The 72,089-nt window shown below is 40.3% G+C and overlaps 1 protein-coding gene across 2 annotated transcripts; it reads left to right on the forward strand.

The window, feature by feature from the left end:
• The first annotated feature begins 21,284 nt into the window (after window positions 1–21,284).
• FAM216B (family with sequence similarity 216 member B) lies at window positions 21,285–35,672 on the forward strand. Of its 2 annotated transcripts, none has more exons than XM_004759263.3 (5): window positions 21,285–21,417; window positions 23,030–23,148; window positions 25,547–25,667; window positions 33,789–34,011; window positions 35,449–35,672. In XM_004759263.3, the coding sequence occupies exons 2-4, from the start codon at window positions 23,044–23,046 to the stop codon at window positions 34,004–34,006; spliced, it is 444 nt and encodes a 147-aa protein (XP_004759320.1). In that variant the 5' UTR covers window positions 21,285–21,417; window positions 23,030–23,043; the 3' UTR covers window positions 34,007–34,011; window positions 35,449–35,672. The 2 variants fall into 2 exon arrangements, with proteins under 2 accessions (XP_004759320.1, XP_004759321.1); XM_004759264.3 differs by having other exon boundaries at window positions 21,297–21,417; window positions 23,036–23,148.
• The last annotated feature ends 36,417 nt before the right edge of the window (window positions 35,673–72,089 follow it).

A 72,089-nucleotide genomic window follows, 5' to 3' on the forward strand; every position in this document is an offset into this window, starting at 1 on the left:
CTCCTGCTCCTTCAACCCATGACTGTGGCCATGGGAGACAGAGGACACCAGAAACAGAGGACGCTGGAGCTGATACCCCCGCCACACAGGGAACAGGGCCAGGTTTGGAGCCATGTGGCAAACCAGCTGTGGAGAAAAGGTTCATCTCCCTCATCTGTCCTCCAATGGGGACTTAGATTCTAGACGTGGCTTTGGGTGCCTCAAATTTCCAGACAACCCCATGTAAAGTGCTCCCTACAAATTCAAGGTCAAGTCTACAGAGGCATAGTTTACATGAGTATGAAGAGTTATTCTCTGAAGTCTGGTCTCTCCCCCTTCAGCTGTATATCTTACGGTTTTTTACCATCCTTCATTTTGAGTATTTTTGTTCACTTGTCAGCATTCTCTTTCCTCAGTCAGTAAAACCATGTGACTCACACAGATACACATTTATTTTAAAATCCACATGATCAGAAATGCAAATTAAAACAGCACTGCAATTTTTTTTTTGCCAATCAAATTAGCAAAGTTTTTTTTATGTTAATATTCAATGTTATCAAGTTCCTAAGGATATGGGTACTGTCTTACACTGCTGGCAAGGATATAAATAGCTCAACCTTTACAGAAGGTAATAGAGCAATTTTATCCTATGTCGTGAAAATATGCATATCATTTGACCTGACAGGTACACATTTAGGGTCTATGCTAAGCCTCTCAATTTAATGCTTCTAGTCATTTTGTGAGGTGGCTATTAGTATTGTTGTCCTCCTTCAGCAATGGAAAAACTGAAACTCATAAAGGGTAACTTGTTTTTTGTTTTTTTAAAGATTTTATTTGACAGAGATCATAAGTAAGGAGAGGCAGGCAGAGAGAGAGAGAGGAGGAAGCAGGCTCCCTGCTGAGCAGAGAGCCCATGTGGGCTCGATCCAGGACCCTCAGATAATGACCTGAGCCAAAGGCAGCTGAGCCACCCAGGTGCCACAAAGTGTAACTCGTTAAGGTTATATGGTAAATATGTGGCCAGAAAGGGATGTAGATGTAGGTCTCAAATGCGATGCTTAAGTATCAAATGACATGAAAGGCTGTTCTTATATTTAACTCAAGAATTTTCAACAAAGCTTTACTTATAAAATAGGGGAAAAACTGAAAGCAACCTAAATATCCAACTTATAAAATAGGGAAAAAACTGAAAGCAAAGTAAATATCCAACAATAGGGAGCTGATCATAAAAATTACAATGTAACCACTCAGTACAAACTGTATATGTTTTTCAAAATGACACTGTAAAAGATTTAATGATGTAGAAATATGTTCATATGTAGAATTTAGTGTTCCACATAATGGACAATATAATCTCAACCTTATAGAAATAATTGCATTTATATGCAGAAAAGAAAATTGGAAGAATATATATCAAAATAATAATAATCTCATACTGCTAGAATTTTAGACTGTTGTCTTCAACTCATCTGCATTTTCTATAACGTACATGTATTTTTTAATAAGGAAAATATTACTAAAAAAGTCTCCAAAGTTCATATTTCCCTCCCTTTAGCCTGAAAGGACTCTACAATAATCAGTAAACCTCTACTTATTAAAGAATATGCTACCTGTCTGGCAGGTAAGCCATTAGGGGATAGTTCCCTTACCTCTTGCTGTTAATGTTAACCCTTTTGGGCCCATGCTAAATAAAACAGCTGGCATTCAGAGATATTATATAGCTTGGCAAAGATTACACAGCTAACCCCAGGATACTAACCTTTTGCCTCCATCCAGAGCCTGTAGGACAGTGGCTGAGAGCAAGTGTCTAACGCCAGTGGGCTTAGGTTCCAAGGTGACTGAGCTATTTGCTAGCTTCGTACTTCAACTGCCCCTTATGTAGACTTGGGACAATAATGGTGTCTACTACATAAATGAGGAGGATTCAATGAGTTAATTACGTGCGGTGCTTAGAACATGTGTAGCACCCGAAAGCGCTAGTATTATAGAACAAGGGCTAATTAGGACTCCTGAGGCTGGGAGTGACCACCGAGAGCTTGAGGGAACCTGGAACCAAGTACACGTGGAACTGCAATCAGTTTTGGCCACTTAACTGGGTGACCTTAAGCGAGCTACCTGATCTCTCTTGGCCTCTGCCTCATTATCCCTCCTGTGGAGTGCCCCATTCATGGTAACTGCTAATGATGACAGTTGTCCTGACGCATCTCCCATGCCCTGTGACGCAGCCGTCACAGGAGAGGAGGCTCCTTTCCTGCTCAGGCTTCAGCCCTGAAACCCCACCGAAGGCCTCCTGCTGAGTTCCATCCAGGAAGCTTGTTTACAATGACAGATGCCCCGTGTTCCGGTTCTTTTTCAGGACTGGGATTCTGTTCCGATTCTGAAGCAGGAAAAGAAGTTCACCCGTTTGACACCTTTCTGCTTTACATATATAGCAGCAACAACAACTACAAAAACAAAATCATGAGCTTTGCCAGAAACAAGAAGCCCTGAAATGTTGTTGCCTCTTTTAATAGTCCCCCCCCCCCCAAAAAAAGTCTTTCCATCTGTTTGTCATTTAGCGCGGGAGCCTGGCAGCGCTGCGATTCCCAGAGCTGCGGCAGAGGAAGAGAAGCTGTCTCGTGGCTGCTGCGACTGTGTGCAGTCTGGGAAAGGCAACATCACTTGCCATTAAGGCAGCTGTGCTTTCCCTGCTGAGGGCAAGGGAAGGGGGGAGAAAGGAGGCCGGTATTCCAGAGGGCAGCAGGACTCCGTGTCATTATTTTCTCTTTTATAAAATTAGAAGACTCGGGGGCGCCCGGGTGGCTCAAATGGTTGAGTGTCTGCCTTCGGCTCAGGTCATGATCTCAGGGTCCTGGGACTGAGTCTCACATTGCAGGGGGTTCCCTGCTCAGCGGGGAGTCTGCTTCTCCCTCTCCCTCTGCCTCTCCCCCTGCGTGTGCTCTCTCTCTCAAATGTATCTTAAAAAAAAAAAAGAAAAGAAAAGAAAGAAAGATAAAATAAATAAATAGATAGGTAGAGAAAATTAGAAGACTCTAATGCATGCACCTTCCCAACCCACTGCTCCCTGTACGTCCTCTCTCAACTATGCCAAGATACACACACACACACACACACACACACACACACAAGACACACACATTTCTCCTCCTCTAGCCCACAGGGGAGGTTAACGTGCGGTGGACAAGCACTAAACAACCCTGATGCCAGTCACCAGGGAGCAACTCAGTCCTGGGAGCACAGCTCCGGGGGGAAATAGCTATAGGGAGGTGGCCTGGTCCAAGATCATCCCCGCCTGGAATGACTCTGGAGGGGTCATCTCTATTCCATACTTCTGGTTTATTGGAGTCAATGAGGGGGCCCAGATCATCATGGACTATACTGATGGTCATCTGGGAGCAGAGTGCCCCGAATCCACTCCCATTCAGGCTGACCTGAGGCTAAATTCTCATGGTAAAGAAAGGCCCCGGCTGGGCCTTCTTAATCAGACCCAATGGCCCAAAGGGAACCATTTCCTCAAGACATGGCTTCAGGGAAGTTCAATGGCCTAGAGAGTGGGAGATAACCCAGTGGGCTCAGAAATAAAAGACTGCTGAGCTAAAGATGGATGCGTCAGCCAAAGGTGCCCTGAGTAAGAGCAAACCAGAGATGTTCTAGGGCCAGTGTAGCAAACTGAGGCTTGCAGGCCCGTGGCCTGTTTGTTGAGCTAGGATTAAATTTTCCCATTTTTAAATAGCTGAAAAGAATGAAAAGAGTAGCAATATTTTGTGACACATGAAAACTGTATAAAACTCAACTATGAGTACCCAAAAGTGGTATTGTATTAGAACACAGCCCTGCTTGTTTGTTTACACATTGTTTGTGCCTGTTTTCATATTATAATAGCAGAGTTGGGAATGGCTGCAACAGAGATCATATAGCTTCCAAAGTCTGAAATATTTACCACCTGGCTCTTTACAGAAAAGGTTTGCTGACCTATGTTCTAGCGCGGTGATTTTCAAACATTAGTGTACGTTAGAAATCATCTAGAGGACTTATTAAAACAGATCGCAAGTCCCATCCCCGGAGTTTCTGCTTCGGCAGGTCTGAGATGGACTCTGAAATTGCATTTCTAATAAATTCCCAGGCGCTGCTCATGCTGCTGAGCCCCCGTGCATGCTTTGAGAACGGCGTTCAAAGAGAAACAGGGGCTGTGATGGTCCACAGGACGGAGAAGGTAAAAAGGTAAAAATGAGAGGAAACACTCAGGACAGTAGGTTCCAGGGGAATAGTCAAGTTGGAAAGGTAGGTAAAGGAATTTCCTAGGGAAGAAACGCGTGTTTGAGTATACTTAGCAGGCACACACACATGAAAACAGCAGATGGAGAGAAAAACTCGAGATCTGCAGCCTTAATGGAATGGAAAGGGGATGCTGCTGTGATGAAAAGGTGTGGGCTGAAGGAAATGAATTCACTTTAAGCTCCTGGTTCGCCTGGCTTTTAACCCTCTCCGTCTCTCTACCAATGACAGGAAAGGGCTGGTTAGGGAAGGGCCCACTTGCGACATGATGAAGCACGTTCTTAACCCTTTGGGGTTATTTAAATTCCTTCAAAATGTCTTACACCTCTCCTGAAAAAAGGACCAGTTATTCCTTTTGGTCACCTATTGCTGCCTAGCCAATCATCCCAAAACTTCTGGCTTAAGGTATAATAACCAGTTTTTGCCCAGGATTCAGTAACTGGGTGGGGTTCAGTGAGTAGTTCCCCTGCTGGGCCTTTCAGTAGCCACTCAGCTACACTCAATCATGGGGTCTAGAAGGACACTGGGATCTCTGGACTCTCTCTTCGTGTGACTTCTCCCCATGGCCTCTCCATGTGGTCTCTCCAGCAGAGTTCCCAGGCTTCTTACGTGGTAGCTTAGGGCTCTGGAGAGCACAAAAGCAGAAGCTGCCAGATCTTCTTAGGGGTTAGGCACAGAACTGGCTCGGTATCCCTTTCATGGTGGCCACACTTTATTGGTTATTGTGAGTCACAGGCCAACCCAGATTCCTGGGGAGAGGACCTCCCCAAGGTGTGAACACTGGAAGCAAGGCTCACTGGAGGCCACCGATGTAACAGGCAGCAGCATCTGCTTGGGAAAGATTTTCACAAAAGGAAAATAGGTAGTTGAGAGAACCTCCGCCTCCCCTGGGAACTGATGGCTGTGTGGGGACAAGGCTAAGATTTATGGCATTTTTTTGGGTGGTATCCTAGGATGGAAAGCACTGGAAGTTCTTCAAGAACATTAACAGATGTTTTCCTTTTTTATTTTTTAATTGTACCCACACAAGTTTTAGAACAGCATACTTCCTGCTTTGACTAAATTCGCATAGTTACTAGCAATTATCTTAATTGCACGTTCATGGAAACCTTACCAAAGAGGTGAAATAAAATTACCTTTAAGTTATGTAACTAGTGAGGTTTTTTCAGCTGTTGTTTTCTTCTTAACACTAGCACACTGGTACATCCCTTTTTGAATGTTCTAAAGGCATCTGCGTAGTGGAGTTTGTATTAGGGGGAAGGGAAGACTAGAAATAATTACTTTCCTCCTAGTATAACTTCATTCTTTTTTGCATATTTATTCATTTAGTTGTTTGTCTATAATTATAAAATGGGCTTTTTTCAATACACATTGTACCTTGTATTTTCATTTAATGATTCTGTCCATGTGAGCATACATAATGCTATATCATTCTTGTGGATGGTTACATGGTAATTTATTATATTATTTAGCAAACCTCTAATTGTTGGACCCAAGAGAATTAAGGACATATGTTCACACAAAAATTTGTACATGAATATTCATAGCAGTGTTATTCATAATAAACAAAAAGTGGAAACAAAAGTAATGACCATTAACTGGTGAATGAATAAACAAAATATGGCTTTGGGAAATTATTCAGCCACAGAAAAGGGAATGAAGTACTGATGCTTACTACAACACAGATGAAACTTGATAGTATTAGGCTGAGAGAAAGAAGCCAGACACAAAAGACCACGAACTGTTCCATCTACACGAAAGGCAAATCCACAGTGACAGAGAGATCAGCGTTCCTTCATTCTTGGAATGTTCTTTTTTTGGCTTCCATGGTACCATTCTCTTCTGGGTCTCCTTGCTACCTCTCTAATTCTGGTTCCAGTGTTTCAAACCCCATTGCTCCTTAAATGCTGTGGACCTTGACAACCTTCAAATTTTCTCACCCACATGCTCATTCCTGAATACAGCTCAGAAATGCTGTGATGAATCTGCCAAGATTTATCTTTTCAGTCACTACCTCCTCCCGAGCCCTAGACGCTCTTGCCTTTACCTACCAAATATTGCTTTTTGGACATTATTCAGGCTCAACACAGAGTTCATCATGTCCCAAATCATGCCTTTATGCTTTCCTATGCGTTGTTTCTTCCACAAGTAATGCCCTTCTCACTTCTTTGTTTTCAGAACTTTTATTCATTTTTCAAGATTTAGCTCCAATTTTCCCTCCTGCATAAAGGCCTCACAGGCTACTTGGTTTAGATAATCAGCTGCCGTCTATGTTCCCGAGCACTTTCCATAGATTTTTTGCACATTCATCACACTATATGTAGTTATTCTATTTGATTGATTTCTTCCAATGCTGCCATTTTGTCTTACCTTTTCTTTTTTTTCCTATCCAGTAGTTAGTACAGTTGCAGACACGAGTGTTCATTATTGGATGTGGGAACACAAAAGTAGTAATAGCAAACACTTCTGTTGTGCCTACCAAGCACTGTTCTGAGTGTTTTATTTATATTTATTTATATTAACTCACTTAAGCCCCACGTAAACCCTTTGCAGCAGGCACACTATTGCAGTCATGTTTTGGATGGATAAATTGAGATTAAAAGAGTTTAAGTAACTTTCCCAAGGTCATACAAATACTGAATGGCAGAGCTGGGAGCACACCATGCAACCAAGTCTGTGTTCTTAATCATTACGGTATACTGATAACTGACAGTGGACGTGGCTATTCCATTTCCCTCTCCCAAGCCCTAAAAGTCCCAGCTAAGTATCACTCTCATGTGAATTCACTCACAAACGTTTACCGAGTACCTCTTCTTTCTCTGTGCCAGGCACAGTCTTAGGTAGACACTGAGGATAAACTGGTGATCAAAAATGAACCCTGCCTTCTTCATGCAGAACTTGGGAACAAAGACTTTTCTACTTTCCACATTTATCAGTAGATCACCCAAAGTGTGTCTGCCATTTAACTTCTGGTTAAACAAGAATGGAGAGAGATCTGTGAATGCTGCTTATATTAGACAGGGTTTTCCAGAGAAACAAAACCGTGTATGTGTGTGTGTGTGTGTGTGTGTGTGTGTGTGTGTGTGTGTGTAGAAAGAGAGGGATTTATTTTAAGGAATAGGTTTGTGCAATTATGGGTGCTGGCAGGTCTGAAATTGGTAGGGCAGGCTAATAGGCTGGAAATTCAGCTAAGAGTTAATGTTGCATTCTGGAGTCCCAAATCCATAGGGAAGACTAGCAGTCTGGAAACCCAGGCAAGGTTTCCATCCTGCAGTCTCCAGGCAAAAGTCCTTCTTCAGAAAGCCTCAGTCTTTGTACGCTTTCAACTGATTGGAAAAGGCCACCCACATCATGGAGGATAATCTGCTTTGCTTAAAGTCTACTGATTGTAAATGTTAGTCACTTCTAAAAAGTGCTTCCATAGCAACACTTACACTAGTATTTGACCAAACAACTGGGCACTCAAACCCAGTCAAGCTGACACTTAAAATTAACCATCACATTGCCCATAGTGACAGATGTCCGAGGTTGGAAGGGAAAGTCTCAGAAGCAGTATTTATATAAACTATCTCCAATGAAGGAAAAATTTTGTTAACTTAAAGGCTATGTTGTATGCCATGGTCTAAACTTACTAGGAACATGCTTTAAAGCTGCCTGATATTTTTTCCCCCATTTCTTTTTTTTTTTTTTAAGATTTTATTTATTTTTTTTATTTGACACAGAGAGAGAGAGAGAGAGAGAGAGAGCAAGTGCACAAGTAGGAGGAGAGGTAAAGGAAGAAAGAGAAGCAGACTCCCCACTGAGCAGGGAGTCTGACATGGGACTCGATTCCAGGACCTCAGGATCATGGCCTGAGCTGAAGGCAGATGCTTAACCGACTGAGCCAGCCAGGCATTCCTATTTTTTTTTTTCCATTTCTTAAACATTCCATAGCACCTTTCTCCATTGTCCCCAAATACTCTTTTCTGTGATCAATACTTCCTTCTGCCATTTCAGCTCCCAGTTTCTCATTACAAACAACATTTATTCCTCATGAAAAGCATTAATCAAGACACTTGTCCTACACTATGTTTTTTGGGACTCTTCCATTTATTTAGCTTTCAGAATGCCTGAATTCATAAAATTGATAAAATTATGGATTTTTTTTTTTTTAAAGAGAGAGGAGGAGGAAGCAGGCTCCCTGGGGAGCAGAGAGCCTGATGCGGGGCTTGATCCCAGGACCCTGGGATCATGACCTGAACTGAAGGCAGAGGCTTTAACCCACTGAGCCACCCAGATGCCCCAAAGTATAGAACTTTTGAACTTCAAGGGAAACTTAGTGGACAAGATAGTCAAATTTCCTCATCTTACTGATGAGGGGACTGGATGCAGTGACTTTGCTGACCCTGAGATGACACTAGGACTAGAATTCAGGTCTGCTCTGCCAGCTTCAGGCTTTTTAAGGTATGGAGAGATAGGAGAGAACCATTGCCTATGGAAGGAAAACTAGCTATAGGATATATGAGATGATGAATTTAGGAGCTAAGAGACTTAGATGAGTCCTTGCACCTCCCTGAGCCTCAGTTTCTGTATTTGTTAAGTGGCTTTAATCAGTGCTTCTCAAACTTGAATACTCATACAAATCTCCTGAGGATATTGTTATAACACAGATTCTGATTCAATAAGTCTGGTGTAGGGCCTGAGATTCTGCATTTCTTCTAAATGATACCAATGTTGCTAGCCATGGACCATCTTTTGAGTAGAAGGCCATACGATCTGTAAGTACAATTTGAGCCTAAAAATTCCATGATTTGGTGACTCTATGATAGGGATGGCAGTGTCAAAGGTAAAATGAGCAACAATGGAAAAAATATTACATTTTATCAGTCCTTCGCTGTATACTTTTTTTCATAGTACTTTTCCTCTACTTAGGGTCACCACATATTCTGGTTTGCCTAAGAAAGTCAAATGTTGGCTTATGCCTGTTTCTCCAATGTGATGATTAACAGAGACACTTCCACTCTCAAAATTGTCCCAGTTAGGATAAAAAGTTCAATGGTTACCCATATTTTAAGTTTCTTTTGCTCATTATCTATCTTTACAGAATATAGAATGCATTCACTTTCCAGTTTGCTATTTCAAGCCAAAGGAGAAAATACATCCCAGAAAGTTTTCCTATATGGTGTGTCAGAACTCCATGGTTTGTGAATTTCTGTTTTCTTTCCTTACAAACAGCACACTCCATGCAGGGATTTTTGGCAAGGGCCTTTTGCGTTCAGCCCGCCCAAGATGTGGGACCCTGGGAAAAACTGCTTAATGTTTGTTTTGTGGTGGAGAGCAGCAAAGCTCACTCAGAAGTTTAAAAACTAAATGGAAAAATACCTCCTGGGTGATTTTTCCACTTCCTATTCTCACAAAATCAATGTCTGAGTGTACAGTTTCCAAGTTGAGGGGTAGCTCATGGAGTGAGCTTCTACACCCACCTCACTAAAGGTATTCCTCAAGGAGCTACAAAGAGAGGGTTAAAGCCCCAAACTACAGAACCGCCACCTGCTCTTCCTCTGGTCTGCCTTCAGGTCTTGCATCTTCAAAGGATCCCATTCAAGGGAATATATGCCTAAGAGGTTTCTGCTCTCATTTGCCACCTTCTATAATTTGCCACCTCCTATAAGCTAGTGGCATTTGCTCTTTATTCATTTGTTTAACAAACATTTGCTAAGTGCCTACTATATGCCAAGAAAAGATTAGTTCACAGCTGAAATTAAGAACCGGATATAGCGTTGGTCTGTATATCTTAGTTCCTTAGTCCCAAAGAAGGTGAGAGAAGGTGGGGGATGGTGTTAATGGAAAACCAGAGAGGTAATATATGTAATGTTCCTTTTCTACAAGTGATTCAGAGCACATGAGTCTATGTATAAGCAGGGGAGGAAGAAGCATGCAATTCATTTTAATCACAAAAGCCTAACCTTCTGCTCATCTCCTTGAAGTCTTTGCTCAAAGAATGTTGGCTCACTGAGCCACCTCAGCCACCCTGTTTAAAATTAAAACTCATGGGGCACCTGGGTGGCTCAGTGGGTTAAAGCCTCTGCCTTCGGCTCAGGTCATGATCCCAGGGTCCTGGGATAGAGCCCAGCATCGGGCTCTCTGCTCGGCGGGTAGCCTGCTTCCTCCTCTCTCTCTGCCTGCCTCTCTGCCTACTTATGATCTCTGTCAAATAAATAAATTAAATCTTTAAAAAAAATTAAATTAATTTAAAACTCACCCCCTGACCCAGAACTCCAAATCTCTGCTCTCCAGTATATTTTTTCCACCATGCTTACCTTATAGTCCCTGACATACTTCATCTCTTTCTGATGTTTATTGTCTTTCTTCCTCCATCAGAATGTGTGCTTCATAAATCTATCCCATAAATGTCCCAGACCTTTAACAATGGGATCAGACAGGCAAACTTTCAGGATGAGCTAAAATTTGAAAACAATGTCAGAACAACAGAAAGTGATTTTTTAAACAATAAGAGGCAGGAATAAGAACCAGATAAGCACACCAAGGGTTACGGAATGTTGAGGACAAGTCAACAGAAGACAGGGAGCAAAATTACTCCACCCCTATTTTGCTTCTGTATTGCTCAATAAGGAAAATAAAATTAAAACCTGCATGGTGGAACTGAGCCAATGATATAAAGAGGGAATTGCAATTCAGAGTACGTACTTTGTATATGCTCACGCCTCCAGACCCAGCCGACTGATGCTTCAGGTGCTAAAAGTACTTCTGATCAATTTCAGAAACACCATAGGTGCTCTTGAACAACAGAAAATGCAGAAGTTTTAAAAGTATCCTAATTTTCTTTTTTTTTTCTTAAGATTTTTTTATTTGACAGAGAGAGACAGCAAGAGAGGGAACACAAACAAGGGAGTGGGAGAGGAGAAGCAGGCTTCCTGCTGAGCAGAGAGCCTGATGCGGGGCTTGATCCCAGAACCCTGAGATCATGACCTGAGCTGAAGGTAGATGCTTAATGACTGAGACTTCCAAGTGCCCCCAAAGTATCCTAATTTTCAAATGGAAATAATAATGGACCACATAGCATCAAGCAGAGTATGGTGTGAGTTTTTGATACAAAAGTTGAAGAAGTAACAAGGCCCAGTGCTAAGTTGTTATGTGCTCTTACAGAGATGTCAATCTAGGTTGACCTAAAATCATTCATAAGTATTTTTTAGATTCTTGGATTCAGTAGCCCATTGAACTATGAATTCCCCTAACATGTATCATCCCAAAGATCATAGCTCACCTTCTTATTCCCAGCACCTTAATCAGAGATTCTGTAAAGTACTTTGTGGAAATCACAACACAATTTGTGTAGGGTTTTGCTCTAACTAAAAATGACCCTAACCAAGAGGAAATGAGGTTAGCACAATACGACCTGGTCCTGAGTGATAGCTGTCTAATTTATAAATGTTCATAAATTAGGTGTTTGCCATAAAGTCCAGATTTTGCTAAGAACCAATATCACAAATATACCATTTTCTGGTTATGCAAACATTTGGAAGTACTACTATAGAAAGTAACATAATGCCTAATAAAAAATTACTTTGACAGGATTGAATGTAAGCATAAAATTATGGAGATAAAATTTAGAGCCTCGTACAATTTTATCATTAGGAAGAGGATGACCATCCTTGGAAAATTCTCTTGGATCGTTTACTTGATTATAAATTTAGGATTCCACATGCTAATCCAGATGTGGCTTCTAAGGGAATCAACACTCTCTAGGGAAGTTTAAAAAGGGATACAATATCTAGATCATAGGAAGTAATAAGGCCCCTCTGAGTCTGCTCTGGTCATTTACATGCTGTCTAGTTCAAGGGAAATGTTTTAGGAGGCCATTGACAGAGCACAGTAGCTCCTAAGCGCCCAGTAAGAATTATAGGAGAAGTTTCTTTTCTTTCTTTCTTTTTTTAAGATTCAAGATTTTATTTATTTATTTGACAGAGATCACAAGCAGGCAGAGGGCAGGGGGAACAGGCTCCCTGCCCAGAGAGCCCAATGCAGGGCTCGATGCCAGGACCCTGAGATTATGACCTGAGCCGAAGGCAGAGGCCTAACCTACTGAGCCACCCAGGTGCCCCTATAGGAGAAATTTCTAAAGTACATGGAGACTGGCTCTAATTAGCCATGACCTAGAAACTTCTGAGTTCATGCCTTATCAGGTGTCCTAGTGAGGTGGGGAGGAATGTTGCTGGGCACAAGTGGCAAATGGGAGATGGGAGAGGCTATATATTTCTTTTCCATACAGGAAGGATAAAAGGGGATCATGAGTTGGTGGTAAAAGAAAGTAGGAAAGATGATCTCCTGCAAAAAAGGGAGCCTCGGTCTTTCCCCATTCCTCCATCAAGATGATGCAGGTGTGGGCAGTAACGTTGATAGTAAGAGCTACCAACACAGAGACAAGCAAAGCAGAGTGATCAGCAGGGCTCACTCTGGAACCAGCCACCTGGGTTTAAATCCTGGGACTTTCACTTAACAGCTATAAAGCTACCCGAGCCGTAAAACTCTTTGTGGCCCAGGTTTCTCATCTATCATATAAGACTCAGAGTACTTAGCTCACAGGGTATATGTGAGGATTAAACAAGATAATATATGTAAAGTTCTCAGACTCTGACCCAGAAGCACTATGTGAGTTTCCCATGGGTCCAGAGCTTGCTGTATCACAAGCAATATTGTCTGACTAATGTTCAGAACAAACCTAGTAAATGGGAACGAATGAAATAACTTTTCCTACAGATGAGGAAGCTAAAACTTTGAAAGACCAAGAAATCTGTCCAAAATTATGGAGGCAGAATATTATAGAATCATTCTGCAAAACTCAGATTTTTCTGATAAAACATCTGAGATTTTAACCTCTCGGCTTTATTATCTCTAAGATGATCTCCAAATAACCAGGAAGCCCAGCTTATAACTGTGAACAAACAGCCAAACCACAGGTGACAATATTACCTGTGGAGTTTTGAAAGGGCTGCAGCTGATGCCCACAAAGACCATTCTCTAGTATTAGGCGTGGCAGGCTAGCGTTGTGATGACTGTGCCCAGGATTACAGATCAGTGTACTGGAAAGAAGAAGGAGAAGAAACTATAAGATGAGACATCACAAGATTTCTAGGTTAACTTTACCAGGTGAACTGTTTAGAACTGGACCACTAGATCCAAATGCCAAGATGGAAAGCCATTTCCTATTACTTGGGAGAGAGAAAAAAGACTGTGTTGCATTAAGTTTCTCTTCTCTGGGGTTCATACTGCATATTGCACTGATAATGGGTTAAAGGATCAAAACAAATGCAGAAGACCCAGCAAAAGCAGGAAAGAAGGGAAACAAGCAACAAGCCTGATGGGGAATTTGACCACAAAGTGGCTATCAGTGTACTACAACCGCAATTTGGGCTGCAAGGAATTTTCCTTCAGTCACGAACAGAGATACCAGGAACCAATTTGTGTAGAAGATCTCTCATTATTTAGTTAGAGTTATTTTTGTGGAATCCTCTGATTTCCTAATGGTACTTCCAGTTGTACTGTACACTTACCAGTATGGGTATATTCCCAAACCTGTTTATGTTATTACTCTTGTTATTGGAATTGCATGCTTTAAATATTACACAGACTGATGGCAAGAGCAATCAGCCGGCTATTGGTCCAGATCATTTTGGATAAGAGTTCTTCTACATCTGACTACCTGGGAGCCTTCTGAAAAATGGGCCTATTAGGAGTTTATACATATAATAAAAGGAATTGTTTTTTAAAAACCTGACTATTTTTAACCTGGAGGCAATGACTTACACAGAATTATTGATTTCATACACATGAAGAACTATCCTTTTGAGGATAATTAAGTTTCTTCTAGGAGATGCCATATAGAATGTTCTAGAAATAGGTCTTAAATAAATTGAACAAAACGTAGTAAAGGCAACATAGTATAATAGAAAGAAGCAAGCCACAGTGCCAGGGAAACCTGGGCATAAATCTTGGTTCCCCCTTGTATGATAATATAAATTGTCAAGTTACTTCTCAAAGCCTCAATTTTTATCTCCATGAAAGTATAATAATAATATTTATCTTAAAGCATTAGAGAAATAAATAAAATAGTCTATCTTGAAGTTCCTAGCACAGTTTCTGGCATTTATTAGACACAAAATAAATGGTAGTTCCCTTCCTCATCTTCTTTCCTATCTCTGGAGGTATGAAGCAGAAAAAAATTATCTACTTAGACACACTACATCTTAATGCCTAATAGTTTAAGATGTGGATAGAAGTACAAAAATTCCTTCTGGATCAAGGCAGACACTATTGATCCTGTCTGTTCCTTACCTACTTAAAAGCCACTTACAACTTTCTTCCTGGATAGCAGCCTTCCACATTTAAGATTGGATAAATATCTTTTAGCTTCTGGGAAAGTCAGCCCACCCCCCAACCTAGGAGTTGGCCTAAATCTAGTCCTTTCATGGAAGATCATATTACCTTTATGTAAACACTCACTCCTTCCCAGGACCTCCTTGAGAAGAGTATCCCTTCCTGCACCACTGACTTTGTGGACTGGAATGCAGCAGAATTAGAGTGTATCAATTCCAAGCCAAAGTTTGCCCCTTAGGGAGCTTCCGACTGGAGGAGATACACCCTGGGTAGCCCAGGTCTCTAAGGAGAGAGACACAAAGGGCAATTGTCCAGCCACTGTGTTAACTTGCAGCCTAAAGCAGGGCCACCTCTGCTTATGAGACATGAGATAAAATTGGGTGGGAAGTGTCTGGAAAATTGTTTTCCTCTGTGATATGAAAAAAGCAATGAAGATGAACCCTCTGCTCAGCACCACATCTTGACTTTGATTGAACTAGTCAGCTTCTGACCATTCAGAGAAAGCCTGAAGAGAATCACAGACCCTGGCCCAGAATCACAAACCCATCCCATCAACCATCTTCTCCATTTCTTGTAAAGTGACAAGCGTAAATTCTATTGGTTTAAACCAGGATTTGTTTGGCATCTCTGTTATCTGCAGCGGAATATATCCTAAGTGATACATGTCGATACTGAACCCTACAACTACTGAAGAATTCTAGTGCGTATGACCTAAGCTAATGTATTTGACAATGCCCAGAATTATTTCTGGTTTGTGACCAGATGTCACATATTGTCATTATTTGTGATTTCACTGGTTTATTCAGTCAGCATTGTCCGATTGCTCCTCACTGGACACCTAAGCATTTAGGACATGCCCCAGGAAACTGTGTTCCCCCCCATAACCACACAGATGGGCACAGAGCTTTATTCCTTTCAGAGAACCTCCCTTTCCTTTCAGCATGCACCTTCTCCCCAGGTTCAAATGCCCCATGTGTAGCAAAAGTTACTTCTTGAAACTTCGATTTGGCCACCTCCCAAGGGCTCTCGTGCCTCTCCCTGTCTCCTTAGCACATCTGGACCTAAGAAATAGATAAGTGAGATTCCCATGCAAAAGGGAAGAAGAGGTGAGACACACCCTGTCCACAAATTCCTCATTTCAGAGCTAGGGGGCTGCCACTCAAGCCCAGGTGCCAGAGAGATGCCTGAGCTCAGGTGACCGTTCTTCCACTTCTTGGCTGTGGAAACATGGGAAGGTTATGGAACCCTTCTTCACCTCTGTCTCTTCGTACACAAAAGAGCTCATCATAGTGCATGCTAATAGTATTGTTACAAGGCTTAACTGAGTTAGGTTAGGTGCCTAGAAAGGTGTGTAGTGAGCCACAGTTACAGAAGCACTGGCCAGTGTTGTCACTTCAAAGCACAGAATGCTGAAGCTCCTGGAGGACAGACAGTATCAGGAAAGGGCAGGATAGTACGATGTGGGGGCTGGGGAGATGGGACATTCTGGCTCATAAACAGCCTTTGGAATTAGAGAATTATAGTGCAAGTGATCCAATACCAGGTGTAAATGCCCTTTCCTGTAGGATCATCAAGACAGTCTGTTTTTAAGACATCTGGAATGGGGAGCGCCTTCTTTCCTGAAGTGGTTCTTTTCATCAGAAATTTGTATCCTGGTGGCTTCTACTTATGGATCTTAATTTCTTCTCTTTGGGAATATACAGAGTAAGTCTAATCTCAAATGTATGAGCTCCTCAAATATTTTGTGAAGCACTGTTTCACCCATCCCACTCCCTTCTGCCATGGGTCTTTCCCAGATTCAGTGGCTCTTAGGCACATGTCAGTTCATCCTATGACTAAGCACCTCTATTTTCACCACATAGCCCAGTTTTCCTATGTCCTTTGTGTACACACAACATACTGTAGCACAAAGCACATCATGGCAGTCCCAGCCCCTCCCTTGTTTTAGAAATAATACTTCTGTTGATGCAGCCTACACACTCACAAATCCCTCTGGCAGCCTCATTGACTCATGCTGCATTTTCTTTCCCTATGCCTGAGCTGCTACTAAGCACCACATTTTCTTTCTGCATTTGTCTGGCTCGAAATAAAGCCCTGATACAGAATATTGCTTCATTATTACTACATTTCATCCTATTAGATGTAGTCCATCACTTTAGCTTGTTGTGAGATCTTTTTTCCATTTGCCATCTTCTCTGTTTTCCATCCCATCTACATCTCTGTCCTCTGGAAACTATATCTTCATCATCTGAAAACTTATTAAGCTGGTAAAACTGTGGAATAGATCAGAGCATGCCACCAAAACCTATCCAGATTGTCATGGACTCATTAATTAGCACACTTTAGCATAAGTTTTTACCAAGCTTTATATTGCACCTATCTCTCCATGAGGACTGCTCAAGGCACCTTGTCAGATGTAGAAATACCAGGTCTCAACATCGAGAAGTCCCAGAGGCCTCTCCCTATTAACAACAACCACCAAAAGAAGGGAAATGATACTGTCTGAAAACAAAGCTGTCAGGACTGATCTTTTAAACGTTTATACAGTTGCTTTGCCCATCTACTGTCGAGTGGTAGATGGCATTTTTACTCAATCCACTTTTTAGAAAACTAGAAAACACCTGGAAAGTGTGTTTGTGGGCAAAGAGCTGAATTTTACACCCATCTCCACTGTGACTGCAGAAATGCCCAGGCAGGTTTGAGGACTGATGGGACTGGCCTGCTGGATGCCTATTTGTGTGAAGCCTCCCCTGGACACCTATGAGAAGGTCGATGACTTGATAATGACTATCCTGATCCAATATTATGACCACAAGTCTCTGTGAAACTGAAGCCTCCCCTTACTCAACAAAGCAATAGTAGATGGGAACAAAACACACGCAAGGAGAGAAAGAATCAAGATGCATGAGTTTTGTCTGTAGGAAACAGCTTGATAGGAGGGATAGTTTCTTATTATAGCAATGTGTGTATTGCTCAAATTCTCTCTTATTTCCAGAGGCCAAGGGCAGAAACCACAGACCTCGGGTAACCACAGGTTTGAGTCCTGGCTCTACTGCTTAATAACTATGCCATAAAAATCTGTTTTTAAAGGACCATTGCTCGTCCTAATGAGAAAGACTTCCTTATAAATTCTTACAATTAAAAAAAAAAAAAAACAAAAAACCATGGTCTTGAATCTAGAATTGTCTACAAACTCCTAGTGCACCTATTCTATTTCCTTTTGACATTATACCTCTTTCTTCCACAGCATTTACTTGGGATTATAGAATCAAAATTAAATCCATAGACAGTTTTGTTCTTGAGTTATATTCCATTTTAGACTTTTCTCAGTACTTCTTGAATCTATTTTCCCAAGGCCCTTAGCATAGAGATGACCATATCCAAATTTGCTTTCCTACTAATCACTGCATTTAAGCATTCAAAGTAGTTTTTACTCACTGAAAGTGGCTCTTAAGAGTTCAAACTGGGACTCATGTTTTCTTGTTTTGAGACCAGTGACTCCTAAGGTGTTGGTATGAGTGAAAGCTTGCATTTGTGGTCTTGGAGAAGTGGGGGTTTTATGTGAAGAGATCAGAGAAATAAAGCAAGAGAGTAGAGGAATAACTGACACCTATCCCAACCCCCACCAAACAAGACTGAACCCAATGAAGTAGGCAGTCCTATGAGAAAGACAATTTAAAGAAGTCTGTGTGAGACTCTTTGAGTGGAGACATCCAAAAGTCCAGGTGATAAACAGGAGCTCAGAGTGGGGAAGGGACAGTTCCTTCATTTCATTATGGTGCTCTGAGGCCCTCTGAGGGCTTGGGATAGCATAGGAAGGATATCTGCGCCTAGCAGAGCCATCTCCATGGAGAGATCTGCAGCTAAAGAAAATCCTGGGGAAGGAGCAAGAGTAGAAAGATATGAGCAGGTAATTTCCTTTCCTTTGGGGCTCATGGTTTTTCAGGGAAGTATTTATCTTGGTTCAATATAATTATGCTCTGCCTCTTGGTCTAGCAGACCAGATTCTTTGAATTAGGATTTAACCTCATCTTGGATCCCTGTCATGGGTCCCTTGCCCTCACTTGGTAATGCCCATAAGATCACATTTACCCTGCTGTGCTATGAAAACGTGTTATTACCCAATTTTCAAGCATTGTTATATAGACACACCACTGTGTTAATTAATCATTGTGTCCCACTACCGTACCAATGTTTCAGCTGTGAAATAGCATTTATCTTTTCTACCAATAGTCAATATTATACTCCTTTTGGTTGTTTCTTTTCTTTTCTTTTCTTTTCTTTTTTTTTGTAGTCAGTTTCCTTTTGAAAGTCTAGTTAGTCTTTGGAAAAATAATTTCTTTGATCAAAACTGACAATATACATGGTTTCATCATTCTTTTTTTTTTTTTCTTTAAGATTTTATTTATTTATTTGAGAGAATGAGTGAGAGAGAGCATGAGAGAGGAGAAGGTCAGAAGGAGAAGCAGACTTGCCAAGGAGCTGGGAGCCCGATGCAGGACTCGATTCTGGAACTCCGGGATCATGACCTGAGCCAAAGGCAGTCGCTCAACCAGCTGAGCCACCCAGGCGCCCTGGTTTCATCATTCTTAAATGCTAAGTTATTGACCAAAAACTCCTTGACACTAACTACAGAGCTAGTTAATTATCCTTTTTTTTTTTCTTTAAAAACCCCAAACTTTAGTGGTAATAGGCAAACATTGACTGTATATCTAAGTACTTCAGCCTCCCACCTGGCATCAGAGAAAAGAGGTATCTCTTAGATTTTTGCTGATGGTACCTCCACATGTTCAGATAGTGTTCAATATCTCTCAGCTTTGTACTTGCCCTTCTAAACCCTTCTCTTTACCAAACTAGTGGAAAGACTACAAAATACATTTTGTAGAATCCCTCACCAACCAGAATCCAATGGGAGACAGAAGATGAAGAGCTGGCGGCGATGGGGGGGAAGTCACTTTTACAGTTTCTGCTTACATTGGTGGTAGTGGCAGCATCAGCAATGACATCAAGGACAGCAGCAGCGGGGACAGTGATGGTGGTGACAGCAACTGTAACACTGGCATTTGGGACAGAACCTAGAAGCTGGGGCGCTGGATGAGTGTCGGGTCCTGAAGGTGCTACTCAGGCTGTGTCCCAACAGAAGTAGCCGCAATGACAGAGAGTTTATGGACTCTGGGTAAAATTGGTTTTTGTTTTGTTTTGTTTGTTTTTTTGAAGATTTTATTTATTTATTTGACAGAGAAAGAAAGATCACAAGTAGGCAGAGAAGCAGGCGGGGGTGGGGGGGAAGCAGGCTCCCCACTGAGCAGAGAGCTCAATGTGGGGCTCGATCCCAGGACCCTGAGATCATGACCTGAACTGAAGGCAGAGGCTTAACCCACTGAGCCACCCAGGTGCCCCTCTGGGTAAAATTGTTTTCCCTGTTTCCTCCAGCTCCAGGTCTGACAGCGAGCGGTTGAGGGTAATTGCCAATCTTTGTGCAAGTTGACCTTTCTTGCTTTGGTCCTCTGGCTCACTCCAACACTTCCATTACAGATTTCTTCCATTAAATTCCCTCTTCGTCGAACACTAGAATCTGGGTCTATTTTCCTGGTGATGCAGGGACTGATGCCCGCTGCCATGAATCAGCCCATGTGTATAGCAGTCAGCAGATGTGTTGTGCCCTGGAAGCCATTTCATCATATGCTGGGAAAACATTCAAGGAAGACTCAATTGATGACGTCAGCCCTGCAGGCAACTGTTCTTTATCTCAGTAGAGAATCGCCAAACTCTCAGATCCAGTGAGAGCTCTGTGTATTCACAGGCTTTTACAGACTCTGGTTTCTGCCATGTTTATTCCCCAGAAGGTCTGTATTTAAATTATTGAAAAAAAGAAAAGCAAACTTCCTGTGTCTGATAAGTCCCTTCTTCCTTCCTTAAGCTACACAATTCATCACTCTCATCGCCCTGGTTTTTTCTTCCCTTTAAATGCCTAAGATTTTTGAATTTGTGGTTTTCTTTTGGTATTTCGTCTTCCATTTTTCCTAAGAAGTCTTCATTTTTACAGATAATCTGGCATTCAGAAGGAGGATTTTCATGGAAAAAAGGAATTCTGTGGTAATAAAGTGAGCCCAGAGGAAGGGGTAACTATTGCTTTCATGAGTCAGTTTAAAATGTGAGGCTTATGCTGATGACATCAGTAGGGGCAAGATCCCTGTGCCACAGGTTCATTAACATCAGACACAGCAGCTTCCATCCAAGATCAAAAATGGGAATATCTTACTCCTCCAAAACTTAAGAAAGGACTATTATCTTGGGCAATGGGACAATTCCATAGGTTACCACAATAAAATTTATATCCATCCCTCTACATTTAGAAACTGTTCCTTCACCATTCTGAGCAATGCAGGTGGATGGTACTGACTTCAAATGTGGGAAATACTCACGTAATGGCCCATTGCCCTGGTGGATTTCTTGACCTTTAATATTCAGCCTCTCCGTCTCCAAGGACTTTCTTTTCTCATATCTGTATATAATGTCGATACGGTAGACTTAGAAGCTGGCACTTAACGAGACACAAAATTTGGAAGAAAAAAGATAAACTGTGCAGTTGCATGTTGCCCAGAAGCAGGGAGAGGCACGCAGCCAAATTCCTGCAGTGCCTTGTGTCGCCGCGTGACGTTGCTTGGATATCAGCTTATCAACAGACTGAGTTCCTACTGCCACCTTCACATGAAGAAAGAGACCTTGCAAGGAAACAACACTGACCACCAGTACCAGCTTTTAAAAGGGGGGAGATCACAATACAGGGTAAGTCCTTTAAGCAGATTTCTCCTTTTTGTTTTAGACAAAAGATATTTGTTTGATTTGTCCTCCTTGAATTCTCCATGCACTTTAATCAAACTTTACCAGGTATAGTCCACTCAAGCAGGTTAAGATGGATTGCTTGAGCAATAGCCCAAGAAAAGCATCCATGAGTTGTTGCACAAGAAAGATCGTCAGTCATTTCCTTATGCTATTTGAGGAAAGAAGAAATCTTTCTAGCTTTGAAGTATATTTATGCTCTGCTCTACAGATCTGGAAAATGGGAGGAGGGATACTGAGATGATCTGAGTACAGGATAGAGTGCTGGCTTCTATCACAGAGAATATTAAAAGAGTATATCTTCGTTGGTATAGTTTCTGAAGTGCACATTGAGGGAAAGCAGTAGTAAATAAAACATTTATAGTTTAATTTATAAGTTTTATCATGGAAGCAGGACACAAAGAGATGTTGACTGATGTTTTCCTAATAAATTTCTCTTCTGGAAGATCTGAGCCTTTGCTTTGTGAACTCAGAAGCAGAGATTCCTCCCATGTTAAAATGTGTCTACAGTGTGTGCATGTGGGTGCTCTTGTGTGTGCAGGTGCATGAGCATATAAATGGAGAGGAGAGGGAGAGAAGGAGCTCACACATAAAGTGAGAGTTTTCTAGAGCCATGATCTCAGTTAATCAAACAACCCAATGGGGTAGGTTTGTCAAGGAAAAAGGTGTGAGCAGAGGGGAAAACGTTTGGAATTCTCACTTTATGCCTTGGCAACCGTAGTCTATCCTTTGATTATGTTTTTTTATTATTATAAACATCTCAGATTCCAAACCCTACACTATATAGTAAGGAAAAAAGACTTACTCATACCAGCTGTGGCTCCTTCATTTTCTCAGACAAGTGGCAAGAAATACAGCTAAGTTTAACAGTTTCTTTTATAGTACACTGTTGTAAAATTACGAATTGAAATGTGCAAGACATGGAGAATAATGTAAAGGAATACTAGACTGTCACAAAAAATTGTATTTTTTAAGGGATATTCCATGAGCTGGGAAAGGGCACAACATATAGAGTATGGTCTCTCTTTTCGAAAATCACACAAAATGTACACAGAAAAAAAAAAAGAGTAAAAGAAAATCAATCAAATGTCACCAATCGTTATGGACAGTTAGATTATGGATAATCATATTTTCTTCTCCAATTTTTAGATTTTTTTCCAAATTTTCAAAAATGACATATATTACTTTTGTAATCAGATAACATAATAACTATTATTTAAAATGATCAAGAAATAACTTGTGACCTGATGTGGTTCTATAGTCCACCTGTTGCAAAACCAAAGATAAAGCAGAAAGACAAAGAACTCTCAATTATTCTTTCCATCAACAGGGGGTGAGAATAGGGCAAACTGCAGAACCAAGCAGTCTGCTGAGATCCAATTACTTAGAAACATGTGAGAAAACTTTTTATCCCTTGACATAAATAACATTTATTTATGTATTTATTTATTTACTTGCTTACTTAACATCGGGCCCAACACAGGCACTCAGTGCATGTCATCCTGTTTTGGGAATGAACAAAATGAAATTTCATGCTATGCTTTATTGTTCCTTGGAGGTATAGGATAAAGAATGGGAGAAAAACAGAAAAGACAACAAAAACTTTGGAATGTTCCACGGATTCCTTGCATTCGGGTCCCTTCTGCTGCGTACACCCACAACGCTTCCTTAATGAAGGTATAGTGGGGTCATTGGCTAATGGAGGGAACCTGCACGTCTTTCCCTCAAGGCTTGAGGTCTTTTTCTCCTGTCTCTGTTTATCCAGCTTTAGGTAACATCGGGCCCAACACAGGCACTCAGTGCATGCTGATGGCAGGCATGGTGAATGAATGAGCAATTGGATGGTCCGGTCCTATACCCACCACACTTCAGGAGCTCTGTAGATGGTCTCATCTTCATTGCTGACGCTCAGAATTGACCACACTGTGGCTCCCTGCTAGAGAGCTATGGTAGCTCCTTTCAGTCACAGTTATTTAAAGTCATTCTCATTAATACTTTTTGCAAAACTTTCAGCTCTCTTCTATCCCCTCAAGGAAGGATAAACAACAGGGTAAGAATATTAGGACTATTATTTAAGAAGTTTAGATCTCTGCTAAGAAAAAGCCACAGACTGCTTTTTTTCTCTGTAAAATAAAACCATAACTTTAAAGATTTTATCTTATTTAATGGAAACTCTCATTGCCCTTTGGAGCTTTGCTTTTGAAACTGACTTGCTATTTTCATATTATATTGTTCTCCATCATTTGAAAAGGCTTAATTAAGAATCAATTATCTTCTTCAAAGATTTTCTTTTAAAACTTCTAATTCAGAAACTGTAAAGTTCAAATGATGCCTCAAATTGTGAAGTATGTGGCTTTCCTACTTTCACTCTGGATATATTTTTGATACCAAGCTTAAGGTCTCTAGACATTAAAAAAAAAAAAAAAATCTGACTCACAGGTTTCAACTCCACACAAAATTTCTAACAGATAAAAGCCACTTTACTGTTACATATAATTAACTTAAATTTAGTTTCCTTTACAATGGTTATCAACTACTTTTGAAACTTCTATCACTGTTTTGAATTTTTTGGCCTAGGGTGAACTTAAGTCACCTTGGTTTTTCTAGAATACTGAGGCCAGTATCATTGTAAGCACTGATAACAGATTAGGTAGATAACAGTAATTGTGGTCCTTCTTGTTCCTCCTTTGCACTGCATGGCAGCCTTCTAAATGCTCTCCTACCAATGGCCTGTCTTCCCATAAACTCATTCTCCATGGCGGGCCAGCGTGATCTTTCTAAAACTCAGATCTTGTCAGCTTCAAGTATGGCATTTCAGGTTGGATAATTCTTTGTTGTGAGGGACTGGGAGGTTGTTAAGCGCACTGTGGGATGTTCAGCTGAGCTCCTGGTCTCTATCTGCCGACTGCCAGTAGCATCCATCTTCCATTTCAGCATTTATGACAACTGAAAATGTCTTCCCACATTGCCACATGTCCTTAGTGGTCAAAATCACTCCAGTTGAGAACCACTGACTTAAATAAAGACCTTCAATGGTTCCTCACATTAAAGGTAATCTTTCAACACTTTTTTAATTATAATTTTTAAAATTTGCATCTAAACATTGCCTGTAAGGCTTCCATGATCTTCCCCTGCCTGCCTCTACAGCCTTCCCCAACTCAGACTCTATATTCTGCTTGAAGTAGGGGGAAAAAAAAAGTCTCTTTCCTAATATATCCAGACATTTTGTGCCCCATGTGAAAATCATACTACATTCTCCCTTGTCCCATTAATCAGCCTTTTTTTTTCTTCTATCACAGTGGTTTTCAAATTTTGTTGTCTTTGTATCAGGATCACCTAGAGAATTTGTTAAAACCCAGACCGCTGGGCCCCACTCCCCAGAGTTTAGGATTCTGTAGATCTAGGATGGGGCCTAAGAATTTGCATTTCTAACATGTTCCCAGATGAGGCCGATGCCCTTTGAGAACCAGTATTCTAGTTCCTTGTCACTCTTAAGACTCAGATGTTTTGGTCACCTCATTGACAAAGTCTTCCTTGACTGCTACAGGAGATTTTGTTTTCCTTTTCTGTTTTTGTAGCACCTTTAAAATAACAATGTTGAACCTTTATCTCGTTACCCAACTGCTCATCCAGCTATCTCCCCTGCCTATGGACAACTCTTGATAGAAAGTTCTCCTGTCCCCATTCACTGGCCTGGCCAATGTGCAGATTCTCACCACCTACCTTCCTCAACAAGGATCATTATAGAGGAATAAAAGTATAAAATGCTGGAATTTCTTAGATCCCATTTAGCCTAATACTTTGACCTACTTGCCTAGAATCTTTATTTACCCAGTTTCACTAACACACAGACCAATGGAAGTTCTTAAGTAAATTAGGGTAAGACATGACCCAATTGTTGTTTTCCGGTTGCTAAATGTATATATATATATATAAAATTGTTAAACATATATATGTGTGTGTGTGTGTGTATATATGTATATATATCTATCTTATTTTTAGCTTTGAATCCATCATAGTCTTCGTCCTATAGACCTCCACTAACTCATCAAAATCACCTGTTCTGCTTTGATAGGACCTGACCCAAGGGCAGCAACGCTACTTCTACAGCATCATGAGGATTTACAATTCCAGACCCCAGTGGGAGGCCCTGCGGAACCGCTATATTCACAGCCTTCAGCACCAGCAGTTGCTTGGTGAGTTTTAACTACCCGACCTAAACCAGACACCCTTGGGAGGGCTTCGTGTGCTACAGCCGGAAGTCACGTTTCCTGATAAATAATTCAAGTAGAATGGCCTCTGCCAGCACGCTATTTTATAACATGGTTGGCAGGCCATGTTTAAAAATGATTATCCCTGACAATAGAAAACAAGGTTTTATGGGTAAATTAAGAGGGTTTCACGAAATCAGAGTACAGATTGCCGTAAAATGTCAACAACTGTCTGAGATTTATAGGAACTTGATCTAGTAGAAATGGCAATGGGCTTAGGCAGATGGTCTAGGCTCAAACCACAGCTCAGCCCCTTGCTGGATATGCAAATTCAGAGGCTTGCTTTACTCATGACAATAACAGTTACACTTATTAAGCATTTACCATGTTCCAGATATTGTGCTGGGAGCTCTACACACAACATCTCATTTTCCCAGACCTATGCCTAGCCAATGTCAGGGCCACTGCCAGCAAAGAGCATATGTTTTCACCCCCATGCTCTGACATCTCTCTTCTAGTAACCTCCTGGGATTTTACAAAGTACAAATGAAATAATGGTTGCAAAAGACCGCCACAGACTTTAAGAGACAACCTTCAGAGGTGTGATTGTTGTTAAGTCCCTTTTCTTCCAAGAAATGTTTTCAGTCTCCAGCTGGCCTCTATTACACTCTTCTGACCCTGGCAGAGCTTTCTTTTTATAAGCAGCTCACTTCACATTAACACATCTACCTTACATTGCTGTGCCTGCCTTTGCACCAAAGGAAGACATGGTTTTTGCCAATGACTGAGGAACACGAGCAGTGAAGATAGATGGCTGTTATTAGGCCTCCCTTTGTGCCTGGCACAGTTCTAAGCACTTTGCATATATGGCCTTACCTCAAACTCAAGACACCTCTATATGGCAGGTGCCTTTATAATGAACATTTTACAGAAGAGAAAATTGAGGCATGGATAAAAAATCATTTGACCAGGAGGGAGTCAAGATGGCGGAGAAGTAGCAAGCTGAGACTGCTTCAGCTAGCCGGAGATCAGCTAGATAGCTTATCTAAAGATTGCAAACACCTGAAAATCCATCGGCAGATCGAAGAGAAGAAGAACAGCAATTCTGGAAACAGAAAAACAACCACTTTCTGAAAGGTAGGACCGGCGGAGAAGTGAATCCAAAGCGACGGGAAGATAGACCCCGGGGGGAGGGGCCGGCTCCCGGCAAGCGGCGGAGCAACCGCGCACAAAATCAGGACTTTTAAAAGTCTGTTCCGCTGAGGGACATCGCTCCAGAGGCTAAACCGGGGCGAAGCCCACGCGGGGTCAGCGTGGCCTCAGGTCCCGCAGGGTCACAGAAGGATCGGGGGTGTCTGAGTGTCGCAGAGCTTGCGGGTATTGGAAGGGGAAAGCCGGCTACAGAGACAGAGCTGACAGTCAGCTCGCAGCTCCGTGTTACCTTGAACCGGTCGCAGGCTCGGTGAGCTCGGAGCGCGGCCGGAGGTCAGGCAGACGGGAGTAACTGGGCGCTGTTCTCTGAGGGCGCACTGAGGAGTGGGGCCCTGGGCTCTCGGCTCCTCCGGGCCGGAGACCAGGAGGCCGCCATTTGTATTCCCGTCCTCCGGAACTCTACGGAAAGCGCTCAGGGAACAAAAGCTCCTGAAAGCAAACCCGAGCGGATTACTCACCCCGGCCCCGGGTAAGGGCGGTGTAATTCCGCCTGGGGCAAAGACACTTGAGAATCACTACAACAGGCCCCCCCCCCAGAAGATCAACAAGAAATCCAGCCGAGACCAAGTTCACCTACCAAGGAGTGCGGTTTAAATACCAAGGAGAGCAGCAGAATTCCAGAGGAGGAGAAAGCAAAGCACGGAACTCATGGCTTTTTTCCTGTGATTTTTTTTTTTTTTAGTCTTGCAGTTAATTTAATTTTTTCTTTTTCATTTTTTTTTTTTCTCGCCTTCGGGTAAAATTTTTTTTTAACTGTTACCTTTTTCTTTTTTAACGATTTTTTACTAGTTTATCTAATATATATATATATATATATTTTACATTTTTCTTAGGTGTTTTCTTTTTTTTAAAAATTCTTTTCTTTTCTTTTCTTTTTTTTTTCTTTTTCTTTTCTTTTTGCTTTTTTCTTTCTTTCTTCCTTTTTGAACCTCTTTTTATCCCCTTTCTCCCCACTCACGATTTTGGATCTCTTCTAATTTGGTTAAAGCATATTTTCCTGGGGTTGTTGCCACCCTTTTAATATTTTACTTGCCCCTTCATTTACTCTTATCTGGACAAAATGACAAGACGTAAAAATTCAACACAAAAAAAAGAACAAGAGGCAGTACCGAAGGCTAGGGACCTAATCAATACAGACATCGGTAATATGTCAGATCTAGAGTTCAGAATGACAATTCTCAAGGTTCTAGCCGGGCTCGAAAAAGGCATGGAAGATATTAGAGAAACCCTCTCGAGAGATATAAAAGCCCTTTCTGGAGAAATCAAAGAACTAAAATCTAACCAAGGTGAAATCAAAAAAGCTATTAATGAGGTGCAATCAAAAATGGAGGCTCTAACTGCTAGGATAAATGAGGCAGAAGAAAGAATTAGTGATATAGAAGACCAAATGACAGAGAATAAAGAAGCTGAGCAAAAGAGGGACAAACAGCTACTGGACCACGAGGGGAGAATTCGAGAGATAAGTGACACCATAAGACGAAACAACATTAGAATAATTGGGATTCCAGAAGAAGAAGAAAGTGAGAGGGGAGCAGAAGGTATATTGGAGAGAATTATTGGGGAGAATTTCCCCAATATGGCAAAGGGAACGAGCATCAAAATACAGGAGGTTCAGAGAATGCCCCTCAAAATCAATAAGAATAGGCCCACACCCCGTCACCTAATAGTAAAATTTACAAGTCTCAATGACAAAGAAAAAATCCTGAAAGCAGCCCGGGAAAAGAAGTCTGTAACATACAATGGTAAAAATATTAGATTGGCAGCTGACTTATCCACAGAGACCTGGCAGGCCAGAAAGAGCTGGCATGATATTTTCAGAGCACTAAACGAGAAAAACATGCAGCCAAGAATACTATATCCAGCTAGGCTATCATTGAAAATAGAAGGAGAGATTAAAAGCTTCCAGGACAAACAACAACTGAAAGAATTTGCAAATACCAAACCAGCTCTACAGGAAATATTGAAAGGGGTCCTCTAAGCAAAGAGAGAGCCTACAAGTGGTAGATCAGAAAGGAACAGAGACCATATACAGTAACAGTCACCTTACAGGCAATACAATGGCACTAAATTCATATCTCTCAATAGTTACCCTGAATGTGAATGGGCTAAATGCCCCTGTCAAAAGACACAGGGTATCAGAATGGATAAAAAAAACAAAACCCATCTATATGTTGCCTCCAAGAAACACATTTTAAGCCCGAAGACACCTCCAGATTTAAAGTGAGGGGGTGGAAAAGAATTTACCATGCTAATGGACATCAGAAGAAAGCAGGAGTGGCAATCCTTATATCAGATCAATTAGATTTTAAGCCAAAGACTATAATAAGAGATGAGGAAGGACACTATATCATACTCAAAGGGTCTGTCCAACAAGAAGATTTAACAATTTTAAATATCTATGCCCCCAATGTGGGAGCAGCCAACTATATAAACCAATTAATAACAAAATCAAAGAAACACATCAACAATAATACAATGATAGTAGGGGACTTTTAACACTCCCCTCACTGAAATGGACAGGTCATCCAAGCAAAAGATCAGCAAGGAAATAAAGGCCTTAAATGACACACTGGACCAGATGGACATCACAGATATATTCAGAATATTTCATCCCAAAGCAACAGAATACACATTCTTCTCTAGTGCACATGGAACATTCTCCAGAATAGATCACATCCTCGGTCCTAAATCAGGACTCAACCGGTATCAAAAGATTGGGATCATTCCCTGCATATTTTCAGACCACAATGCTCTAAAGCTAGAACTCAACCACAAAAGGAAGTTTGGAAAGAACCCAAATACATGGAGACTAAACAGTATCCTTCTAAAGAATGAATGGGTCAACCGGGGGAAATTAAAGAAGAATTGAAAAAAATCATGGAAACAAATGATAATGAAAATACAACGGTTCAAAATCTGTGGGACACAACAAAGGCAGTCCTGAGAGGAAAATATATAGCGGTACAAGCCTTTCTCAAGAAACAAGAAAGGTCTCAGGTACACAACCTAACCCTACACCTAAAGGAGCTGGAGAAAGAACAAGAAAGAAAGAAACCCTAAGCCCAGCAGGAGAAGAGAAATCATAAAGATCAGAGCAGAAATCAATGAAATAGAAACCAAAAAAAAAAATAGAACAAATCAACGAAACTAGGAGCTGGTTCTTTGAAAGAATTAATAAAATTGATAAACCCCTGGCCCGACTTATCAAAAAGAAAAGAGAAAGGACCCAAATAAATAAAATCATGAATGAAAGAGGAGAGATCACAACTAACACCAAAGAAATACAAACTATTATAAGAACATACTATGAGCAACTCTACGGCAATAAATTTGACAATCTGGAAGAAATGGATGCATTCCTAGAAACATATAAACTACCACAACTGAACCAGGAAGAAATAGAAAGCCTGAACAGACCCATAACCAGTAAGGAGATTGAAACAGTCATTAAAAATCTCCAAACAAACAAAAGCCCAGGGCCAGACGGCTTCCCGGGGGAATTCTACCAAACATTTAAAGAAGAACTAATTCCTATTCTCCTGAAACTGTTCCAAAAAATAGAAATGGAAGGAAAAACTTCCAAACTCATTTTATGAGGCCAGCATCACCTTGATCCCAAAACCAGACAAGGATCCCACCAAAAAAAGAGAGCTATAGACCGATATCCTTGATGAACACAGATGCGAAAATACTCAACAAAATACTAGCCAATAGGATTCAACAGTACATTAAAAAGATTATTCACCACGACCAAGTGGGATTTATTCCAGGGCTGCAAGGTTGGTTCAACATCCGCAAATCAGTCAATGTGATACAACACATCAATAAAAGAAAGAACAAGAACCATATGATACTCTCAATAGATGCTGAAAAAGCATTTGACAAAGTACAGCATCCCTTCCTGATCAAAACTCTTCAAAGTGTAGGGATAGAGGGCACATACCTCAATATCATCAAAGCCATCTATGAAAAACCCACCGCAAATATCATTCTCAATGGAGAAAAACTGAAAGCTTTTCCGCTAAGGTCAGGAACACGGCAGGGATGTCCATTATCACCACTGCTATTCAACATCGTACTAGAGGTCCTAGCCTCAGCAATCAGACAACAAAAGGAAATTAAAGGCATCCAAATCGGCAAAGAAGAAGTCAAATTATCACTCTTCGCAGATGATATGATACTATATGTGGAAAACCCAAAAGACTCCACTCCAAAACTGCTAGAACTTATACAGGAATTCAGTAAAGTGTCAGGATATAAAATCAATGCACAGAAATCAGTTGCATTTCTCTACACCAACAGCAAGACAGAAGAAAGAGATATTAAGGAGTCAATCCCATTTACAATTGCATCCAAAACCATAAGATACCTAGGAATAAACCTAACCAAAGAGACACAGAATCTATACTCAGAAAACTATAAAGTACTCATGAAAGAAATTGAGGAAGACATAAAGAAATGGAAAAATGTTCCATGCTCCTGGATTGGAAGAATAAATATTGTGAAAATGTCTATGCTACCTAAAGCAATCTACACATTTAATGCAATTCCTATCAAAGTACCATCCATCTTTTTCAAAGAAATGGAACAAATAATTCTAAAATTTATATGGAACCAGAAAAGACCTCGAATAGCCAAAGGGATATTGAAAAAGAAAGCCAACGTTGGTGGCATCACAATTCCGGACTTCAAGCTCTATTACAAAGCTGTCATCATCAAGACAACATGGGTACTGGCACAAAAACAGACACATAGATCAATGGAACAGAATAGAGAGCCCAGAAATAGACCCTCAAATCTATGGTCAACTAATCTTCGACAAAGCAGGAAAGAATGTCCAATGGAAAAAAAGACAGCCTCTTCAATAAATGGTGCTGGGAAAATTGGACAGCCACATGCAGAAAAATGAAATTGGACCATTTCCTTACACCACACACAAAAATAGACTCAAAATGGATGAAGGACCTCAATGTACGAAAGGAATCCATCAAAATCCTTGAGGAGAACACGGGCAGCAACCTCTTCGACCTCTGCGCAGCAATATCTTCCTAGGAACAACGCAAAAGGCAAGGGAAGCAAGAAAAAAAATGAACTACTGGGATTTCATCAAGATCAAAAGCTTTTGCACAGCAAAGGAAACAGTTAACAAAATCAAAAGACAACTGACAGAATGGGAGAAGATATTTGCAAACGACATATCAGATAAAGGACTAGTGTCCAGAATCTATAAAGAACTTAGCAAACTCAACACCCAAAGAACAAATAATCCAATCAAGAAATGGGCAGAAGACATGAACAGACATTTCTGCAAAGAAGACATCCAGATGGCGAACAGACACATGAAAAAGTGCTCCATATCACTCGGCATCAGGGAAATACAAATCAAAACCACAATGAGATATCACCTCACACCAGTCAGAATGGCTAAAATCAACAAGTCAGGAAATGACAGATGCTGGCGAGGATGCGGAGAAAGGGGAACCCTCCTACACTGTTGGTGGGAATGCAAGCTGGTGCAGCCACTCTGGAAAACAGCATGGAGGTTCCTCAAAATGTTGAAAATAGAACTGCCCTATGACCCAGCAATTGCACTATTGGGTATTTACCCTAAAGATACAAATGTAGTGATCCAAAGGGACACATGCACCCGAATGTTTATAGCAGCAATGTCCACAATAGCCAAACTATGGAAAGAACCTAGATGTCCATCAACAGATGAATGGATCAAGAAGATGTGGTATATATACACAATGGAATACTATGCAGCCATCAAAAGAAATGAAATCTTGCCATTTGCAACAACATGGATGGAACTAGAGCGTATCATGCTTAGCGAAATAAGTCAAGCAGAGAAAGACAACTACCATATGATCTCCCTGATATGAGGAAGTGGTGATGCAACATGGAGGCTTAAGTGGGTAGAAGAAGAATCAATGAAACAAGATGGGATTGGGAGGGAGACAAACCATAAGTGACTCTTAATCTCACAAAACAAACTGAGGGTTGCCGGGGGGAGGGGGTTTGGGAGAAGGGAGTGGGATTATGGACATTGGGGAGGGTATGTGCTTTGGTGAGTGCTGTGAAGTGTGTAAACCTGGTGATTCACAGACCTGTATCCCTGGGGATAAAAATATATGTTTATAAAAAAATAAAAAATTAAAGAAATTAAAAAAAAAAAAAAAAAAAAAAAAAAAAAAAAAAAAAAAAAAATCATTTGACCAGGATCATGCGACTAGTAAAGGGCAGAGCCAGGATACAGCCTGCTCCCCATGATGGCCTGAATTCCTGCAGAAGCATCACCTACTAGCTTTGTTGATAGAGTAAAACTGCACAGAGGCCAGTGAAACCACAGCCAGGATAGTCAGTATTTAGTGCACATAAAATTTACCTGCCAATGTTATCAACATGCAGATTACAGGCCAAACTCTGAATGTCTGATTAGGAAAGTCTTTGGGGTAGAGCCAGAAATCTGAAATTTTAAAAAGCATTATTAAATGTGGTCTCAGCCTGATCAATCTGTAGTGGATGGTCTGCAGGCTACACTTTAAAAGCCCTGACAGAGATTGAATACCTCTGTTTCTGGTTTGAAGAAAGTTTTCAAAACAAAGATATGCAATGCAGGCTCAGATTACTCAAGGCCCAACTACCTCTCCAGTGATTTGTCATGTTAATCAATGACTAGGTATTTATTAACTTACTGAATGAAAAATGCAAAAGAAGAAAAGTCTACTTCCCATCCTCAAAGATCATACAATCTGGGTGTGCTAAATGTAACTGTCACTACACTGCAAAGTAGAAAAAATTTTATGAATCCGTAAATATTTGCAGGGTTGTTTGCTTATTTGTTTTATTAGCTTGTTGACTTGGAACTTCTTCTCATTTCTCTCCCCTTAGGCTATATTACTCAACAGGAAGCTTTGGCTTGTGCTGCTGTACTTAGAGATTCAACCAAGAGAGCCTCAGCTAGGGTGGCTCATCAAAGATCCATCCCCCAGAAGCCTTCAACCATGACAAGAACATCGCTGCCAGCCATTCCTGGGTCTGTGGTTCGACCCAGGGCTCAAAGTGCAGGCCTGGATCCATCAGGAATTAAGACTGTGCACAAGCTCTGAAACAGGTACTTCACCCATGTACCCCCAAATCTACTGGGTGCTAAGTGCATATTCCTTGTATGAGAATGAAAAAAAATAACTTCTAACACATACCCTATACCTAGAAATAATCTCTTTCCCACTCCCATAAATTCTACCAGCAAGAATAAATTGGGGGGTTTAAGAGCAATGGAACTAAGTGTAAACACACCTTCCACTCCACACATAATCTGTGGAGTAAAATGACTTTTGAAGCTTTCAAAGTAAATTTGAAATAATTCCTTGAACTATGTGAATTATAAATTCTATTATAAATTCTATATTTAAATTATACTTAAATATATTTAAAATCTATTCATATTTTTATTTATTTATATTTTATTTATCATATAAATTATATAATTTATATGAAATATATAAATTTATTTTATATTATAATAAATTTTATCATTTATTATTTATATATTCATTTATTCTAGATTTTATTTATTTATATTATACATTCATATAATTTATTTATATGAATATCTATATTAGATATATACATATATTTAAATTATATATAATTACTATATTTCTATGGAAATATATTTAGATTATATATAAATACTATATTTATATATAAACTATATATATATGTAATATATATATAATTACAAATGATAAAATTCAAATAATTCCTTTGAATTAGAACCTCTCAGACAAATCTCAAGAACAGTGCAAGTGCAAAAGTCATCAGAGGCGGCCAGGTCCCCAGACACTGGGTAACTATGGAAGCCACCCACTGCAGATTTTGAAAACACACAAACCAACACCAAGTTAATACTAAGTAGGCAGGGTTTCCAGAGTCCTGTCATCTCAGCAGCAACTGGCCTGTGCATTTCCATGTCCTCCTTCCTCTCTTCTTTCCCATCAAGCAATAGCATTTAACTTGGCCCCAAATCTTCTGGTTCTTGCCTGACTCAATCCCTTTGTGTCTTCTTAAAACTTGGACTTCATCAACTTGCCACAGCTGGGTTCATTCTACAGGGCTATAGTTGACCTTAACCCAGGTGAGAGAATTCAGGCACACATCTTCCCCTGGCAACTAAAGATACACTCTGAGCAGAACAATAAATAGCCCTTAATGAATGGGTCTCAACTCTACCTTTGCCATGGCCTCACTGGTTTTAATTAAGCAAGCACAGAAGACGAGACACATAAGTAAAAAAATAAATAAATAAAAATTTTAAAATTTTTTAAATTTTATGAGAATAAAATTTTATGAGAATAAATCATAATCATTCATTATGAGAATGATTCAAAACAACATATAATGGTATAGTGTGGTATTAGTTATATTTAATAGTTATTTTCATCACTAGTGATTTTGTGTGCGTGGAATGTCAGTGACTGCCACCAGTGTTCACAAAAAGTCAAAATTTTTAAAATGCCTTTTCTTTATCTTTATTCTAAATGTTCAGCCTCCTTCCTTCATTTAAATCAGCCAATGACTCTTTCATGCCCCTAAAAGGAGTTGCCTAAGATGGAATTACAGACTTTCTTGACAAGGGATGTGCGGGCATTGATCTGGAAGGAAGATGCTATACCATTACAAGAAAAAGAAAAAAAAAAACACCTCATTGATGATGATGTTTATCTTTTCTCTGTAATCATTCATAAAGAATAAAGTTTCTTGAACTCTGTATGTCCTGGTCCTGACTCATATACTCTATGGAGCTTTTCAGTTCTAAGTTAAGAATCATTAGGTAGGCTTAAAAGAAGAAAAACAATCATGGAACTACAGGGAGCTATAGGGTAGCCTTCCTGAGGGACTGAAGTTCGTGGCATATTTCACCTGGCCTGTACTGGTTCTTCCATTGCTTCCATAATGGCCCTTTTATTCCCATGAACCTCTTGCATGCACTTTTTTAAATTGAGGTTTAGTTGACACACAACATTACACTAGTTTCAAGTGTACAACACAGTGATTCAACAACTCTAAACATTATGCTAGGCATGCACTTTTACCTTAGGGTTTTTTTGTTTTTGTTTTTGTTTTTTGATGGGCATGGATATTTGCTGTGTAAGTCTTAGCTAGTGATGCAGAATATTAAGGAGGACACTTAAAATTCTGAGCTGCATTCCTGCATCAAAAATCTTAGAAGCACCTTATTTCCAATAGAGGCTTCTAAGAGCTAATTGGCAAGTGAATGTCAGAGGCCCATGAAAAGGACAAATGTAAGTTAGTGTAGAAAGTCCCACTTGTTGGCTCTCCCGACAGAAAGATAATGCCCTCTCTCTTGAGCTCTACACCCAAAGCCTATGAGGAATATGGCTGTTTATGGTTCTAGAAGAAATGCATTCACCTGAGATGACCCTGAGAAAAACAAAGGGGAACAGAGGACAATCTGTAATACCAGCTTTGCTTATCCATTCCCTAGTTGATGAACAACTGAATTATTTCTAGCTTTGGACTATTACAAGTAAAATGCTATAAATATTTTAATGTAAGCCTCTGTACGCACAGAAGTTTTTGTTTCTCTTGAATAGCTATCTAGGAGTATAATTACTAGGTCACATGGCAGACTAAGGTTTAATTCTATAAGATAGTGTCAGGGTGTTTTCCTAAGTAACCACCCCACTTTGCATTCCCACTAGCAAGTATACAAAGTTCAAGTTGTTCCACATCCTTGCAATGTCAGACATTTTAATTTTTGTATTCTAGTGGCTATGGCTGCTGGCTAAAGATATTATCACTATTAAATACAGTCACCTTCTTACTTGGAACCACGGCAAATTTCAGGGAGGGAGTTTATCGTAGGCAAGAAGGTGGTGATGGCAATAATCTTGGGCATTTAATAGAAGAAATTTCAAAGTTTAACAGTTAATACTGATAAAGCAACTCCTCAGCTTTTTTTTCCCCCCGCTTGGGGAAGCAAAGGATTGGAGGAGGTGAGGAAGAAGAAGAAAAAGAATTAACCCCTGTTGGAAGCACCATCCCTGGCCCAAACTGGGCTCAGTGTGTCCTTGGCACCTTCTCACTTTTCCTTGTTCACATTGCTCTTCAGGTTCAGCAACCAATACTCCACCATCACCACGATCTTTCCACACTATGTTACTTATTTATTGCTGCATAAAACATTACTCTAAAACACAGTGACTTAAGACAACCATATTGATGATCTCACAGTTTCTGTGGTCAGCAATCTGGGCAAGGCTTACCTGGAGCTTCGAGTTCAGGGTCTCCTGCAGACTGCAATCAAGGTGTTGGCTGAGGCTGTGGTCGTATGTGAAGATTCAACCGGGGACAAATCCGGCAGCTGTTGTCTGGAGTCATCCTCTGTCCCTGCCACATAGGTCTCACTGTAAGGCAGAAATGTCAATAAGCCTCAGTAAGTCACAAATGGCAACTTGTTTCATCAAAGTTTAAAAAAGAAAGAAAGAAAGAAAGACAATGAGAGAGACGGGATGGGGGCGTATAAGGTAGAAGTCACAGTCTCTTATAACCTAGTCTTGGAAGTGGCATCCCATCACCTTTGCTCTAGTCTACTCATTAGACCCAAGTTACTAGGTTCAGTCCAAGAGTCAATGATTACACAAGGGCATGAACCCCAAAGGTAGGATCATCGGCAGCCATTTCTGAAGCTATCTGCCAAAGCCAGGACTAGGATGAGGTGAGTGGGGTGCCTAGGATGCAAAATGGAAGGATAACACTTATTCTTATATGATCCTCCATATACACCGATCCAACTTCAATCTTCGCCCTGCTGCCTGCCACATGCACTGAGCACACCTATGCTGGCTTCTGATCACCCACTCAGGGCTCCCTGCCCAGACTCCTAGCCTGACAACCAACCCATGCTTCATACTTTGTTCTTGCCATAACCCTCTCTTGAGACTGAGCTGATTTGTGTTCCAATATCCCAACATGCTGTTGAAGAAAAAATGATTTCAGATAAGCCTAAGACATTTAATAATTGATACCTTGTTCACAGGTAATCTCTAGATGTAGAGCACTATTTATCAAAAATGCAATTCATATACCACATTCACTGAAGATGCTTAAGGAAAAAATAAATTTTTGTGTCCTATCCTAGACCCAGCGAATCAGAATCAGAAGGATGGCATCCCAGGTGTTCCTTACGTTTATTAAAGTATGATAACATGTAAGAAGGGACTTCAGTAGCCAGAATGCTTTAGGCCTAATATAATAACATGAATTTTCGTTTGGCCAATTCGCTGAAAATTTAGGGACACAGACTGTATGATAAGAGTGGCTCTGGGACAGACTTGTACCCCTGAAACAAATAATACATATGTTATATGTTATTATATATATATTAATTATATGTTAATTAATTGAATTTACATTTTTTAAAATAGAGTGGCTTTGAGGATAGACAAAGTATCTCTTTAATAACCTTCAATAACTAGTATAAATGAAATGTCAACTATTCTTATTCAAAGCCAGGTCAAACCAATGGCATACTATAAAAGAACTTGAATCTACTAAAGTGGTTTATGTTTCCTAGATTTGGTATTACTAAATATGCATTACCCTTCCACCAAGATGACTACTGACTTGGTTTTCCCTCCCATTTCCTATTTTCTGATGGCCATAGAACAGGGCCAAGAGTTCCTGCACCTTTTCAATTAAAATGAGTTGCTAATTGCATCAGTGCTTGTAGAGGAAACCAGTATATTGGCCTCATTGACTCTGCTTTACTCCTTAAATTACAGTCCTGTTGCCTGAAATGTAATCAATCCCTCTGTCCAAAATCAATCCCTTGTCTGCCTCCAGAGAATTGTCGCTCTCATTTTCTCCACATTAGGGCTATCATCCTGTGCCAGTTACACAATGGGTTCAGTCAGGTCAGAAGGAGAGGAAATCCCAGTAGCTATTGGAAATCACAGCTTAGGAAGAGGGTCAGAGGCAATTATCCAACTGTAAGTAAGCCAAACACTCAGTTTCATGGTGGGAGCTCCCAGCATCCTCCTGGCTCATGGGGTGTGGTTCCTGAGGGGGAATGAGTAGCTGTTTATAAACAGAGGGTTCTATGAAAGACACCTTCTTTAATATAATGAGCCCAGAAGGATGATCAAGCTGATTGACAGAAGAAAGTCAATGACATTTCAGAAGCCCAGTCTTGCAGAAGGGAAAAATAAATAAATAAATAAAAATCACACCGCTGTAAATACATTACTTATTTAAATTCAATAAACTATTCTAGCATGTGTTGCATTGTGTATTTATGTAAATAAGGCAAGATCAGAAGGCAAAATCCCATGAGTCCAGGCGTCTGTTATAAGCACATGACTGGAAAGGAAGGGGTTTCAGATAGAAGGTGGGGCAGCTGGGCAGGGGTTAGATAGTTGTTCATGGCTGGGAATAGGTGTGAAGTGTGGCTCCATTTCCTAACTGAAGGGCCAGCTTTTTGCTGAGAGGTATGTCAAATGGATTGTGACCGAGATGATTGAAATGTTATTCAAGAAATACATGAAATCAGACAAAGAGTTAATTAAGATTGAGAAATTACATATAATCTATGTGAGTTAAATGACCTTTCAACTGGGAAGAGAAAAGTCAGGTGTTAAAATTCAAGCTATCAGGTAGTTTCCTACAAAACAGGAGAAGGGTATACACACACATAAAAAGAAAGTTATTTCAGATTTTAGCATAATTCTTAAGATAATTGACATAACAAACAAATAAAAACTTTTTTTGAACTTCACATATTATTTCAAAATTATAATTTTATGATTAAATATCTCATGGTGAGAGGGCTATATTAAGGCATCCTTCTTACGCTGTTCAGTCATTTATATGTTCACATATTTACAGTACCTGAGAGCAAGTGGAAATAATATTTATTAACTATAATGTTTACAAGCAATTAAGTTTGGCAGCAGTGCAGAGAGCATATATCCATTACAGTGGGAAATAACTCTAGGAAGAAATTACAGCTTGGTCATGGAGAAACTTTAATAAACTTTAATTGGCAAATAGTAAGGAATCACTGAAGTTGTTTTTAGTAGCAGCTTGGCCTAAGAACCGATTTCCAATACTGTGCAGGATGAATCAGAGAAGACAAGGAAAGAATCAGGGAAACAACTCAGGATCACAAGGAGCTCCAAGGAAGCAGCACAGGTCCCTGGAAGACCTGATTTGAGGGATAGTCTGGTTTGGGACAAGTTGACTTGGATTCAATGCATTTTGCAGGCATTGCATGGGGTGAAAAGTCAGCCCTGGGAGTGGTAAGAGCAAGAGGAGGACAGATCCCCAGGGAAGGAGACCAGAGGGACCCCAGGAAACAGGCAGGGTGCATGGAGCCCTAGGAACCAGTGTTCTTAAAGGAGATCATTCAGGGAGGTTGGCAGAGCTAGCCCTGCACCAAGTCCGGGGAAGAAGGAAATCAGAAAAAGGAAGGGCTAATGCCTGCCTGAGGAAGAAGAAGACTAAGATCTGGTCATTGGGGTTGCCAGTTAGGAACCCCCTAACCTTGGCAAAGCAGTGTCATTCAGGCATGTGGGCAGAGCCTGGCCTGGAAGCGGTGGAAGGCTGGGGTGTCACAAGAGTTCAGGGAGCCGCAGGATCAATCCAGTTTCAAGCAATGTCAAAACTGCTGGGTCAGCACCCATTCATGTTTCTGTATTTTTTTCACCCCACTCAGCCTTCCTAGAAATTCCTATTTGAATCCCATTTTCTCTGTTCACTTATATGGAGTAGTTCCCTTCCACCACAGTGGAAGGCATTTTCAAAAGCTGATAACCAGCTGAACGTGTTAATGTAGTCTTATGATGAAATTCTATCACGCAGAGCATATTGTTATTGCAATATATTTTATTACTCCATTAGTACATGTTATAAAATATGTACTTATGAACAATTACTACCACAATTTGATATATCCAACCCATTGATATAGGAATTTGGAGCAACAGAGTCGTTTTTAGTAAAGAAATTGAGATGAGTAAAGGTGAAATTCAAGATTCTATAGCATGTGTGAAATGAAATGATCCATTTTAAAGACTGGATATAACTATGCTTATATAGATACACTTCCATTTAGGACAAACCATCCCATTTATAACTGAAGAATACATTAAAGCTAGAGAATTAAAGTCAGATAAAAATCTCTTAACAAAATGTCAACTGTTTCATCCACAAAGAGCAGCAGGGAGCTTTCTTTTAAAAAGCCTCTTCTTTTTTGACTAATGGTTTAAAACTCATGCTAATTTCAGTAAATTTAAGGGATGATTATAATCAGCACTTTAAAAATGAGAAAATGAATGATTTAAGATGCAAACTGTATAAAAGATCTAGTCTCTGTCAAAGTCAGCAAAGATATGGGGGGAGTAAAAAAAGACAATAGAAGTTGATGCAGAATAGAGTTACAGGAAAAATTGTGTATGGAGAAAAAGATGAATCAATTAAAGCAGGAACCATGCTGTTTATTGTGATAAATCATATTAATAGAATTCTTCTGAAGAAGATATTCAATTGAAGGAAAGAGAGGAGATGTATAAATAAATCAGGGTTTTAATTGTCTGCCCTTGCTTTCGGTTGCAGGAAGACAATGTCACACACTCCCAACAGTATCTGGGCCACCACAAACAGATGCTTTGGCAGGCAGGACCATGTGCAGCTCTGTTTATGAGCATGCCCACAGCAGGTTCTGAAGCATAAAACATTTCCAGAGAGGAGGAAAGCATGGGAATCAGAGCTTTGTTCAGAATGACATCCTAATTATTCTCAATAGCAGCAGAAGGATGCAGTTTCATAAAGCCAGTCAGACTAGGTCGGGTTTTTTTGGGCGGTGGGGAGGGTTGTTGTTGTTGTTTTAGATCATTCACCAGACATTTCCTGATGGCTGGTGAGGAGGCAGTCCTGGAAAAGACACTGAAGATTTTGTATGGAATGAATTGCCCAAGTTTACGTTGTCTTTGCTGTTTACACAGCCTTGTGACCCTGACTGTCTAACCTCGGGCTGTGACCCAGCCCCAGGGGACCTTCTGCACACGTACTGGGGAATTGTGGCTGTGGACTTTGAGGTCAGCTCCTGTGTGAGAGCTCCGTGGGGTCAATACCAGAGCCTCTCTACCCCTGCAGGACCCACTGCAAATGAAGAGTCCTAACAAGCTGCAGGGGAGCCACCTACAAATTCTTCTTCTAACAACAGGTTATCATGGCTCCCCTGATGATTTTTTTTTTTAATCAGAACTACATATCATGTGATCTTGAAAACAGAACTTAACTATAAGTTCTACCTTTTCTCCCCATGTTTGCCTTTAGTTAAAGTACGCAGTGCGATAGGTTAGAGCACAGTTATGGAGTCAGGTCATCTGAGTAGCCTTCCAGATCTCTCATTTAACAGCTGTGTGATGGCATGTAAGGATCTGTTCCTTTGGGCTTCAGTCTTGCCATCTGTAAAATGGTGATAATTGCTCCTACTCTGATGAGCTTGGGGAGGATCAGCACCCAGGGTCTGACACTGTGTGCATATTAATGTTAGCTAACTAATTACACTGGTTCTAGAAGTATAATAACTGTGGTAACAGAACAACTAACACTCAGTATTTTTAGCATTTTACCATTCACTTGGCACCTTTGTATGCCTCGCTTAATCCAAGGGTAAGTTCTGTCAAATGAGTTTGCTGAAGTTAATCTTATCCAGAAAAAGTTTATAATGGTGGTTAGTAGATAAGTCTCCTTGTCTCCTGTTTCTAACCCTGTTATATTCTGGAAAATATATGACAAGAGGAGAAAAGTAAGGATGACTGGAAAAAATGGGAGTAGAGGGAGAAGCTCCAAATTGGAAACAACCCAATTCTATTGATAACGCAATAGACAAGTAATTGGGGTTTATTCAGACAGTAGAATATTACACAGCAATGAAAATGAGTGAATTATAGCACACACCACCATGGGTGAATCATAAAAACATAACACTGAGTGAAAGAAACCAGACAAAAATATATATGTGATATGATTCCATTTATAGAATGTTTTAAAAGTTAGTATTTAGTGATGCAAGTGACTACCAGCACAGTGGGGGTCATGACTATTATGGGATAGAAGACCTGGTGACAGAAAGGGACATGTGGATGTCATAGTGGACACAGTGGACATAGGGACATAGTGGATGCTTCTGGAATTCTGTCAATATCTTATCCTTTGGCCTGTGTGATGGTTACTTCAGTGCTCAGTAACAACCTGTAATATGACATATTCATTTTTTTACTTTAATCTAAGATGTAAGTTTAGAATTTAATAAATTGAAGTAGAAGTTTTATGAGGAAAGATACTGGAAAGCTAAGCTAATGTGAGTAGAATTGTTATATTTACGTGCCCAACCGTTAGCAACATTCTCTGCACATATCCTTTTCACTTCTTTGTTCCTTTTACCAACTCAATTCCCAGCATCTCCAAGTCATAAAAGTTTGAAGGATAATTATAAGTAAATGCAGACTGCCACAGCACAGTAAGGATATTCTCACAGTGTACATAGGAATCTGATTCTTTTTTTTTTTAATATTTTATTTATTTATTTGACAGAGAGAGACACAGCAAGAGAGGGAGCACAGCAGGGGGAGTGGGAGAGGCAGAAGCAGGCTTCGCGCTGAGCAGGGAGCCCAACGTGGGGCTGGATCCCAGGATCCTGGGATCATGATTTGAGCCGAAGACAGATGCTTAATGACTAAGCCACCCAGGTGCCCCAAGGATTCTGATTCTTAAATGTAAAAAATAAAACCTGGATAGTCAAGATGAGGAAACATACTCTTGAGAGATACTCTTTTGAGAAGAAAATTGACAAACCTATGTCCTAATTTAGATAATCTCCTCTTCTCTTTCAGACCCTACCTTTACTCAGCTTACTTTTTTTTAAGAGGCAGGAAACAGTCTCAGATAGTAAAGGTCCAGCACAAGTCATCCTGTGTTCCAGATAATGGGTCATAGTGGCCACATTCTGTTGATCCATTTGTAATACTCGGAACAAAAAAGAAAACCTAGTGACCACTTAGTGACCTTAAAAATACCTGCCCTAAAATGTTGCCCTCTTTCAGAGAAATCTTTTAAATGTATATAAAAGAACAGTTGATAAAATCCATGAAAAAATAAGAGAAGAAATTTGTCTTAATTTTAAGACAAATCTGTAAGGCCATTGTTGACTTGATATTGTCCACTGTTGTAACCACAATGTCATATACGTTCCAGCTGGGTAAGATCTCTCTCTGGCACAACCCTCAGAAGAGTTACTGATCTAGTGACTTTACAAAGATGACAGGTGGGCTGAAAATGACAACCTTCTTGCCCAACTTTGCTTTAATGTGACCCTTTGAGAACCAGAGAAGAAAGAACCTGGTGAAGTTGTTTTATTTTTTATGGAGATGTTGTTGGAGAAACTGCTCACCTGATATATCAGATGGGAAACTTAAATTTCAGTACCAAGACCAACCAGCTTCTCCTGAATAATTGATCGTACAGATACCATGACTCAAACAATGGCCTCATTCTTTGCACTGGTCACAGGGAATTTCAGTGCAAACTTTGAAGGCTACTGTTAGTATAGGCAGATCCTGGTTTGCTTCTATATCTCATACCCATTTTTGAATTTCCCCTGACTTCTATACTTGTCTATTTTAGTCTTGCAATTGTATTTTCCAGAATATAATAAAGTGTAATTCTCCCTAAAATTGAAGCATTTTAATTGATTAGGTCTGTAGTTCTAGTCGACTCTCTCCCATCCATCCGCACAGTGGAGTCCACCCAGACTTTCCCAGCCATGTCAAATGCGTATCAGAAGCATAGCTAATTCCCTAAACCTAGTCCTCTGTAATCCCTACTGTTTTGATAAGTGCCACCAGGAACTTGGTTACCCAAGTCAGAATCCTGGGTGTCATGCTGAATTCTTCCTTCTCCCTACACAGTTTGCTTCTAATAAGCCAATAACTCATATCACCTGAACTCCTAAAAATCTCCTGAGTCCATTCTTTCTTTCCCTCCCCCACCACTGGTAACTAATTTCAGGCTCTCCTTGACCTTCACCCAAACACAGGAATAATCAGTCATAGTTACTAGTTTCCTTGCTCTGGTCTTGCTCCCCTTACAACCACGGCACATACTCCCACAGGAGGGAACTCTCTAACACTCAGATCTGCTAATGTCACTGCCCAGTTCATTTTCTTTCTCAATGGCTCCCATTACCTACAAGATAAAACAAAATTCCTTGGAACAACATATAAATGGTCTTTTATAATCTAACATTCATCTCTCCATTTCTTGAATGCTGGGGTGCAGCAAACATGCTAAACTGTCTCATTTGCCGTTTTTGTACACATGCTGTCTACCCCCCTCTCACACACACACACACACACACACACAGTGAAATTCCCTTCCCTGTATGGTAAGCCAGGATTTTTCCCTTCTTTCTCCAGCCCCAGCTCAAGCTTAGCCCTTGAGAAGCCTTCCCTGACCTCCAGGCAAACTTTGGCACTCTTTTCCTTGTATTCCTACTGAAACTGACCTACACACCTACTATAGAAATTACCAGCATATGATTTCATTTTATATGTGAAATTTAAGAAACAAAACAAATAAGCAAAGAAAAAAGAGACAAACAAACAAACAAAAAAACCCCAGACTCTTCAATACAGTGAACAAACTGGTGGTTGCCAGGGAAGTGGGTTGGGGGAAGGGCTAAAATAAAGGGGATCACTCATCTTGACGAGCGCTGAATAATGTACAGAATTATTGAATCAATCAATATACCTGAAACTAATGAACACTGTATGTTAATTATACTTCAGTTAGAAGGAAGGAAGGAAGGAAGGAAGGAAGGAAGGAAGGAAGGAAGGAAAAGGGAAAGGGAAAAAGATAAAGAAAAGGAAAAGAAAAAGAAAAGAAAAGAAGAGAAAAGAAAAGAAAAGAAAAGAAAAAGTGGGAGGGAGGGAAAGAAATTATCCCAGTGTTTTGCAATTATTCCCTTGTATATCTCCTTAGACAAGAATTTTCCTAAATGTTCAGGCACTGTGTCTCCCTTTCCTTCATATCCTGGACCCTAGCATAGAACACACCCGGTTAAAGAAATAGATTAGTGAATAGTAGATGAATTGTTATGGTTGATAGGGTTAGATTCTAGGTTTAGAGGTCTGTACTTTCAGAACAGTAGACTAGAGCAGAAGTCAGCAAACATTTTCTGTAAAGGGATAGATAGTAAATACTTCAGCCTTTGTGGGCCATACAATCCCTGTCAAATCTATTCAGCTCTGCTGCTGGAGCATGAAAGCAGCCTAAACCATGTAAGCATATAGGTGTGGCTGTTTCCAGTAAAATGTTATTCATAAAAACAGGCTGTGGGCCAGATTTGACCTTTAGCCATAGTTTGCTGACTCCTGAACTAGAGGCATATTTATAGACCAGAGTCATGGGCCTGGGAGTGTGTCTTGCTGTCGTACAATCTCAGCCACATTCCATACACATGGTAGCCTCCACACTTTCTTTACTATTTTCTTGATCCCCTCAAAAACCCACATACCTCACTTCTGCAACCTGAACTCAGATCAGCGCTCACACTCTGCATAACATACTCAAGCTTACTTATTTGGGATCTTCTGGTTGGTTAACTATGGTATCTACCTGTGAGTACAGAGACTAACTGTTCTCAGTTTACAAGTCCTTCCTTCTTTCAGTGGTGCATTCCCCTGTGCTGGGCACAGGACAGATCACTTAGAGACCACACTGCCCAGCCTCCTCTGCAGCTGAGTAGGGCCATCTGACAATGTTGTGGCAAACGGAGTGTGACCAGAGGGATGTGAACAATTCCGAGTTTCTGTTCCTCCAAGAAAACTCAGAGTTCCCACGTCTTCTTTCCCTCCTCCGTGGGATTGGAATATGGATATAGAGGACCAACTTTGGTCACAGAGATGGGGACAACAAGATAGAAGGAACCTGGGCTCCCTTTTCAACCTCATAGAGCACCTCTAGCCTCCCAGACTGCCTTCAACACAGACTTCTGTGTGAGAGAAATAAGCCTTTCTTCTTTTTCATACCACTTTTATTTGGGTCACTGTTCAAGCACTCAGTCCAATATCCCACTTCCCCCAGCTTCTCTCCATGTCTTTTTTCCTTTAAATTCAGTGAAGATTTTCTCTCCCAGAATTTGACCTCAGCCCATCTCTATTCACTTTCAACCACTTTCTCTAAATTCCTTCCCTGAAACCACAAAATTCCCTGAAACCCCTATCTTTCTACTGACTTCATCTTTCTTCTTTCTTCTTGTCTACAAAAGAAGGTATCACCAGGCCGCACATGCCCAGAGCTCCAGAAAAAACACTGAAAACAATTCCAATCTTTTCTCAATGTCTTAAGACAATTCCGAAAAAAGTCTCAGTATATTCTTCATTCAAAGTTAAACTTTACAATCCTTTTTGGACCTCTCTCTTATGGTTTAGTCTTTATGTGTGTGGGGGGGAGGAGCTAAAGGTCTCTCACTCACTTCCTCTGTCCCATGCATTTTTGCCTACATGGAGTGCACCTCTTCTGCTAGTAGCTCTCTCCTGCAACTCCGCCAGCCCCTCCCATGGCTATGTTAGAGAATTAGCCCATTACCTCCATTCTGCACACCAGCTGGGTGAGGAGGAAGTCTCTTAATCTTCCACATTGACAATCTTCTAATTATCATGAATCTTCAATGTCTTCATTTCAATATCTATAAATTGGGGATTCTGCCCACCTGATCTATTCCACAGGATTGTTTTGAAGGCTCCATGTCACATTGGATAAAAAAGCATTTTTGAATGTGTTCAACTACTATTCAAGTTTAAGCAGAAAGTCATCACTACTTTTAGGCCTGATGTTTTCTTTTGCTTTCCATGACTTCTCCAATTTCTCCCCCACCATGTGGGTGGGACAATCCTCCTGTGACCTCTGTGTCTCCCTCAAGCAACATCTCGCTTTTTCCTTCCCCTCTAGAGCCATGCTTTTAGGAAGCACTGCTCACAATCATTAGCTCTCCTTCCTCAGCATCATTTAATGCCCACCCCCACCCCCACCACCGTCACTTCACTAAACTTACTACTTCTAAGGACATCAAAACGGCTGGCAAACCAACCAAACACTAATGTGTGATCCCATCTCTCTTGGCTCTGCTTTCCCCTCTCCATTATATTGTCCTTTGTCTCCTCCTCACTAAGGTCCCTCAATAGTTTGCCATGACCATCGTGTGTTCCTAATGATTGCAATAGTTATCTAGCTCATGCTTTGCACTTACTATACATCAGACACTTAACATGTCCCATCCCATCTTCCCATCAACCTACAAGGTAGCCTTTGTTATCCCATTTTACAGATGAAGAAACAGAGAATGCAAGGGGTTAAGTGCTTCCTGAGGTCACACAGCCCATAATTCACAAAGCCAGAATTCAAACCCTAGTCCTTGCTCTTCTCTTCAGCTTGCTCCCCTCTTTCCTTTAGACCTCCTGAACTTAAATCTTGCCTTGGGCAATTACTTGCTGAGCTCAAATCCTGGCTTACTTAACCTCTCTAAACATAATTTCCTCACCGGTAAAATGACAATAACAGCATAGATCTTTTAGAGTTATTGTAAGGATTTGATCGGATATTGCTTATATACAACTCAGAAGAGTGGCAAGCATAATAGTAAACCTCAATAAATGTTACTATTGTTTTTATTATTATGTTCAGTGCATTCATCTGTTTCTTCTGTCTATACACCTGCTCCCTGGGGAGGCTCACCTATGCACCAGCTTCCAGTCGCATCTACATGTGAGAAAGCCTCTCTCTCTATAGCCAGCCCATATTCCTCTGCCAAGTACCAGCCCATATTTCCAGTCATTGGCTGGATTTCCTCCATGTAATGGCCCCTGTATACCTCATATGTGACAAAATCATAGCATAACTCATCATCACCCTCCCCCAAATGTACTCCTCCGAATCCCCTAAGTCAGTGACTGACATGCCACATGAGTGAGTCATAAACTAGGGCTTCATCCTTGACTCTCCTGTCTCCCTCTCAAAGCATACTGCATCAGCCACTTGTTCTTCCTCCTAAACATCTATCTCTCTGGTTCATCCAGACTCTCCTGGATATTTTCAATGTCACTACTGATTCTGTCTTTGTTTAAAAGTTTGATATTTTGTTCATCATGGGATTTTTGCACTAATCTTGATTTGTAAAAATATTCCATCAAAGTATTATTTATCTTGATTATTGGAGGTTTCCATGACCCCCTCATATTTCGCATCTAAGATAAGTGCAGAACTTATCTTAGTTCGATACTCATCGATAGTTGGAACTTATCAGTAGATCCAGGTGTGGCCTTACTCCACTGCCAATTCTTCTCCCCATGCAAATTCCCGTAGCACCCTGCCAGAACATTATTGCTAAACCATCCTGGCACAGTCAGACACCTCCCGATACTTGCAATTCCACACCGTCTCCCCACCCTTCCCCCATGGACGCTGTGACCTAGCAATAGGAATCCATTTCCTTTCCATTTCTGTGCTTTTGGAAATGTGCCAAGTGATCTCTTTGTCTATGCTTTAGTTTACCTAGGATGGTTAGGAACCGTTTATACTTACAGATGGTTAAATAGTCTACACAATCACTGATAAAGTTTAAATTCAACCATATTTTACAAAATTTCTTCTAAAATTAATATGTTATAACTCTGCAGTCTTCTGTAAAATACATTAACATTTTAATATGTTCTCAATAGGGGCGCCTGGGTGGCTCAGGCCCTTAAGTGTCTGACTCCTGCTGTCAGCTCAGGTCTTGATCTCAGGGTCCTAAGTTCAGACCCTGCATTGGGCTCCATGCTGGGCATGGAGACCACTTACACAAAATAAAATGTTTTTGATCGCTTAGCCTCATCGTTCTAAGCCTCAATGACATAGGTTCTTTGCTATAATGAAGTGATGCCAACCTCAGGAACCATAGGGATTTAGGTCTGTTTTGCCCCTAAACTCAATGTTCACTTGCAATTCATTCCTTTTCTCATTTTGATGCAGTCTCCCTGCTCTTGATCTCTGCCCTCTGCTGTCACAGGTTCTGCTTTTTGTGATTCATCCCTAATGACTTGGCCTCATTTCCCTTTCCCTTGTCCATGTCACTCCCACATTAACCTTGCCCTCTGCCATTCTCCCCAGCTCTGCTTCCCAGTACTTGTTGGAACTGACACTCACAGAGCGTGATAATTATAACCTTTGCCAGCCTACGACTATGCTCTTTTCTTCTGCTTGGCTAACTGATTCATCCATTTTATTATTCAGCCTTTGTATCTTTATCTGTTACCTCCTCTTTTGTCCTTAGTTTGCCATTGTTCTGGTGGGTTGAGAGATCTTGAATATACCTGTAACCGTGGCTGTGTAATCCATGGGATAACTTTCCAGCCACCTCTGCTATGGCATTTCTCCACAATGGGGATCACGGGCAGGGATTAAGAAAGAATTCCAACCTCTAGTACCTGAGTGACTTGACATCCTCTGTCCTTGAGCTCTGTCTCTATGTGCTCCAATCCTAAACTTTTTAGTTGGTGCAGTATTAAAGAGACTTGAGAAAATAACACAGGGAACTGAAGTATCTGTGATTCCTGATGGGAGCACTGAGACAAAAGATCTTACAGTATGTTTGAACAACTCACTCTAAGTTCTTTTGGTTCCTTGTTAAAATGGGAGAAGGCAGGGATTTACTGAGACTGCCAGTTGACCCCTAAAGTCTATTCTTGGGTATAAGGGCTCCATTAGGTGACAAGTTCATTTTTCTTTTAAAGATTTTATTTATTTATTTGTCAGAGAGAGTGAGCATAGGCAGAGGCAGAGGGAGAAGCAGGCTCCCTGCTGAGCAAGGAGCCCGATGTGGGACTTGATCCCAGGACTCTGGGATCATGACCTGAGCTGAAGGCACCTGCTTAACGAACGGAGTCACCCAGGCATTCCGACAAGTTCATTTTTATGAAGAGTTTACTGGTAATCACAAAATCATAAAATATCCATATAATCTAATGAACAAAATGTGGAAATGCTGGAAATCCAGAAAGTTTCTGAATAATCTGTCCTGAGACAGAAACTAGTTAGGATAACATTTTTAAATGGATCATTTTCTACTGACTGAGATATTTAAGAAAAATAGGCATGAAGTTCAACCTGGAAGTTTCTGTTTGCTCATTTTTCTGGTCATTATCCTCGTTTTAAAAAAACTAAGTAAATAAAGCAGGGGCCACCAAAGAAGGTTTAGTACTTTTTGGATACTGAACACAGATAAGTCTTTAATGTTTGTTTCCATACTAGTCTATGTCCTTGAAAAGAAATGTAGCCTAATGGAAGTAGCATGGGTTTAGAAGTAAGAGAGATCCAGATGTGTGTGACCTGAGGCCCACCATTTCCTCCCTGGGTAGCCTTAGGCATATGCCTTAGCAGGATGAGCCAGCAAGGGAGTTACTAAAGTGTAGGTTATAAAAGAAAAAAAAAAATGCACCAGGACCTTAAGCTCAGTGTCTGGCATGTTGTGCAAACTCAGTGGACCTGGGTTCCCTTCCCGTCTGCCTCCTCTTCACTTTCACATCATCTGTGTGAGGGGCCAAACCCCATGTCAGGATCTTTACCACCCCTCCTGGGTGGAGACTGCTGTCCAGAATGGAACTAAGGACATTTCTTTACAATGCAGAACGAAGGGCAGGTGGTATGGAATCCAGTGTTGTCTGGGAAGGCACGCATTGTTTTGAAACAGTCACGGCACTCATTCATCTAGTCTCAGATCAGAGCTAGTCTAGATCCTGAGAGTTTCCCCCTCTGGTAATTGTTGGAGGACTCCACGGCAAAACCTACAGTGAAACCTCCTGAGGCAGCCCCCCAGCATGACTCAGCTCTGAGCGTGTGCTGCCCTTGCTCTTCTTCCCTGGGCCAGCTGTCCCATGGCCAGCCAGGCAGCGAATAACCGTCTCAGGCCTTGTTGCGTGGAGGAGACAGAGGGGGCTCAGCGGCCCAGGCGGGCAGCTTCCTCAGCACGGGCTGATTCAATAGCACTGTTCTCTCTTGGGCAGTCAGCCCAATTCTGTAAGGCAGCCTCAGAAGAGTTTTATTATCTTTCTTTGAATCTCTTCCAGTACTTTGACGTCCCTGAAGTTTAAAAAGCTAAAAACTGTACACAGTGCAGCATGCCACATAAAACACCTTTAGAAATTTCTAGTTCAGAGGAACTTGGGCAAAGACAAATCCCTCCATTTGATTCGGTTTGTACTCTTCTCTTGGGATTTGTCTTGGGCGGGTGATGGTGCAAGTTAACTACTATCATCATCACTACCATCACTGTCACTTTTAAGAATGATAATAGCTATCACATTAGCTTATCATTTTTGAAGCAAGATGTTTGTGGCCTGAAATAAACTGTAAAACCAAAACAGTTTTTTAGAAAGTGCAAGCACAGCCAATAGTACGAAGTCACTTTTTCAATGTGTATTTTTGTTTTCAATTTAGTTTTTTGAACGGGACATACCTGACAAGAAGGCTACATGGTTCCCTCCCCTGGACGCCATGACAGGCTTCTACATGCTGTGCTATTCAGTGGTTACAGACAGCTAGAAAATTGCATGGGGTAGCTGAGCCTTTGAAAAGTGGACAGGTCAAACTTTTTAATTCAGTAAGTCAATGTGATTTAGGTCCCCACTGATGCAGGTTGTTCTGTAGTAGGAAGAAGCTCTGGAATTTCTTATCTCAGAAGACACTTGCCATTACTTTGGGGGTGGCCATGGATATTAGTGAGATAAACTAAAGTCAGGTCACTCAAACCAGGACATAAAGTATTTGCTTGAGAGTGTCAAAGACAGTCTCTTGGGGTTGGGGTTCATATCTATAGTTGCCCTGTGTTTTTAAAATGACTTTCTCGAAAATATTTCAAAATGATACCCAAACAACAAGTACATATGCTGATTGAGTAAGTAATGCATTTATAGATAAATTTACATAGATACATTCATATACATATATATGTTTTCATAACTGGTCCTATATTTGCCCTACTCCCACTGATGGAGCAGGATTTTCAGAACAGAACATCAGCCAACCTTCCTCTAGTCTTCTTTTTCTCCATAAAATTCTCCTCACACCTTTACTGCAGCTATGGTTAACTTTTCAAAGCTATCAAACAACAAGTCATACTGTCTACCCATCCCATACCTGGCTCAAATTATTTCCACTACCTTGAATGCCCTTCCCTGTCCCTATTCTTCACCTGGCTAACTATCCCCATCTGTTGAGAATTCTAGTGACCCCTTCCAGGAAGCCTTTTCTCTCTCTCTCTCTCTCTCTCTCTCTCACACACACACACACACACACACACACACACCTGGATACGTGTCTAGTACCCCATGAATACTTCCCCTTTAGCATTTAATTCCCTTAATTGAATGACCTGGTTACTTATTCCCTCCACCTACCTACCCTTCAAGTATCAGCTCCACCAGAACAGACCTGGTATCTTTTTCATTGTGTGTTCCCCTGCTTCTCACAATGCCTGGAAAACATTGAGTGAGTGAGTGAATGAGTGAATGAATGGAATGGAATGAAGAGCATGCCTTCTTGCTCCCACCATGTGGTGAATACTCACCTCAGACACCAATCTCCAATCCCACTTCCACCCTGAAGTCTGGAGTTGGAGGCTGGTGGGTAGATGACTTAGTCCCCATACTCCCTGGGCAGCAAGGAGCAGCTCAACCATCCACATTCCACCTGGATGAGAAAAAAAAAACACCTGTGTGAGTAGTTTTTCTTTTCCTGGCGATTTCTGTCACAGTTTGTGGCTCATTTTATCAAGACTAGACAGTTTCGGTTTTTTCTCATGTGCTGTGGAGCCTCAGTCCCTGTAACAGAAATCTCTTTAATCATTAGTGTTTCTGGTAGAACTTGATAGGGGTCATATAAAATCCCTCTCCTCATCTGCTAATGGCAATTTATGGACACTTACTATGAGCAATGTATATCACAAAAGACCAGAAAACTCCCCCTCTGGTTATGATGCAGCACTATAAGGTGATAGTCTGGAAACCAGACTGATCGTTTAATCAGTGGTATGTGATCTTTATTTGTGGTTGGCTGCCTCATCAATTTTCATTTGGGAGTTGAAATGGACTCTGAGGCAGATATGGCATTAATTATGAGGGAAATTGGTTGCAATATGCCTCGAGGTAAAACCCTTCTGATGGGAATCTGAGATTGAAAGAAAGCCAAATTATAAAAGGATGATTTACTGGAAAAGGCAAATGTATGCATTACCATCGCTGCTTAGCAAAGAAAAAGGAGTTGATAAAGCCGAGAGATTGTGGAATGACTGAAAAGTGAAAAAAAAAAAAATCCCTGGATGTAACTCACTCAAAAAAAGATTTATTCTTATGCTGAATGCATTATATTTCCCCAGATACATGGGACATTTTCCAAGAGTGCACTTCAATTAAAAGGCAACGAGCATTAATAACAGTTGGCAGGGTCCCTATTTTCTTCTAGACTGAAATATATTTTACTAAGAATTGAATAGGGAGCATCTAGGGATACAAAGCTAAAATTCATTTTACTAGTTATGGTACCTGCTGTTGTATCAATTTTCTAGTTATAATATCACTTTTTTTTTTCCTGAAGATTTCAAACACCTTCTTAGACAATACCTTCTTGATCCTATCACTGAATCTTGATGAGGTAAAATATAGAGGCAAAGTCGTAGTTGAATGACTATCCCCAACTTATTATGAGAAAACTAAGACACAGGAAGCTTAAGCTAATGCCTTTTTTAAGGCAACATATTCTTTTTCATTGACTATATAACACAGTGAGCTATTTTAAAAAGTACTGAGAGTTAATACCCCTTTCCTTCATCACACCCAGGAACGGAAGATCAGCATTATATTTCTAACAGCTGGAACACGCTTATCCATACCCAAGGATAAGCACAAGTGAGAAGCCTTCATCTTATAGGCAGAGAGAAGCACAGTACATGGTTAGAGGCAGGGATGGAAACCAGACCATTTGCACCCAAATTCTCTCTCTCTGCTACTTATTAGTTGGGTGACTTTAGCCTTGCCCTCCGTGCCTCAGTTTCCTTATCTGTATCACTGGGAGAGCACAACAGTGTTTGCTATAATCTTGAAAATTAAGCTGGGTCCCTTCTACAGAGGGAGGAGTTGTAGGAAATATTTGAAGTGGACAAAGCAGAGGCTTTTGGACCCTTAGAAGGCTTAGAGTCCTGAGACCAAATATAGGGATGGGGCTTTACACATTTCCCCTAGTGGGGGCAACCAGGTAGTGCCCTGGTGGGAGACTGAAGGATACCTGAACCTGGGACTCTGTACCATGGTCAGGAGACCAGGGCCAAAAATCTCACGGGCAAGTCTTGGACATGGTGGGTGGCCCCAAGTCTACCTGGAGCTGAGGGCCCAACAACATATTTGTAGCTCCAGGTGTTTTCTTTGTGTATTATCTTTCTTCCTACACTGCTTGGAAAAAATGTACATAAATGTTCAGTGAATATAGCCACTGTGGCCTAAGGATCTGTCATTTTCCCTGTTTTTAAGTACGTAAGTACTGTTCGTAAGTCTGGCATTCTTGAGAGGACAGAACAGGAATTGCAAAAATGACTGAGGATGAATGTCCCACCAGCCAAGTAAGTGGACACTCACAGCAGATTAAATTTGATTGAGAACAAAAAAAAAGCTGTGTGCCTTATATCTCATTCTACTATTGTGGACTAAAATCAATACCTACTTTACCAGCTATGAACTCCTTTGGCAGCAAAATCCTACTACTGGTGACTTAAAATATGGTGCTTTATTCACTCGTGTAACAGAAAAATTTGGAGGTCACTAGGGCCATCAGGGACCAAGTTTCTTTCTTTCTGCCTTGCCACCCTTAGCATGTGGCTTTTGTCTATAGTTGGTTGCAAGATGGCTGCTGCTCCTTTAAGCTTTTTGTTGGCATTCCAGGTTGCAAGAAAAGAAGGGGCAAGAAAGAAGGGGGGTACCTAAATCAGGAAAGCAAACACTTCCCAGAAACTGTCACTTCATATATATGTCTATGTATGTATTGACTAGAGATGAGCAATTAATTTTTTATTATTATTTTTATATTGACATACAATATCCTATTAGTTTCAGGTATACACCAAAGTGATTCTGTACTGTTACACATTTCAAAATGATCCCTTGTGATAAGTCTAGTTACCATCTGTTACCATACAAAGTTATTACAATGTTATATTCTGTATTTCATTGGTCAGTAGTACTGTGCCACATGTTCATCCATATCATGTGTGATGATGAAGCTAGAATTTATAGCTTGGACACATTGCCATGCTGAACTAAATTAGTTTCTATTAGCAGAGAGTAGAATGGTGGTTACCAGGGGGTATAGGACAGAGGAACTGGGGAGATGGTGGCCAAAGAGTACAAATTTGCAGCTAGAAAAGGAATGAATTCTGGGAATCACACATAAACACAAAGGATAATTATGTAACGTGATGGAGCTGTTAGTTATCTCCATGGTAGTAATCATATTGTGACCTATAAGTTAATCAGGTCAACATACTATACACCTTAAACTTATAGTTTTAGGTCAATTATATTTCAAGTTTAAGTTAAATAAATTGGCTTCTACTAATGAGATAAACAGAATGGACAGATGGAAGAAAAGCTGCTAATAGTGTCTATTGCATACATTGTTCCCAACATCTCAAGTCTACCTAAGAATATTTATATCTTGCTTAAAGCAAACCACACATATGCAAAATATGACAATTTGATTTAAAAATAAAGGGGGAAATTCTACTTGACTAAAGAGTTTACAAAATAGCTTTCTTAAACTGTTTTTTAAAAGTCATTTGAGGGGATGCCTGGGTGGCTCAGTTGGTTAAGCAGCTGCCTTCGGCTCAGGTCATGATCCCAGCGACCTAGGATCGAGTCCGGCATCGGGCTCCTTGCTCAGCAGGGAGCCTGCTTCTCCCTCTGCCTCTGCCTGCCATTCTGTCTGCCTGTGCTCGCTCTCTCCCCCTCTCTCTCTCTCTGATAAATAAATAAAATCTTTAAAAAAAAAATAAAAAGTCATTTGAGGGTGCCTGGGTGGCTCAGACATTAAGCATCTGCCTTTGGCTCAGGTCATGATCCCAGCATCCTGAGATCGAGCCTCCTATCAGGCTCGCTGCTCAGTAGGAAGCCTGCTTCTCCCTCTCCAGCTCAGCTGTGCTGGTGTTCCCTCTCTTGCTGGCTCTCTTCATCATAAATAAATTTTTTAAAAACCTTTCAAAAAATAAATAAAAGTAATTTGATTTGTGTGATATTTTTAAGAATATAAAAAGTCTGAATTCAAGGAGGTCAGGATCATTTGAGCTCCCCTTTTTCATTAGACAGTTGAGAAGTAGACCCATAGAAATGTCATGCAATTCTCCCATGTTTCTACAGCTAGTTAGTGGGAGAGAAGAAACAAAGAGTCTTGCAATAACAGATGCCAAATTCTTATCTTTACATTTCCGACTTTGAGTCTTTAAATGGCTAGCTAAATATAATACTAAATGTGTTTATTTGCAATACATTTTACAAATGTCCTTACAGGACTATTATAAAAATAAGTATATAAATTAAGAATTATTTATCATAGCACATGTACATAATTTTCATTTAGAAAATGTACCGGAGTTATAAAAAGAGGAGTCTTCTATGTGTTAAAATCCTAGCATGGCTACTAACTATATGAGCCATAGGCAAGTGGCTCATCTTCTTTTTTTCTTTTAAGATTTTATTTACTTGAGAGACAGAAAGTGAAAGAGAGCATGAGCAGGAAAGGGGCAGAGGGAAAAGTAGTCTCCCTGCTGGGCAGGGAGCTGGATGCGGATATGGGGTTCCATCACAGGACCCTGGGATCATGACCTGAGCTGAAGGCAGCTTAACTGACTGAGCCACCCAGAGGCCCCAAATGGCTCATCTTTCTAACCCTCAATTTTCAGTTGTAAAGGGAAATAAAACATTTTTATATGTCTTCTTGAAAAAGGTTAAATGAAGCAGCACACATAGAGCATATAGTGGTGCGGCTATCATTTAATAAGTGCTCAATAAATCATTCCAGCTATTATCATCATTTTCAATGCCATCATCATTGTTACCACCACCATCATCACCACCATCACCACAACCACCACCATCATCACCATCATCATCATCACCACCACCACCATCATCATCACACATCATCATCATCACCACCACCACCATCATTATCATCATCTTCTAAAAGAACCCAGTCTAGTGTTCTTCATATTTCATCACTAAAGAGAAAAGCTGGAACCATAAAAGTAGACTCACAAAGGAGAGAAGGGCTCTGAGAAGAAAGGGATTTCAGAACAACTCCCTCTCTGGAGTAAGATAGAAGCCAGGCTGGAGTGCTGGCAGCCTATGGTGCACTGGGGCCAAGGATTCTCCCAGGGCAGAAAGCCAGCAATAAACTCCAGTGATAAACTTAGGGTCTGCTAAGACCTAAGGAAGTGACCATAGAATCAAGGACTTACTTCTCTTTTGTATCAGTTTCTAAGTCTGAGATTTCATGGTTGTCTGAGGTAGGTTAGCTGGCAGAGACCTGTGAATCCTTTTGGGGAAAGTCACTTCCTATATGCTCATGGAGCTATAACCTCCCAATCCCAGTGAAACTAGAAGGGAATCTTGCAAAATCTTTATGACTGTTATCAGAGGAGACCCAGCAGTAATGAGCTTCCTCTCTAAGCTTCAGCAGAGGGTTAAAGATTTTCTCCAGTTTGTTCACTGTTGGTTTACTGCTGATAGTAGCACTGTGGTGCCTTCCACTTACTCTCTACAAGTTGTAAACTTTACAAGGAAGCTCACCATCTGATCCAACTACTGAGGGAATGATAATATATATTATACATAGAAAAACAGAAAAATATGCACTTAAGGGAAAGAGTAGCCAGACATAAGCAGAAAAAGTAGACAACCAATAGCAGATGGCCACAAATACTGATGGAGAACTGCTACAAAACTCAGAAAAGATTTTTAACAGGAAAAAAAAAAAAAGAACTTCCCCTTTTGACAATGGTAGAGTAGTATGTCATGAGAACTACTCTCCTACTGAGGACAACTTGAAAAGATGGAAACATGTAATGAAATATATACTCAGTATTTGAAGAACTAACAGTTTAGAATTAGAGGACTAGACCTGTGGAAAACAGAAAACTCCATGAAGTGAGACACACATCTGGAGTTGCTTTCCCTCTAAGGGTGTTTGTTACTATTGAAAGACACAGCTGAGAAGATAATAAACAGTTTGACAGCCTGTGGAGTAAAGAGACAATCATTAGAGTTCATGGATTTCAATATTCATAAAAGGAATATACCCTAAGAGTAAAGATGATTTAGGAATAAACTGGACCTTACAGGGACTGAAGCCCAACATTGATCCACCTCAATCCCTGAAATTGAAACAAGGTAGTCTGAGATGGTTAAAGCCCCTGGTCTCTTGCCAGAAACAAATACAGATCCTCTCCAGAGGAAAGTAAAATTATCCTAGGCCTCAAATTATTCCTATATTTTTTCATGATAAAGATTAGTGCTCCACCAAAAATAACCAGTCATACACAAAGACAAGATAATGTGAACAAAATTAAAGGGAAATAATACATAATACAAGCAGATAAATATGGAATAATATAATAGTTACCAGACACTTTATAATAATTATATCTAATGTGTTCGAGGAGATCAAAAATAAGATTGAGAATTTCAATGAAGAACTGAAACATTTTAAAAAATGAGAATTCTAGGGGCACCTTGGTGGCTCAGTGGGTTAAGCCTCTGCCTTCAGCTCAGGTCATGATCTCAGGGTCCTGGGATCAAGTCCCGCATCAGGCTCTCTGCTCAGCAGGGAGCCTGCTCCCCCACCCTGCCTGCCTTCTGCCTACTTGTAATCTCTCTCTCTGTGTCAAATAAATAAATAAAATCTTGTAAAAAAATGAGAATTCTAGAGCTGAAAAATTCAAGTGAAATTAATTCTGCATAGGTTTAATAGAAGATTAAAGATATTTTGAGAAAGAACTAGTGAACTGGAAGGTTAGTCAGGGGGGAAAAGAATGAAGCATGGAGACAAGTAACTTTGAAGGTCACAGGTAGGCAATGCCCAAGTACCCTCAAACTCTTTCACTTCCACAGATTAAGAACTATTAAATATGCGGAAATAAGCTACCATAAACAAGAGTAAGCATAAATAATCAACAGCTCTATTAGATCCATACCTGTTTCATATAGTAGAATAATCAAATGAAGAATATAAAATATATGTGTTTAAAATATTTAGGGAGATAAAAAGTAAAGAGAAAACATGAGCTAGTAATTGCATGTCACTGAAAAGAAAGAGTTGAAAACTAGTCAAATATATCTCCCTCCAAAATTATAATTACTAAAATTTAAAAATCCAATAGGATCCCAAAGAGTAGATCAGACATGGCTGATTAGAGGTAAGTAAGGTGATATAGGACAGAAAAATTTTTTTAGAATGTAGCACATTGAGAAAAGAGGACCAGAGATGTGGAAGGTAGAGGACAGATTGAAAAAAAAGTCTACAAACGATCTAACTGACATTCCAAAAAGAGTAAAAAGAATTTGAAAGGGACAATAGTTCAAGAAATAACAGATGAGAACTTTCTAGAATTACTGAAAGATATGGATCCTCGGGTTCAGGAGAGATAACTAGTCCAATACAAGATAGGGAAAAAGATATCTACATCTAAATTCATCAGAGTAAAATTGCAGCTTACCAAAGACAAAGGGAATACTTAGGTGCCTGGGTGGCTCAGTCAGTTAAGTATCAGATTCTTGGTTTCTGCTCAAGTTGACATCTCAGGGTCCTGAGATGGAACCCCACCTCAGGCTCGGTGCTTGGTGCATACTCTTTTTAAGACTTTTTCCCTTCCCACTCCAAGCCTCCACTCTCATGCTCCCCCTCAAATAAATAAACAAATCTTTTAAAAAAAGACAAAGGGATAATTGGGTGTTTTGGAGGGGAGAGGGGTGGAGAGTTGGCTGAGCCCAGTGGTGGGTATTATGGAGGGCATGTATTGCATGGAGCACTGGGTGTGGTGCATAAACAATGAACTTTGGAACACTGAAAAAAAAAACAATTAAATTTTTAAAAAGGGATTTAACTCTAAGCAAAAATAATAGTAATAATAAAGCTGCTATAAACAAACGAACAAAAGACAAAGGGAACATTTTTAAAAGAAGTCAAAGAGAAAATACAAACCATCTGGGGCGCCTGGGTGTCTCAGTGGGTTAAGCCGCTGCCTTCGGCTCAGGGTCCTGGGATCAAGTCCCGCATCAGGCTCTCTGATGAGTGGAGAGCCTGCTTTCCCCCTCTCTTCTCTCTCTGCCTGCCTCTCTGCCTACTTGTGATCTCTCTCTGTCAAATAAATAAAATCTTTAAAAAAAAAAAAGAAAATACAAACCATCTACATAAGAGCAATAATTGATCTGACAAGTGAATTCTCAATAGCAAGAATGGAAATCAGAAGACAGTAAGGTAATACCACTGAAAAGCCAAAATAAAAACCATCAGCCAAATACAGTTCCTAGCTAAGCAAACACTACCAAAATCAAAACAAATCATTTCCAGAACCCCAAAAACTGAAAGAGAAGGAGAGGAAGGGAGAAAATTTATCACCAACAAACTCATAATAAAAGCAATTCTGAAAATTATACTTAGGAAGAAAGAGCATGATCCTAGATAAACATACTACAACACATGGTGAGTGCTGTGAAGTGTGTAAACCTGGTGATTCACAGACCTGTACCCCTGGGGATAAAAATATATGTTTATAAAAAATTAAAAATTAAAAATTAAAAAAAAACATACTACTACACAAAAGAAATGTTGGCAGGTGTGCCTGGGTGGCGTAGTTAATTAAGCACCTGACTCTTGATCTCAGCTCAGGTCTTAATCTCAGGGGCCTGAGTTCAAGCCCTACATGGAGCTCACTTAAAAAAAAAATCTATATATATGCATATATATTTTATATATATGTATATATATTATATATGTATATATATTTTATATATACATGTATAGGTATACATATCTATACATAAGGCTTGTTTGGTATCTATATTATTATCTATATTATTTGGTATTTGGCATTTATATTATTATAGTATTTGCCCAAGGTACATCTATTAATATGATGACATAATATGTTATGCTGTATGTTCTTATGCCAAACCAGATGCATATCACTCAAACACATATTACACGGTCAGACTGCATTATCTTCTAAAGTACTATTGAATTCTGCTTCATTTTTTTAAAAATTAGGATAACTATCTTAAAATGAAATCAATGCTTTTTCAGTATTTGGTGACAAGTTCACTTCATTAAAAAATCTTTGGGGGCACCTGGGTGGCTCAGTGGTTTAAAGCCTCTGCCTTTGGCTCAGGTCATGATCCCAGGGTCCTGGGATGGAGCCCCGCATCGGGCTCTCTGCAGGGAGCCTGATGCTTCCCCCTCTCTCTGTCTGCATCTCTGCCTACTTGTGATTTCCCTATCTGTCAAATAAATAAATAAAATCTTTAAAAAAAATCTTTGGAAGAATTTATTTTTCTATCATCTGTAGAAGTAGATATTACAGAGGGATTATCTGCAAAGCCAGATAAAATCTTTTCCAATGAAGGAAGAATTTCCTCTTCCCTTACTTCTTTCTCCTGCCCCCAACTTCAACCCTGGTGGAGGCAGAGTCAGCAAAGTGGGGTAGAGTGAAGGGTGCATGTGAAGACAAAGCACACATTAATGGAATAAACAGAAACTGATACTGCCCATCTCTCCTAGTCTTAGATTCCCAGCTCAAAGTAATGGTATCAAGTTAGGAGAGGGGAGTATCTCAATTTCAAATGAAGTTCAGAGTTTTATTATTAAACTGGGCTGCATCCTTAAATTGTTGAACTGAGGCTATTCCTGTGATTTGAAATGCTTGAGGACTTTTTATAATCTTAGAGTTATTGGAAAATCCATGGGACTTACACAAGCACAATGAGTTGGTTTGAAAGGGCTGCAGGAGAAAACATAGAGTTATTTTATGATTGCACCCTGTTGAGTTCATCTTTTGCTATCTGACAGTTACTCCTGCCTAGAACACTATGAGGAATGATTAAGAACAGTGCAGGCTGTTTAAAGGAATACAACAGTGAGAAAAAAAAAAAATATTGGCTTCCTTATGGCAATCACCCAACACAGAGCTCTTTCCTCCACTTCTTTTTGAATTTATTTTTTAGATTTTATTTAAATTCAAGTTAGTTAACATGTAGTCTATTACTAATTTCAGGGATATAATTTAGTGATTCATCACTTGCATATAACACCCGGTGCTCATAACATCACGTACCCTCCTTAATGCCTATCACCAGTTCCCGCATTCCCTCACCCCCCCTCCCTTCCAGCAATGCTTAGTTTGTTCCCTATAGTTAAGAGCCTCTTATAGTTTGCTTAAAACCTTACCTAGAAGAGACTAGGAAAGATTTTGCCAATAGTACATCATCTCTCTTAAAACAGAGCCATCCTGGCTCCCAGGTGTCAGAAAGAAATGGCTGGTGAAGAGAACATGTGGGCAAAGAGGTGTCACCACTTTATCTTCGAGGGAAGACATCCCCTCTCAGAATGGCTTGCTATAAAAGTAAACCAACTTGACTCTTTCTTCTATTGCTCTCTGATATTTATGACTTAGTTACACTCCCTAAGGAGTTACCAAAACCACAAAGCAATTTTCTGATCACTTTAATTACTAAGGAAGATCCTCTTGATAACTCAGTATTGACAGGTATTCAGGAAACTTAGCTTTACATTAGTATATTTCAAGCTTGTTATAGATTATGTAAACTAAACATGTACAAGAGTTGGCATGGCTATTGGGAGACTACTCCTATTCTTTCTTTTTTGCAGTCTTTCAAAATTTTTCTTATTGATTGATTGATTGATTCCACTGAATGCTCATTCCCCATTCCCATTTTCCTTCCCCCATAATCAGCAACAATTCATTTGAAGTGTATCCATTCATTTTTGTGTGGTCTAGTAAAAGGTGGACTATTTTATGTGGAAGTATTTTCAGTTTTTACTAAACAGTCCTGATCTAGACCATAATAAATACTAACTTATCACACATCTATTTGGAGCATTGGTTGCCTGGTTTTCTATGTCAATTTTTATTGTTTTCCAGAACTACAGATAGCAACATACTCAAATGTAGGCATTTCATCTTTTTATATTTGTTGTCCCTGTCTGTATTTCTCTGAAGTATGAAAGGGAAGAAAGACACATGAATGCATGGAGACAAAAGATATTTCCACAATGGACAAAAATAATATTACATGGCACAAGTCAACGCAAAAAGATAAGAAAAAGAAGTAAGTTCTCTCCCTCTTTTGCTTTGTCTCTCTCCTTCGTCATGTGTACATATCTATACACATGTAATATATGTGTGTGTGTGTGTGTGTGTGTGTGTAATAAAGAGAGTAAGTGATCTTATTTGTAGCTAATACTACTTTCAACTAGAAAGTCCAAAAAAATCAACAACTTAATTGGAACTAAGAAAGTCAGTAAGGTACCCAAATAAAAGATAAATTGACAAAAATCAGTAGTTTTCCCATAGAGCAACAATAATCAATTAGAAAATGTAATGGAAATATCCCATACATAATAGCAACAGGTTCTAGAAAATACTAAGAAATGAATGTTACAAAAAGCATATAAACCCACATTTAAAAGATGCAACTTTACTAAAGGATATAAAAAAATTCTTGAATAAATTAAGAGACATCCAATGCTCCTCACTGAGACAATTCCATATGATGATGGCATCTACCCTTCCCAAACTAATCTATAAATTCCATTCAATCCCAGTAAAAATCCCAGGCAACATTACTGTCGGGGACTGCCTCCGGCCGGGAAAGTCCCCACCATTACAAGATGGTGCTTAGCTCACTGCCAGCAAAATACGCTCCAAGTAAACAACGAACCTTCTCGTGAAGCTCGTTTAAAGGAGGACATAGTCATTGGCTGTTTCAAATTTAATCAGCATAGTAACAGGACTCTCATTGGCTCTCCCCATTGCTTGGCCCCTTATTGGTCACCCTGCCGCATATAAGCTAAGGAAGTTGACAAAACAAACAGATGAAGCATTAACACCATACCAGGCTGATTGTCGTTCTTGTGGGCAGAGGGCGACAATTACAAAGAGAATTTAGTAAGTTACTTGAATATTTATTTGAGGGGAAGCAAAGGAGCAGCCAAGAAAGTTTCAAACCAAAGTGCTTGCCTCAACACTACCTCAGAATGTACCTATATTTGGAGGTAGGGTCTTTAAAGAGTAATCAAGTTAAAATGAGGTCACTGGAGTGGGTCGTAATTTAATAAAACTGGTATTCTTCTTTTTTTTTTTTAATTTAAATTCAATAAATTAATATATAATGTATTGTTTGTTTCAGGGGTACAGTCTGTGATTCATCAGTCTTATATAACACCCAGTGCCCATTACAACACATACCCTCCCCATTGTTCAATACCCAGTTATCACATCCCTCCCTGTCCCAGCCCCCAGCAAACCTCTGTTTAACTGGTATTCTTCTAAAAAGAGAAAATTAGGACACAGGCATGCACAGAGGAAGGACCATGTGATTACATGGTGAAAAGCCAGCCATCTACAAGTCAAGGAGAAAGGGCTCAGGTAAACACATTCTGGTTGACACCTTGAACTTAGACGTCACATCTCCAGAATTGTGAGAAAGTAATTTTGTTGTTTAAGCCACCCAGTCTGGGGTGCCTTGTTATGGCAGCCCTAGCACAATGAGTATTGAATTTCACTTACTGCACAGGTCAGCAAACTTCTGTCAAGGGACAGACAGTAAAAAATTTTGGCTTTGTGTTCCATTGACTCTCTACTGCCATGACTTAACACTGCTGCTGTAATGTGAAAGCTGCCATAAGCAGTATGCAAATTAATGGGTGGCACTTGTTCTAGTAAAACTTGCCTTACAAAAACATGTGGACATCTGGGATCGACAAGGGTACTGGATTTGCTGACTTCTGATTTACAGTGGCAAGGTTCAATTTCATTCAGGGATGCCAGCCGTGGTGCCAGTGGTGGAATGGTCAAAGTACCACCTCTGTCTGCAGTGCTGAAAGTGGGTACAGTACTATCTTGATGAACCTTTTCCTGCTGCCCTGTCCATAGAGCTCCCTTGGTTTTCATTCAGTTGTGAAGCCTACTACTCAAGCCTCCAGTCATACTGATCCCTACACTTTCTCAGTGGAAAGAAATGAATAAGAAAACTATTTGCTTAAGGTAGTCTAGACTTTTGTTGCTTCCAACTGAGGAGACAGATTGATTGATACAGAGGTCAGTTTATGAGCAACTACCAAATTTAACAAGAAAAAAATGCCCTTTGATCCTTCTACAGAAACATCTTGAATGAAGTAAACTTCATTATGTATGCAAATAATATGTATAAAAATGTTGATTGCAGGGCACCTGGGTGTCTCAGTGGATTAAGCCTCTGCCTTTGGCTCAGGTCATGATCTCAGGGTCCTGGGATCGAGTCCCACATTGGGCTCTCTGCTCAGCAAGGAGACTGCTTCCTCCTCTCTCTCTCTCTGCCTGCCTGTCTACTTGTGATCTCTCTCTGTCAAATAAGTAAATAAAATCTTAAAAAAAAAAAAATGTTGATTGCAGCCTTTTTGAAAGGTTTGCATGATTCAGGATTTCATTCTTGGCCCTCTTTGCTTACTCCCTAGGTATTTACCTGGACACCTATCATTTGTATATGGACAACTCCTAAATTTATAATCAGTCTGGACTTCTATGAATTCCCAAACTCTCTCTGAGACTCTCTATTTGCTACCCTGTGGACCTCTAACAGATTTTTCACCTTTAATATATCTCAATGCTGAAGTAAAGAACAATGGAGTCATCCTTAATTCTTCTATGCTCACATGCTACATCCGATCTCATGGGTTCTGCTTTGAAAAAGTTCCCAGAATTCCACCACTTTATCACCACCAGCATTGTCCAAGTCATTGTCTTCTCTTGCCTAGATGATGGCAAGAGCCCCTGTATCTGTCTTTATCTCCCTCAGCCTACATATAGAGGTTTGTTAAATGTGAAATTCTCTCCCTCCTCTGCTCAAAATTTTAATAACTTTCCAACTCACCCAGAGTTAAAGCCAAAAATCTGTACAAGACCTGGAAGAATGACAAAATCTGGCACCTATGCCTCTTTAACACTGTCTTCTGTTCACTCCACTCTGGCCACATTGTCCTCCTTGTTGTTTCTCAAAGCTTTCATTCATGCTGTTCCCTCTGTCTTGAATGCTCTTCCCCAGATACTGACAAGACTGCTGCTCTTGCTTCCTTCAGGTCTTGGCTCACGTGTTATTGTCTCAAAAAGGCCTAACCTGAATACTCTATCTAAAATTCTAGGTCTCTACCCATGAAAGATTCTATCTCTCCTCACTGCTATATTTTTTCTTTCTTTATTATATTCTATATATTTACCTATTTGTTTTGTCTATTTTCTCCAGTAGACTCAATGAGGGGAGGAATTTTTGTTTGTTTAGTTTGTTCACTGTTGAATCCCCAGTGTTTTAACTGATGTGTGGTAGGTAGTGGGCACTGAACAAATACTGGCTCTATGAATCAATTGAAAAAATGAAAACATCATAAGAGTCTATAAATGGTGATTATTTAAATAAATTATGGTAGATCCATAAAAGGGAAAAATAGAATAAAAACTTTAAAATCAGATTGGCTGGAATAAAATTCTGTCTCTGATACTTGCTAACTTTGTGGTCTTGGGAAATCTACTCAATATCATATTTTTATCATCTCCAAAATGAAGATAATAAAAATACTCACCCCAAAGGATTGGCATAAATATAAATGAGATTATCATTTTAATGCTTAGCATAGATGTTGACTCATAGCAAATGCCTAAATAATATTAACTGTTATTACAATGGAATGCTATACAACTGTTAACAGCACAAGGCTGATTTACACGTATAGATATCAAAGATCCTAGGTGTTAAAGAAAAAAGATATCCCAAAACAAATATGTATAGTATGACCTCACTTATGTGTTAAAAAAAATCCCTGTGTGTGTGTATGTGTGTGTATAGGTTACAATATGAGAAAAACCAAATCAGACTTCAATTAAATCAGACTTTTAAAGATGGCTATAATGAAAATTAATTTTTTTGAGAGAGAGAGGTAGAGCATTCATGCAATGCATGTGGGGGGAGGGGAAACAGAGGGAGAGAGAGAATCCCAAGCAGGCTCCACACCCAACACAGAGATAACATGGGGGATTGATCCTAGACCCTGAGATCACGACCTGAGCTGAAATCAAGAGTCAGTTGCTTAATTGACTGAGCCACTCAGGTGCCCCAAATTATATGGAAGACTGTGAAGGAGACTTGAACTTTTCTGCTCCATAGGTCTTCATTGTTTGAATTGCTTGACTGAATTATTCACAAAAAGCACCAACTTATTCATTTTTTAATGTAAAGACTTAAAACTGGGATAAAAGATTCCTCTTATCCCTGCCTATCAAGCTACCTTCCAAGAGGATGGTCCAGATCTATGAGTTATGATTTTAAAGGTGTTAGGAAAAGTATTTGGCTAGACTATTTATCAAAGTATATTAATCCTTTGAAATTCATTTTCCCGTTGATAAGGAAATTTTTAAGTCCCTTTCCATAACTTGTATTGTTCCCAGGTATAGAATCAGATGTGAGAGTAAAGAATATGCTTTTATAGACTATACTTACTCCCTGTCCTCCTTGAAATAATCTCTTAGAACCTTGCCCCTTTTTTTCTCTTCTTATTTTTTAAAAGATTTTTTTAAATTTATTTACCAGAGAGAGAGAGAGAGAGAGAGAGAGCATGCACAAGAGGGGGAATGAGAGACAGAAGGAGAACCAGGCCCTCCCCACTGAGCAGGGAGCCCGATGCAGGACCCAGGACCCAAGGATCCCGACCTGAGCTGAAGGCAAGTGCTTAACCAACAGAGCCACCCAGGGGCCCTGTTCCTCTTTTTAAATGTAACCTAGAATCTTAAGGCAGTCCTGGTGTCTCACCATCACCTCAGTGTCACAAATGCCTGACCAATGAGAGCAGCAGAGCATGTCTAAGTAACAGCATCACTGTAACCACCTTTCTCTGTTGAACACAAGTAACCCACCCCCGTTCCAGGGTTTCAGAACTCAAGCCTTCTCTGACTCTTGTTCTCCTCATCTCTCACACCCAATCCATTCTGAGTAATAAGAAGCTCAACAGACCCTCGTGGAGGACTTAATGTGTCAGGCACCAAGCCTGGGCTGTGGAAACAGTAAAATGGGGTAGTCTTTGTCATTGAGGAGGTGTTTCCTGGTGGAGAAACAGACATATAAGCAAACAACACAACCTACAAAATATTAGAGAAAAAGAAGAATAGCCACCTCTCCAATATTATCTCCTGCACCCATTCCTTCTGCTACCTCTCTTAGCCAAGTCGCTCAGCTGTTGTTCTTCCCCAGCTCGTCTCTCTACTCCCAGTGTCTCCCTAATCTAATCCACTGTATGCAAGGCAGCCAAACGAACCTTCCCAAATCATGATTTTTAGTTTACTTCATGATTCTACATGATTTTACTTTACTCCAACACCCAAAAGCCTCCTTGGTTTCTCATTGTCAACATGATAAAATACAAGTGTCCATATACCTCAGGGTCAAGACCAGTACACTGTATGCTCTTAATAAGCAGTTGATGAAAGCTACCCTATTTTTTTTATTATGTTCAATTAGCCAACATATAATACATCATTAGTTTTTGAAGGTTCCGAAAAGGGACGAGGGTGGGGGCATGGAGTAACTGGGTGATGGGCATTAAGAAAGGCACGTGATATGATGAGCACTGGGTGTTACTCACAACTAATGAATCATTGAACATTATACCAAAAATGAACAAGGTACTTTATAAAGGCTAATTGAATTTAAATTTTAAAAAAGAAGAAAGAAGTAAGTAGCTGATGAATAAATGAATGAATGAGTCTGGACTGCAATTCTCTATTCAAACTTATTATATAATCATATGGCTTTAATCACACTACTTCTTCAACAACATGGATATAAATTCTGTCCCCAGAGCACATCGGCACATCCCTGCCTATGTCCCTTTCTAGTCCCTCTTTTCCTGTGTCCCCAGAAGCATTTCCTAAATGCCTCCTAACTGCCAACACTCTGAGCCCACCTCTTCAGTGGAATCTTCCCCAAACACCACTCTTCCAAATGTCTTTAGAATTCCTCATCTGAGCCACTCATTTGTTACTTTGGAATATGCTACTAGGAATTGTTATCTTTTGATAAATATGCCCTGTCTCTCCAAATAGGAACCCCATAAATTATCAGTACTTTGAAACTGGAACTACAATTGTTAGCTCTCATACGATAATTACTTAGAGTGCTGGAACAAAACATTTGGAAGAGAAAACAACATTTATTCCCAATAGGTGTGAATGACACATTCCCATGTCTCCCTCTCATTGCAGGCTCAACAAGGGATCTGATAGGAAATCGCGAGGCAGCAGCCCTTGCTAGCATGATAATGAATTAGGAACATGTTGATCAACATCTTCTTTCTCATCAACATGACAGAACTACAAATCTATTTCCAGGGCCAGCTCCATCAAACCCACCAGCTGCCACTGGGTATTTCTTAATTTATTTGATTATTAAAGATTCAGGCATGTTTAAATTGGGAAGTAGGGGAAAAGGACTAAGAGCCTTCCTGGGCTCTTTGAGCTAAATCGATAGCATCCCCTTGATACAGCTCTCCATGACCTTCGAGTTTTGGAGAGAGTCAAGCAGCAAAGTCTGTGTTTTTATCTCATTCTACAACGTTGTCACTTATTTCATCCCTAGATTCGGGAGCCAAAGGGCATAGTAACGATCTGTTCAACTTGCAACAACAAAGCCACTGAGGCAGGTCGGACGTGCAGACGGAAGTGGGGGGGTTCTCCCCCAGTGCTGCCTCCCGTGAAGATGAGCAGCCCGCCTCCTCCACTGTCCTCTGATCCACAGCACTCCCACGCCATGCTGTCATGCCACCCACCACTGTGTCCCCGAGCTTGTATGTCTGTGTACCCCAAATGGAATCGATCAGGAATAGAATTCTTCAAGATCACAGCTTCTCTTCTTCATAATTCCCATCTTCAGAAGAGTGTCCATCAAAGAGCAGGCCTATAATGTTTGAACTGAACAAAAACTGACAACTTACTATGATTTTCAATTTCAGATGATCATAACAGCTTTTCATGAAACAGAGGCTGCCCGCTTATCTGGCCATAGGGCCGCAGGAGGCGCACAGCAGCTGTGAGGGTCCAAATGTATGTCTGAAGATCTCTCAGCAACTGTTGTACAACATGTTAGCATTAATAAGGCATTTTCACATGTTATTGGATTAATCTGCACAATAGCCTGTGAGTTTATTACATTATTCCCATTCCCATTTTATAGGTGAAAAAAACTAAGGTTAAGAGAAGCCAGGGGTAAGAGGCAGAATAATAACCTTTCAAGAATATCAGGTCCTAGTTGTTGGAACCTATAAACACCATCTTACAAGGAGAAAGCATCTTTGCAGATGGGATTAAAGTAAGGATTTTGATATGGGAAAATTACCCAGTGAGCCCTAAATAAGGGTCCTTATGGGGAAGTACCTAGAGGAAGATTTCACACATACACACACACACACACACACACACACACGGAAGTAAGATGACCTCAGAGGTGGGGACTGGTGTGATGCAGCCACAAACCAAGAAGTACTAGCAACCACCAGAAGCTGGAAGAGACAGGAATGGATTGTCCCCTATCACCTGCAGAAGAGTGCGGCCAGCTGACACCTCGATTTGGGGCCCGTGGAACTGATTTTGGACGTCTAGATTCCAGAACTATATAAGAATAAATTTCTGTTATTTGAAGCCACAGAGTGTGTGGTAAATTTTTTCAGCCCAGAAAACCACTACATTGAGTAACAGGCCTAAAATCAAATAGTAGT

The sequence above is a fragment of the Mustela putorius genome, unplaced genomic scaffold (genome assembly GCF_011764305.1).
Source record: "Mustela putorius furo isolate JIRA1106 unplaced genomic scaffold, ASM1176430v1.1 tig00000179_pilon_pilon_pilon, whole genome shotgun sequence".
Lineage (NCBI taxonomy): Eukaryota > Metazoa > Chordata > Mammalia > Carnivora > Mustelidae > Mustela > Mustela putorius.

Coding starts and splice junctions, on each gene's coding strand:
- FAM216B (XM_004759263.3), top strand. CDS start 23,044: ATGGGAGAAAAACAGAAAAGACAACAAAAACTTTGGAATGTTCCACGG. Junction 23,149..25,546: donor ACAACGCTTCCTTAATGAAG/GTATAGTGGGGT, acceptor CTGCTTTGATAG/GACCTGACCCAAGGGCAGCA. Junction 25,668..33,788: donor TCAGCACCAGCAGTTGCTTG/GTGAGTTTTAAC, acceptor CTCTCCCCTTAG/GCTATATTACTCAACAGGAA.